This window comes from Microtus ochrogaster, chromosome 24 (genome assembly GCF_000317375.1).
Source record: "Microtus ochrogaster isolate Prairie Vole_2 chromosome 24, MicOch1.0, whole genome shotgun sequence".
Taxonomy (NCBI): Eukaryota; Metazoa; Chordata; class Mammalia; order Rodentia; family Cricetidae; genus Microtus; species Microtus ochrogaster.
The window spans coordinates 32,429,140-32,487,664 of record NC_022024.1 but is presented as its reverse complement, the minus strand read 5'-3'; the positions used below and the strand labels follow the sequence as shown (position 1 = coordinate 32,487,664).

Below are 58,525 nucleotides of genomic sequence, written 5' to 3'. Positions count from 1 at the left end.
GTATCTGAGGAACTAAATCAATATCCCCTGATCAAGGCCAAGGAACTGAGTCAATAATCTAAGGGTTATCTTGCCCCAATTTCAATAACTGAGTTCTATCTGGAGAACATCCACAAGGACACAGGGAGGTGGAAAACCCCCAACATTCCAGTACACGCATGTGTAGTTGTTAGGTCCTTGGTTCCCAGGGGAGGGGGGAGCACTACTGCTGAGAGGCCTCAGCTTAAAGTTCTACAAAACCAGCCTATTTCAGAGGCCTTCCTATGAATTCCTTTCCATGAATTCCATCCATTTATTAAGAAAGTTTAAGAAAGCCTGCTTACCTTATGCCAGGTTGTTCTAGACCCAGGAAGCAGAGTGGTGGACAAACAGAAGTCCCTGATTTCAGGACTTTCTATGGCAGTGAAAGACAGCAGATCACACTCAAGACAAAGAAACTCAACCCCAGGATGCACATAAGGAAGCAAGATAAGCAAGCAGAGGTGATGATGGAGCTCCCAGGAAAGGCTTCCTGGAAGAGCTGATGTTTCAACAGACTCATGTGCAAAGTGGGGGTGTGGGTTCCAGACAGGGAAACCAGTGCAAGCACCCCGGGACAGGCAAGCTTGGATATCCCAAGGCGAGGAAGACAGTGAGGCTTTCCTGTAAATAGGAAAAGCAAGCGGAAGATGTCTTGTCAGAGGCCAGGTCATGCTGAATATCTAGAGGCCACCATTTGGTGTTGCTGTTTGAAATGGGTTTCCTTATAACCTGGATTGGCTTAGAACTCTGTCTATAGCCCTCTGGTCTCCATCTTAGGATCCTCTTACCTTAGCCTTCTGATTGCTGAGAATACAGTCTTGTACCATCACACTGAGCTGGGATCATATTTAACTGAACTAACACACTCACACACACATGCTTTCTTGTTCACACTGAGATGGAAGGACATGCCTCATAAAAAGAAATCCTTCTTGTCTAAGTTGGGGTTAGAATCGTTGCATGAACCTTCTGCCGAGTATTGGATGACCTGTATTCTGTTGTCTGTATGGTGTTCACCGGTACGCTTATATGCACAACCCGAGGCTGTGTCCTGGCTAGTTTTGTCTGTCAAGTTGATACAAGCTAGGGTTATTTGGAATGGACACCTCAGGTGAGAAAATTTCTCCATCCAGATTGCCTGTAGGCATGTATGTTGGGTACAGGTCACTTTGGGTGTCCCCATTCCTGGGCAGGTGGTCCTAAGTTGTATAAGGAAGCAAGCTGAATACGTAAGTCATGGAGAACAAGTCAGTAAGCAGCTCCCGTCCATGGCCTCTGCATCAGCTCCCATCTCCTGCCTGTGTGAGCTCCTGTCCCGATTGCCTTTGCTGATGAACAGTGGTATGGAAGTGTAAGCCAAATCAACCCTTTCCTTCCCCAACTTGCTTTAGTTATGGTGTTTCAGCACAGCAGCAGGAACCCCAACTAAAACACAGTCCAATGTGGGGAGGAGCGACTAAAGGCTCAAAGAAATGAGACTTGCTTCAAAGTTTCGGACAAAATGAATAATGGTAAAAGCTATTACTGCAGGGATTAAATAGAAAAGAAATTTACAAAAATTAGTGTTCTAAAGCTAAAAAGACATTAGAATGGCTTTGATAATTTTTTTTTATTTATATTAAAATGTAGAAGCAGGGGTAGAACCCGCAGCAAGGGCGGTGGAGCAGATCATACCATTTAGACACTGAAGCTAATGCCATAAAAGACGAACTCAGAACCCACAGGGTAAAGTGGGGAAAAGAGATTCAGTTTAAAACTATACATTGTGTGTGTGTGTGTGTGTGGAGAGAGAGAGAGAGAGAGAGAGAGAGAGAGAGAGAGAGAGAGAGAGAGAGAGTCAGAAGAGGGCTTTGGATCCTCTGGAGCTGGAGTTGTAAGTGGTTGAGTGATGTGGGATTCCCCTCTGTATGCTATGAATATGTTTTATTACCATTGGTTATTAAAGAAGTTGTTTCAGCCAGTGATTTAATGAAGTCAGGCAGAAATCTGAACAGAGATATAGAGAGAAAGTAGGCGGAGTCAAAGAGACACCATATAGCTGCCGAAGGAGACAGACACTAGATCCTTACCAGTAAGTCACAGCCTTGTGCCGATACATAGATTAATAGAAATGGGTTAATTCAAGATGTAAGAGCTAGCTAGAAGTATGCCTGAATCATTGGCCCAACAGTGCTGTAATTAATATAGTTTCTGCGTGGTTTGTTCGGGTCTGAGCAGCCTGGAAACAAATGAACAGTCTCTGTCTACAGTTGTGAGCCACCTGCCATGGTTACTGGGAACCAAACTCTGGTTTTCTGCAGGAAGAGCAAGTGTTCTTCACTGTGAAGCTCTCTCTCCAGCCTCTGACATTTACACCTAAAAAAAGCCACTGTTGTTTACACTGAAGGGATCACTTTGGTAGTAGCAGAGAATGTGCCACTCTGGAGGCTGCTGGAAGGTTGGGAATACAAGCATTGACCCTCCAGCCAGAAGACCAGCCGTTTATGAGGAAACGAAGATAGGGTTGACCCCAGCTCTCCATTAACAAATGTCAGAAGAAGATGGACGATTGTTGCGAATTTCTGAAGAGAGAGATGGTGTAAAGAGAACAAACAATGACCCCTGCGTCCAAAGGCCAGAAACAGACCGCTCACACACTCTTCTTGAAGGCATTGTTTGAAGTCTTGTGTCGGGACACCCAAGATGTGTGGAAGGGCAGAGTGCAGCTTATACACAGCCCGCAGCGCTGTATAAATGTCATAAGCAAGGGGAGGTAACGAGGGAAAATGCACATATTTAAAGGCAGACCTGCTAAACTATAGCTCTTACCACTCCATTCTCACTAAACTGGGAAGCAGGTAAACACTTACCCAGGGTCAGCACTTAGCCATGGCAAGGGCGGACTTAGCCATGGCAAGGGCTTTATTCGTGTGTCATTTCACTTCACCCTCTACAGTCGTGAGATAAGAACCATTATCGCTCAGAGGCCGGGAATACGGGTTAGCAAGTAAAGGCTCTTGCTTCCAAGTTTAATGGTCAGAGTTCAATTCCTGGAGCCCATGCGGTGGAAGAGGAGAACCAAACAGGTTGTCCTCTGACCTCCACATGTATGCTGTGGCATGTGCAGACCACACACACATGCACAAATACACGTACACACACATGCGCACACACATGCACACACACGCACACACACACATGCACACACATGCATGCACATGCACACACACGCACACACATGCACACACACACATGCACACATACATGCATGCACATGCACACACATACATGCACACACATGCATGCACATGCACACACACACGCACACACACATGCATGCACGTGCACACACACACTCACACACACTAAGGAGATAAAAATAAAAATATTGCTAATTATTTTGAATAAAGGAAACTAAGACATAGAAGTAGGGTCGTGCCCGAGGAATGGCTAAGGAGTAATGGGATGAGAAATTCCTGAGTTTACAAATGTGGTCTGCCTCCACGCGGCTACAGCCATACATGGCTCACAGGCAGCCGGAAGTCCTGTACTTAACTCTAGCTGTCAAAGAGAGGCGTTTCCCTTAAACACCTTGTCTCGTATTTCGCATTTTCAGAAACGGATTCATTTTCTAGGAGGATTTCTGCCCGTGCTGCATTCACAGTGTGAGATGCGCACATGGCAGTTAGAGGTGCATTCCACATGGCTGGGACACTGTTCCCACATCTCCTTTACACGACCGGTTGCTTGGCTTTAGCTTGTGTTTCCTCTGCAAATGATATCTACATGATACCCGCTGATTAAAAAACAATCTGGTAATGCTCTCTTCACGGTGGGCTGGGCGGAAGGTGTTTGCTGATTGCTTCCTACACATCAACAGGAAAGCCATAAAGATGTCTGAAAATGAGCCAGGATAGTCTGGAACTGTGAGAAGGCTGGAGGGGATATTATAGAAGGAAGCCCAGAGAATCTTACTATGTCATAAATGTGTCACGTGTTGGCGGTAATATTTCCAGGTAAGATACTTAGAACATGTCGTGAGAGGTGTTAGAAATGATCTTTGCAGTCTAGAGAGATGAGTCATTGGTTAAGAGCACTGGCTGCTCTTCCAGAGGACCTGGAAGCGGATTCTCAGCACCCATCAGGTGGCTCAATATTGTAATTCCGGGGAATCTGTCGCCCCCTTCTGGCCTCCACTGGCACTGCATGCACATGATTCAAAGACACACAAGATGGCAAGACACCCATACACATAAAATAAAAATGAGTAAGTCTTAAAAAAAAGCATTAAAGATATTTTAAGTGGATCCATTTAAGTGTAACATTTGTGTCTACCTTTACCATATGAGTTGGGTTAGGAGTCTTCATCGCCACCATTCCCCCGGATAAGTGACTCACCAGCTCTCCTACCCTTTCCTCTTCTTCTTTCTATCTCTTCCTCTCCCTTCACCACCACTTTCCCCCTTTCTCTCTCAGCAGGGTCTCAAGTAGTTCTTGCTGAACGTCTGAGGATGACCTTGAACTTCTGGTCTTCCTGCTTCTACTCCCGAGTGCTAGAACTACAGCCATGTGCCTCCAAGACTGTGGACTTCACCTCCCGGAAGCAGTTTCCCTTCTTAGAAAAACGGAGACAATTCCTATCAGAAGAATAATTGTAAGAAACACACTCACTACTGCAGAAGGCACCAGTCATCTGTTTTTGTTGTTGTTGTTTGTTGTTTGTTTTTTAAAATCCCAAGTCCCTCTAGACCGAGGATAACAGCTGTCACTACGGCAGGCTATCGCAGGAATAAGACAGACCATAAGGGATCAGAAGTGGTTGTCGAAGATCTCCTGAGTAAACTGGGAGCATGGGGACCTTGGGAGAGGGTTGAAGGGGAGGAGAGAGGCAGGGAAGGGAGCAGAGAAAAATGTAGAGCTCAATAAAAATGAATTGAGAAAGAAAGAAAGAAAGAAAGAAAGAAAGAAGGAAGGAAGGAAGGAAGGAAGAAAGAAAGAAAGAAAGAAAGAAAGAAAGAAAGAAAGAAAGGGTTGTCCAGTGAAAACACAAGCTCCCCACAGCACAGCCTTCTTCGGCTCCTTTATAATTGCTCACCTGACTAACCACTGTGATCTCAGTTCCCGGAGTCTCTCCCATCACCTATTAATCTGTCAAGTGGTGATGAGCCTCAAACTCCAGATACCTCCAAGCAAGGACCTGAACTGTGAACTAAAGGCGTGACAACAAGTGCCCTTCGATCTACACCCCCTCACACACACACCACACACCCATCTCCTGCCCGTTTAAATGGTGCATCGCCGCCGCCGCTGCTGTCAATAAAAGTTCCGCCGAGCGCTAGCTGTGGATTCGCTGGACGCGGCGGGAGGCTCCCGTTCTCACCCGCCCCAGAGTCGCTTGGTGCCCAGGCAATCGCAGTTGGGTCACCCTGGTCTGGCACTCAGCGCGCGGGGTGGAGGAAATCGTTCCAAGGTCCCGGACTGATAGGGGCGCAGCTGGCGACAGGGGACCCCCGCCCCACGCCGGGTGATTGGCAGCACGTAGCTAGGCTCCCACCTCCGCGAGGATTCACACCTGTTGGACTTACCTGGCCTCCTGGAGACGCCACGCCCGCTGCAACAGCGCGAGAAAGAAGCCAGCACGGCCCCAGGCTAAAGCAGCTAAAGAGAGCGACCTGCGCGGCTGGGGCTACCCCTGCGCACTCCCGGCTCAGGTCACCGCTGGGGGCCATGGACGTGCCACGGGACATCGGTAGCTTTGTGGTGTGGGACTACGTGGTATTCGCAGGCATGCTGCTCATCTCGGCTGCCATCGGCATCTACTATGCCTTCGCCGGGGGCGGCCAGCAGACCTCCAAGGACTTTCTGATGGGTGGCCGCAGCATGACCGCGGTGCCGGTGGCTCTGTCCCTCACTGCCAGCTTCATGTCCGCTGTCACTGTCCTGGGCACTCCCGCAGAGGTCTATCGTTTTGGGGCAATTTTCAGCATCTTTGCCATCACCTACTTCTTTGTGGTGCTCATCAGCGCGGAGGTCTTCCTTCCGGTGTTCTATAGGCTGGGGATCACCAGCACCTACGAGGTAAGAGGTGGTGGTGGGGAGGCCTGATTGGATGTTCAGGCTCCAGAAGGAGTTTTCTGGGAGCATACAGTTTCTGCCATATGGGAATCTCTCCTTGTGGGTGCATCTCTGACCTCGACATCCCCTCCCATCCCCCCCACCCCTCCATTGAGACATGGGTCTTCTAAGGGGGGATAAATAAGTCCTTGGGACTGGGTTTCCTGATTTCAATTCCAAAGCACACTGAGTGGAACGGACAAGTACTTGCTAAAGTCTTTCCTAAAACGGGGTGTGTGTGTGTGTGTGTGTGTGTGTGTGTGTGTGTGTGTGTGTGTGTGTGTGTTGGAAAGGCTAGTTCTCTGAAAGATGGAGAAAGTTGTCCACCCAAGTGTTGAAGATGTAGGTCTTGTTCCAGAGTTTGCCCCGAGGCCAAATTCCACCACTTCCTTGCTAATGACCTTGGGCCAGTTACTTAGTTAACCTTTTGTACTGACATCTTCATCTCAAGAAGAAAATGGTACCACCAGCCTCATCCCAGCCTCATCCGGTCGTGGAGAGAACTAAGTGAGCTGATGCAAAGTGCTCCATTTAGAACAGAGCCTAGCGCAGAGCACACAGTAGATGCTGGACCAGGACCGAATGTAATCACTGCGACGGAGGTTAACCTGAGATGATTAGAGAAAAAAAAAAACAAAACCAAAAAACGTGGCATCAAAGTTCTTAAACAGCACGGCTGCCTTTTTGCATAAAGGTTGAGGAGACCCACACTTCATCTGTGGCAGCGTTCCTCTGGTTGTCTTTTTCAAGTTGCTCTCAGGAAAAGGTTTTTTCGAAGATGAAGAGCTTTTGGCTTGGTTTTACTTAGAGATGTCGAAGGTGTGTGTGTGTGTGCCTGTGCCCTAAAGAGTTCAGCCACCTTAGGGGCTGTCCTTCACCCAGGCCCCGACTGGAACTTCACAGACATGTTTCTAAGCCTCTAGACCATCAGCCAGAGGGCTAGGTGTCTCAGTTCGGTGGTTCCTCGGGCCTGGAGTTTGTGGCCTGTTTCCCTGAAGCGCAGGGTCATCGGAAGGTGGTTTCATAGTGAGGCTGGTTCATCTAGTGCTGGGCCCCTGCCTCCATGGCCTGGGTTCTAGTGATGTCATCCAGGTCTTGGCATGTCCCAGGCTGCCTTGTCTTAACTGTGGTTACCATGTTTATGGAAACCTAGTCTTCGCCCTAGGTGGGAGAGGAGGGAATTTCTATCGGTGAAGGGCAGTGACAAACTGGCCGTCCCAGGCCAAACTCAGACTTTGTTTGGTTTTTCAAAAACATTTATAAGAATCCCTGGTTGTTTTGTTCAATAAAAATGTTAATTTAAGAATCGAATGAAGAGGAACAGTCACATACAATTTCAAATGTCTTTCGAAAACTCAGAAGGCTGATGGCATTGAGCCCACATTTCCTATGGCTACTGGGTTTCCAGCAATAGTCACTGTTCTTGCTCTGTTAATACCTATACCGAGGTTTTTCATGCCTGCACCCTACTTTCTCGTGGCAGAGAAGTCCTTACCTACATCCATGCCTTTAAAAAGTGCACATGGAAAATGACCAGTGATGAGTTATATGACAACATATTTCTTAGTGGCCGTGAGGAGTGGTCCAGCATCTTCACAAGTGTTACCACCTGGCTTCTGTCACTCAGGGGGGCTTCCAGGTGTGCTATGCTGCGTGTGAACGCCTGGCTTCTGTCTCTCACATGCCTTACTAGGCGGCCTCTGCCAACACTGACGTCTGTGAGCTCTGACCTGTAGCTAACCAACTCTAAAACCTAGAAAAGGGCTTGACTAATCCGACAAGAGGACTCCAGCCCTGCCACAAGAACACTGCTCTCAGAACTCATGACCCATGCCTCCTTAGAGCGGTGACATTAACTCAACCAGAAAGGGACGTCTCCTTTGTTTCTAGTGGCGGAAGCTAAAATTAGCAAGGATTCTGGCTACACGTGGCAAAAAGCCAACGTTTGCTGAATGTTTAATTCATGCCGGGCACCAGCCTGCATGTTTAACACATATTATCTGACTCAACGCTCAACCAAATTCTTGCAAGGGTATGCTCAGAGCCACGTTTTTCAGCTGGAAAGTCTCAGAGCAAGTTAAGCCAGTGAGGGAGGGGAAAGGAATAAGGATCCATGCCAAGCCACTTACCGGCTACCTCTGGAGGCTCCGATGAGTTGGTTATAACCCCGAGCAGGGTTTATGCCAGCTCAGGGAGAACCGAGAAAGAGTCATAAAGGACCCTTGAACTTCACAGCGTGCTGCTGCTGTCCAGCTAGGGTGTCAGGTGTCAGAGAGAAGGAGGTCGAGCAGCTTGCTGGACCAGTTAATCCAACTAGTCATGGCAGAGGATTTCTTGGGGGAAATGCTTTGTGGTTCTGTTGAGGACATCTATGCAGGTACATTGTCCAACATATGAGTAATGGCCTCTTCATATTCTTGCTCAAATATGAACCGTATCTAGGTTTCCATTTCTATAGCCCAACTTGGTGGGTCACACGCATTTTTGCTCCATTGCTGCTGTTAAAATATAGGTCGGTAGGTGTTTGACAACGTCCAGACCCACAGATTGACAGCCTATTGCAGGGATCCACTGCAATTAATTGTGTCTTCAGGATCACCCAGGCTCTACTTTTATTTATTTATGCACATCAGCTGAAGCCTTCACATCTCTAAGTTATCCCGAGTTCCAAGGACGAGGGATGCTCTCTGTCCACTGTAGGTATCTATTATGCTGTACTTTTGCTTGTGAACTCTGTTCTTTAAGTCTGCTGCAATGGGACCAGGGTTTCTTTTCAGGTACCTATCTATTTCCTCTGTAATCTAGTAAAGGACCATGGTTTCTTGGTTCTGTCTTCAGTTGGTTTTGTGTGAGCATAAACATATTGGTCAGTTGATTTGGGGGACAATTTTAAGTGTAAAAACTTTCAAGCTATTTGGTTCAGCTCGCTCCAGTTTTCTCTGACACAGTCTCTTAAGCTTTGTGTGGTCCCAGCCACTGCACACATGGACCTAGAAAAGGCAAAAGGTTTCTCTACCTATTCATGCTCACTCACGCGCACTACAGACTTACTAAAAATATTCTTCACAAATAACACCCGTCTGTTTCTAGTTTCCGGAAACTTCACTCCCCAAAATGTCTTCCAAAATACCTTACCATGATTTTCATATAATTCACAAGGTTCATGGCTCTTTGAGCCCACTAATCTTTCTCTTTAACAGTTTACATCTCCTTATCCGTTTCTATTACTGGATACATTCCCTTGAGAAACAAAAGAGAGAAATAATTTCGTGTATGGCCCTCCTTTTAAACACAAGGAACCTGAGCTTGAGAGTGTGATGGCCTCAATCTCCTGAGTCAGGCATGGGACTGGTCTGGACCTGAAACTCTGCTGCAGATGCCTTGCCCTGTATTGGACGTTTGTCACCCGTCAGCTGTCTTCGAAGGTCTGATTGTCCATGCACCACATACTGACTGCATTTTAAACTCGTGGTCAGATTATTAATTTATCGATGTGGTTACATCCACAGATTCGGTGGATCAAAGTTTCCGAGCTTCTGTGTCCCATCCCCAACAGCGATTAGGTTACAAGCTTGGTCCTCATCTCTAACGTGGTTCCTGCTTCCCAATGCACACAGGAAGTACGTCAGACGTGCCAGTTGTGACTATGGAGCAAAACTACCCATAGGCCTTTCCATTTGCTGATTCGCTGATGCTAATTTCTCCTCCTCAGCGTGCTTCTCTGTCTTCCTCCCTTTTAGACAGCAAGGCTGGTAGACTTGATTTCTATTTGTGCTAATAAGACTCAAGTTAAATAGTACCTTGGCCTTCAGCTCCAAAATTTTGATTCTAACTCTATAATTATTATTATATTTATAATAAACAGACCATATTATAAGCTATAGTAGATATCAAGGAAAGTTGGAAAAGGTGGCAGGGTCTTCACTAAGTCAACAGAAGATGACGTAACACTCAAGAGACTGAGACAGAAGAGAGGGAAACTTGAGGTCACTCTGGGCAGCATAGTAAAACTGAATCGCAAAAGCCAAAAGCAAAACCCAAGCCAACCAACTGACCTGGGTAGCCAGAGTTGGTGGCCCCGGAGATGGTAGCGTATACATGTAAATCACGTGCAAAGGGCGCACGCCTTTAATCCCAGCACTCGGGAGGCAGAGGCAGGTGGATCTCTGTGAGTTCGAGACCAGCCTGGTCTACAGAGCTAGTTCCAGGACAGGCCACGTTTTGAAACCCATTCCCCAGCCTTAATTCCGATAGCCTTTTTTTGTTGAAAAAAAAAAAAAAAAAGAACAAGACCAGCCTGGTCTATACAGTAAGACCTTATCTCTGAGACAGAACGAAACAAGGCAAAGAAAGCAACAAAAACCTTGACCTAGGCGATTTAAGTTCGCAGGCTTGCCCGGGCACGCACGCGGGCGCGCGCGGGCGCCCACGCTGGCAGAGGAAAGAGTTTGAAGGTAGCTCACAGAACCTGAGAGGCCGAATGAACAGTTCCTGGAAATGGCAGAGCCTCAACAGCTTTTTCAGTCCTTAAGGTCAGGATCAGTCTGCGCCAACCCAATCCTTTCGCAGTTTAGTCCATGGGAAGGAGAAGGTGATTGGCTGTACTGGAGTCATGTGACTTTCTCTTGCACGGGGGGGGGGGGGGGGAGATAGGCAGGGCAGCTGGTGCAGATTTCCACCCTGAGGTAGAAAGAGGTTTTATTTCTCCATCCAATCAAAGGAAATGCTAAGAGGAAGGAAGAAACTATAGATTGCATGTTCTTTAGAGAAAAACAAAACAAAACAAAAACAAACACCAGGCTAGACTGTAACTCCATTTCTGTGGAATTTTCCGACTTTTCCAGGCCAAACTGGGGTGAAGAGCCAACTGATGATGACTGATAGGGGCATCACGAGGGAGTCTTCATGCACTGAGTGTGTGAGACGATTGTGTAACTGTTTATGTCTATTAAAAGTCACTGAACTATAGTCTAAAGCACCAGATTTGCCCTATGCAAGTAAAAGTCATTTTAGTGAAACAAAAACAGAGAATGCAAATAAGTGCGCAGTTCCTTTAAGTATCTCACCCTTTGTTTCCTGGGCCAATATAAAATGTGTTTAGAAGAGTCACGCCCCTGTTTTTCGATTTTTGGCAACAGTATTTGGAACTTCGATTTAATCGGTTCATCCGCCTCTGCGGGACAGTCCTCTTCATCGTCCAGACGGTGAGTTCCTCGTCGTTAATTTACTTCCTCTCTGTCCTCTAGAATATTTTTGTCCTTGGCACTCACTGGGTGAGCTTTGCTTGAGAAATACATGGAAGATAAAATGGGGATGGTTACAATAGGAGGGAATAAAAAAGAAAAAACAAGCCCAAACCACACTTGGCATCACAACGGAACCTGGAGATCCCTAGGTGTTTCAGCGAAGACATTACTTCCTGGAAAAACAAATACTGCCTTGGTCAAGAAATGGATATGGAGTTTTAGGAAAATATCTTCGTAGCCCTCCCCACCTGGCCCAGACTGACAGTGAGCACCTTATTTAAGGGACAGAAAGATTTGAAGGAGCTACATTGCCTAACAGGAGTGAGTCTCATATCAGGAAAACAAGTTGTAGATTTCTCGGTCCTTTTGCAGCTGATTGAATCACACACACACACTCTGACAGGAACACTTTAGGGAACAATTTGTGTAAAAATATACTTTATAAATAAATCAGCATTCTTGAGCTTGCCCTGCGGTGGTGGCGCACACCCTTAATCCCAGCACTCAAGGAGGCAGAGGCAGGCGGATCTCTGTAAATTCGAGGCCAGTCTGGTCTACAAGAGCTAGTTCCAGGATAGGCTCCAAAGATACAGAGAAACCCTGTCTCGAAAAAACAAACAAAAAAACCAAACCAAACCAAACCAAACCAAAACAACAACAACAACAAAACACACACACACAAAAAAAAACCTTGAGCTCTTAGACCCAATTGGAGCGGTCCAGTGATCCTGTAAAATGATGGATTATCATTTTTTAAAAGGTTTCATAAATTGTAGTGCAAATTTACACTTCTGTCTTAATTAAAAACTGCAGTTTTCAAAAATTTTACTTTGAAAGAAAACATTTAAATGGTTGGTTTGTGGTTCCTCTGTAGCTGGCTTATCGCGTTTGCAGAAGGCTCTGGATTCCATCCCCACCATTGAAAAAGAAAATGGTGATTAGCAGCAATATTTGAAGGCCTATAATTAAGATATTAGCTTATTATTCTTTTTTTGTAGTTAAGTATTTTAAACCTATGAAAACTGAGTTTAAGCGTAAGGTGGTGGATCAATAAATGTATCTATTTTACTAATTACCACACTTTAACAAAAGGTCTTCAGAAAAAAAATTTATGATATTTAGCCACACTATAGACAGAAAAGAAAAAAAATCGATTTCATGTCCATGTTATAAAAACACATTAAATATATTGAAAAGAATCAATTCATAATCGATTTTATAATTCTCATATGTACTTCATATTACTCATTGTTTCCCTTCTCTCTCCACTAGATTCTGTATACTGGAATTGTTATTTATGCCCCTGCCCTGGCTTTGAATCAAGGTACATTTATTTATTTTTGTTTATTTAGTTATAAACTGATTGGCCCACTAGCTCAGGCTTTTCTTATTAACTCTTATAACTTATTATTCTTGACTATATTAGCCACTTGGCTTGATACCTTATTCGGCAGTCACATCCTGCTTCCTCTGTGTCTGGATCACTACTGCAGACTGCGCTTCCCTCTCCAAGAATTCTCCTTGCCCTGCCTCTACTTCCTGTCTGGCTACTGACCAATCAGCATTTATTAACCAAGTACAAGAAACAAATCTTTACAGGGTAAAGCCTTTGTCCCACAGAACTCTGAATCTAATATCCTTTGTTTAGCTTTTTGTTCAGACCATTATCCATAACATGTTGTAACCAACACTCTAAACAAAGATAAATATCCAAAATCCATTTTTCTGCTAGTATCATGTTGCTTTAGTTCCTATGACAAGCATAAGATAAATGCAATGAAAGGTAATACCAAGTAAACTCTAAGTTTAGAAAGTACAATAAAAGTAAAAATATTCGTAAAAGTAAAGCATAAAGAAAAAAGGGTGAAACACAAGGAGCCAAAACTTAGAAAACAAATACTACAATGACTTTATTTTTGGATCTCAGAGGCTGCCAGATGTGCTGGTACTCAATCTCTGGACTTCTGTATCCTGCGATTTATGCTGTGGTTGCATCTGTATCCAAGCATCCAATGTCTGCCTGAGCTATCCTCATTTTAGGAGCTCCTCCCCACTTTTTTGTTTTCATGCTAGGGACCTCTGCAGACCACACTTAGCTTTTTCAGTCTGTATGCCAAGCAGCTTCTCCACAATTCTGGGGACTCCTCAGTTTGAATCCCCTCCCAATGTTTCCTAAGTTCTCAATGTTTCTTAACAATAGCACGTGGAGAGTTTGTAATTTCCCGGATGCAGGTCAAATTTTGGAACTATCTTCTAGGTAATAGTGAACATTTGCGGCTTCTTGGCTCTTAGCCCTTATTGCATATTCCATACTAACTTTGTAACTCTCTCTTCATTGATTGGATAGGCCGCAGCTAAGGAGGAAGTTCCTTTGCTTGACCATTTCATTACTCTGAAATGTCATTTGTAGGGGAATGGCAGGACAGTTGGATGGTTTCCCCCCTTACTTGTTAGTTTGGAAAGTAACAACTTGCATGTCTGAGGGTATTGTTCAGTTCTTCATTTTTAAGTTCAGGAGGTCCTTAACTTTACCCTTTCCAATTGTGTAGACTCTATAATGGTTCCAAAGTCAAATCTATAAATAGGAATATATTTGAAGAACTCTAACATAGCTTTATACCTTCTGTCCTGTTTATCCTTTATATATTATAGGTAACTTTTTTCTGTTGGCTTTTATTTATCCTTCCATTAAAAATATGTCCCTCCACTTCTTAGAAAACTGGTAGCAAATAATAGACTTCTCTACCCCGACTCTTATCTTAAAAGCACACATTTCAGGGTCTGATGAAGTAGCATGTTTATGTGAACCAATAGAAAGGTATGGGCGCTCCCCTTTGAGCCTATTCTGTTTGATGGACTACTTCCCAGAATCAAGCTGTTTCTTAGCTTAATTACAATAGAAATCCTTTTCTGTGAGTTTCATTTAGCCGGTATTGGATCTATGTATGGAGCCCGTGACTATAAACAAGCAGGATGTCTGTTGAACTTCACAAATACGATTTTCTACTCCATTTATCTTGGGGGCATGGAGACCTGAGTCTAGTTTTAAGCGCGCGGGTATGGAGCTTGACCCCTCCCCCAGTCATTCTTGAGAGGCGCTTTCGTTATGCACATTCCACAACCGAATACGTGTTCTCTTTTCTTCTGCAGTTACAGGATTTGATCTGTGGGGCGCAGTGGTGGCGACTGGGGTGGTCTGCACGTTCTACTGCACACTGGTATGTGAAGGGTGTCCCCCCCCTCCTTGCGTTGCAGAACTGGAAGTTCAAGGAGTCCTGCTGACCGCTCAGACTTACCCTTTTTCTCTGGGCTTCTCACAGTACAGCATTTTTGGGGGGAACATTTGGTCCTCAGATATGGATTACACACGAAATTTTCCTTTCGTCTGAACCATGGCGCAGGTCCCTGTTTTTATCTCTTGATTCCTGATTACAGTTTCCAAAATATTATAGACGTGTTTGTATTATACCTCAGCAAAGAGACTTGAGATAATGGTCTATTAACTATAGACACAGGTGACAAAATATATGTGATAGCCGTCAAGACATGATGCTGCTTTATTGTGTAGCAGGTTCTTTGCAGCAATGCAATTTTATGTGATCTTTTATAGTTTCTTTATTAACCTTTTATTTTGCTTGATCATCTAGGAATTAAGAGCCTTGCATAGAGCCTGTTTAAACCCAGGCCATAGAGGCTGAAGAGAAACACTGGTGACAGTGGCTAGCATGCAACAATTTTAGTGTCTTGCCAGACAATATGGGTATCTGGTACAAACACGATGACTTATAATTTAACTCTGAATTATTCCTCCAACACCCTCCTCACGCCCCATCTCTTCTGTCCAGAGTATCTATCTGGCCACATTCAATAGACCGTGTCTAGTTTTCTCCTCTCCTGCTTTTCCCCAGGCCATTTTCGCCTGGGAGGACCTTCCATCTATGCCTCTGCCTGTATTTAAGGGATAGGTTAAACATTTTCTTCTCTATAAATGTTCTTTCGGCATGACCGTCTCCTTTGAACGAGTTACCTTCTTGACCAAGTTCCATGTTTTGCCATTTGTCTAGTGTAGTACGTTCATATTTAGACAGATATCCAACCATATCTCATAGAAGTACTAATCCTAACACATTTTCTTCTCAAAGGGTGGCCTTAAAGCAGTGGTCTGGACAGATGTTTTCCAAGTTGGGATCATGGTGGCTGGATTTGCATCTGTGATCATACAGGCTACAATAACTCAAGGTGGAATCAATACAATTTTGAGTGATGCCTCCAATGGTGGCAGATTAAACTTTTGGAAGTAAGTTGCTATTTACCTTCTGGTTAATAGAATGCATCTTTTGTTTTCTCTGTAACACATAGTTTTATTGGACTAGAAAGTTTTCACTGGAAAATAAATAAGTCACTAAGGGTGTGGCCTGTAAAATTAAAAGTTGGCCAGTAAGTGTTTGGGGAATTTTTGCCAGTTTTTTGAGGGGTTAAAGCCAACTGATGCCACTGGGTCATATAGTATTGTGATGTTTCCTTCTTCAGAGAAGGACATTAGAGCAAAATAAAGTCTGGAACAGACTAAAGGAAGGGTATGAAAAATGGCAAAAGGTGAGCCAAGGAGCCCTTATGAGCCAAATGCTGAAGCACAGTAATTTCATTTGAATAATGCTTAATTTTAACAAACACAGAGAAATTTTTTGATGTCATTCTGGAAATGTGTAGCATATTAAAATAACACTTTGTTGAATAGGATTTCATGTATGAATCTCTATGCATTATTTCTTAAACACTGACCATGTTCAGGTGGAGCACATCTTTAATCCTAGCACTTGGGAGGCAGAGACAGGTGAATCTCTCTGAGTTGTGAGGCAGCCTGGTCTACAGAGTGAGTTCTAGGACAGCCAGGACTACACAGAGAAACCCTGTCTTGAAAAACCAAAATAAATAATTTTTAATTAAAAAATAAATAAAACTGACCTGAAAAGCTATGGCTGACATTTCAAGTGACAGCCAGGCACAGACTAAACATGTCTAAACAATGGAAAGCCTGGCTAGTCCATCCAGAGCATAGCAGACAACTGAAGAGAATTAGGAAAACACCTACCCCTTGGTTCTATATAGTCACCTTGATGCATCATGTTCAGTGTGGAAAGAGGCTCATTTTGATCTGGACCTTATTCTCTTTTCTTTAAATAGTCCTAAGTTGAGGTTGGAAATATTCATTCACTAGTGGAATGAAAGAAAAAAAACCACTTAGATGATATTTAAAAGGTGGCTCTTTGTGTCTTTTAAATATGGCCCTCTTCTTTTGAGAAAGACCTTTGCAGAAACCAAACAGCACCACCCCATTCTCCTGGAGGAATGCATGTCAGGGAATCACCTTCAACTGTTTGCAATACTTGTTTGTCCTTTTACTTCAAAGTTCAGATCTGAACCTTGAGCACTTCCAGCTGGACTACCTTGAGCTATGGTCCCTTCCATAGCTTGGGCAGAACAAGAGGATACTTTTAATTGATATTTATTCAGACTATTTAATGAATAAAGCATAGTTTCCCAAAAATAAAGTCACATTGGTTTTACCAGGAGAGGGGAAATGGATCAGAGGAATTGGAAATAATCAATTTTTGTAGAAAACAGAAGAATGGATAAAGAAAATGTGGTACCTTTACACCATGAAGTACTACACAGTGGTAAAAAATAATGACATCTTGAAATTTGTATGCAAATGAATGGATCTAGAAAAGGCCATATTTAGTGAGGTAACCCAGACCCTGAAAGACAAATATAGTATGAACTCACTCATAAGTGACTTCTAGATATAAAGCAAAGAAAAAAAAACCAACCTACAGTCCACAACCCCAGACAACCTAGACAACAAAGAGGACCCTAAGAGAGACATACATGGATCTACAAAGGAAGGAGACAAAAAGACAAGATCTCCTGAGTAAATTGGGAGCGTGGGGGTCATGGGAGAGAGTTGAAGGGGAGGGAGAGGAAAGGAGAGGATTCATACATCAATAAGAGATCCTTTCAGATAAAAATTAGGTACTTTAATAATCATATCTTAAGACAGCTGACCACCGAATGATAATGAAAGATCCAATGTGTTTTAGACTCTCCCAGAATGCTCCTTATTATCTACAGGATAATTGGAAAAATGTCTTTTCTGATTGAGAAAAATGAAGAAAAGAACTAGAATCTCCGAATTGTTTCTCTCTCTCGTTAGTTCCTTCAAAGAGCTCACTGAATCTTTGTGGCTCTTCTTTTGGTTAACGTGGTAGATAACTCTACAGGAGAAAGAGTCAGAGTGCCCAAAACTCTTGGAATTTGACATAAGATGTCATACCATGGGAAAAAGCAGTGGTTCTCCACCTTCCTAATGCTGTGACCCATTAATACGGTTTCTCAAGTTCTGTTGATCCCCAACCATAAAATTATTTTGTTGCCACTTCATAACTGTAACTTTGCTACTGCCATGAATTGTAATTGTAAGTATCTGATATGCGGGCTATCTGATATGCGACCCACAGGTTGAGAACCACTGGGAGAGAGGCTCTCAATCTCATAATTTCTGGAAAGGGCGAAGGAAAGCTTACTTTGTGGGAAGTTCTCAAGTTCATATTTATGGGGAGATGAGTAGACTCCTTCCTTCCAAGGTGACATATTGGAAAGAGTTAAGAGGTGCTTCAGATGAAAGTGGTATTTCCTGATATTGGCTTATGTGCCTGCCACAAAGTGGGTTGAAACTGTTAGCATTTGCACACGGAATTGTAAGAAAGCGTGGTTGTAATGATGTAATCGTTTCACAAAGTATGTACCGTGAGAGTGCATTGACTTCTTAAGCTTAACTGTGGCTAGACACGTGCTAGGGGATGAATTATGTCCGCACAGTGCGCTAAATTGTATTTACTTTGGTATGATATCTATTTCCGTGACATTTCCGTGGTACACTTTGATCCCCTCTCCCTGGTATAGCGTGGCCAATTAGTTTTACAGTAGTCACCTAACACTATGGGAGAGCAATTTATCTAAATGCTCGATGTGATAAGAACATGTATTTTCTCCTAATCCCATCTAAAATCCCCTGATATCTGGAAACATCATTGTCTACTCAATTGCATTTAAATGAGAACATTTGTATTTTGACATCATAAATTCGGACGTCTTTATGTAAACCTGTGAGTGTACCTGCTTGCATCTAAAGGTTTTTCTAGGAGTATTTTCTTTTGTCCCTTGCAAACAATTTATATCTGCTTTCCTTTTCTTATTCATGCAGTTTTAATCCTAACCCTTTGCAAAGACACACGTTCTGGACCATTATCATCGGAGGGACTTTCACGTGGACCACCATCTACGGGGTCAACCAGTCCCAAGTGCAGAGATACATCTCCTGTAAAAACAGATTCCATGCAAAACTGTAAGCCCAACTGTGGTGTAGGCATCATTGATAACTACCATTGCTCTTATGGGAATGCTTCCGTAGTCAACTTTAGTTCAATTTTGAGTCTTTTGTATCATGAAACGCCAAAAAATAAATGATGAACCAAAAGACCAGGTTTGGCTGGCATGTGGTTCTATAGTTGAGCACAGAGTGGTACTAGATCTTCTCAACCAAGAATTGAAAATATGTCTATGACTTATTAAGTAAGATACTCTCATCAAGTCAATGTCTCAAGAACCTATGGGAGTTAAAAAAAAAACTATAAAGGAGAGCTAAACAAAAGAATGATTACCTGGCTTGCTAGAGTCCCACTAAACGACTTTATATATGGCTTTTATCATGATGAAGTTTAGCATCCACTTAGAAAAGCATATGCAATCTGGAAACAGTGAGATGACACTGGACAGAAATATAATTTCCTCCAAACAATGGAAAAGCAATTATTTGAGCTTGGATGTAGTAGCATACGTTGTATTATCAGCCTCCATCATGGGTTATGATGCCAACCTCCAACTTGCTACCTGGATGGCATTGTACAAATTGCATAATTTCACTGAGCTTTAGTGAGTACACGAAATGCTATGACCACGTGGGAAGTTGGGGAGAACTCTGTGTAAATGCCCATGTAAATGTCCATTTCTGCTCTAGCTGCTGGGAGGTGAAGAGAGAGCTAAACGGTGAGAGAGAAAATGCAAGGTGTGTGTCTTGTCCTTCATGGACAGTCTTGGACACTGCTTTGCAAAGGACTTTCGTGGGTTGATATAAAGATGCTGACCATCTTTAGCAGTTTATAATTCAACTACTCTTTAAAGGAGAATGAGCCAGTAACTGCTCTAGTGCCTATTAAAATCCTTATTTAATAGTAAGAGGCTCAGGGTATTATAATTAGGTACTATTATAAAGTCATGGATGCCTGTGGATTTCAAGTAGGCGGACACATTCACTGAGGAACAGCATCCACCCGAAGGGTTTCTAGATACACGGTTGGTTGACATCAAAGAAGTCAATTCGACTAGAAATCATTTCTGAGAGTCAAAATGTTATGTGCGCATATTAAGACTAGTCATGACATTGTCTCTTGTTCTTGGATAAGTTTTCTTAGTCTTTGGGATAGGAAGTACAGCTGTCATTTGCTGGCACCCTCTCCTTTAGGTCCCTCTACATCAACCTTGTAGGTCTCTGGGTGATCCTTACCTGCTCCGTGTTCTGTGGACTCGCCCTGTACTCCAGATACCGTGACTGTGATCCCTGGACATCTAAGAAAGTGTCGGAAGTTGATCAGGTTTGGAACCACACCTTTCTCACACGGGTACTGGGTACATGGCCAAGCATGCATGGTGTCAGGAATAAAAGTTCCGGTCCCTGTAAAGACCCAGCAAAGTGGGCACAACACAACCAGACACCTTCCACTGCTCTCAAGCGTTCGGCAAAACGTGTAGTGATTTCTGGATCTAAGACTAAACTGTTCAGATACCAGGAGAAAGGTCAAGCCAGAGACAAACTCAGGGTTGGAAGTAAAAAAAAGCAAACTCAGTTAACAGAAACTACACACAAAACACCATACCATAGAAGCTTGTGGGTATTGTGAGAGAACCCTCTTATAAACAGTCTTGCAGTTTTAATTTACTTTGAAATTTTGCATTTGCCTGTTTTATTTTATGTGAGTGAGTATTTTGCTTATATGCATGTCCATGTACAACGTGCTTGCCCAGTACCCCCAGGGGTCAGAAAAGGAAGCGAGTCCCTGGAACTGGAGCTGCCAGTGATTGTGAGCTGCCGTGTGGGTGCTAGGAACAGAACCTGGGTCCTCTGCCAGAACAGCCAGCGTTCTTAACCACTGAGCCATCTCTTCAGCCCCATCTGCCAATTTTAAATGTAGAGACTGACTAAGGAGGAAACAGTGTTTGCATCCTACACATAAAGATTCTGTGTCAAGAGTCTTGCCATGCTGAACTTCAGTTCCACAGCACTATGACCCCAGTTTTATAGATAACAGTGAATCTCAGTGAGCTATTGGTTGTTTCTGTTTTGTTTTTGAGACAGGGTCTCCCTATGTAGGTCTTGCTGAACTGAAACTCACTCTGTAGACCAGGCTGGTCTCAAAATTACAGAGATCTACCTGCCTCCACCCCAAAAGTCCTGGGATTAAAGCAGTATACCACTAGGCCAGACTCAGTGACGGTTTTGATTGGCACAAAGTCACATGGCTAATAAGCAGAATTATAGTGAGAATTCGCTGGGACCATAAATAGGCCAGACACTCTGGTATAGGCTTTATTTACACTCTATTTTTTCCTTTCCACCATTAGACTCTGAAGCAAAGTATTATTACTTTGCTTTAAGAACAAGGTGCAGGGAGGAGATGGGTAAGCAGCTAGCCAGCTGAGACCGTACTTCAGACCCAGGCTCTGCCCTTATAACTGCGGGATTAGAAAATGAGGATTATTTTAAATCAGTTTTTTAATTTATTCTTTGAGAATTCAAGCAATGTATTTTGATTTCATTTCTTACATCTCTAGTATCTCTCATTTTTGGAAGAATATGAAATTGGCTAGGTATTAATTTTGTTTAGTAGCAACTAATACTTGGGTGTAAATTTTGGAATTTTTCAGCTTATGCCTTACTTGGTGCTGGACATTTTGCGAAATTATCCCGGAGTTCCCGGACTTTTTGTGGCCTGTGCTTACAGTGGGACCTTGAGGTAACTGTGATTCTATGAAGGGGTCATTCCCGTAAGGACGTAGGTTTAACCCTCATTGTGACTGATGCATGAGAAAACAACCTGCAGGAAGCCATTACTTATTCTAGACCATGGCTTCAGAGTGTTCAACCCATACTTGCCTGGCTCTAGGCACTTTGACAAAGGTGGTGGAAGCATGCGCTGGAAGACCTTTTCCACCAAAGAGGCCAGCGCAAGGTAGAGTCTCCAGTGATATATTGACTGTGACCTGTTTCATCAAGCAGGCTCTACATCCTACCCACCTACCCTCCCCAATAACGCCATCATGGCATACCCCAATTTATTTTGACCTGAAAATGTCATCGAGATTAATCTCCCAGGCATTTCCCTATCTAATCAAGTTGACAATTAAGATTAACCTCAGAGTATCTTTCCTTTCTCATTGGTTACTTCGAAAGGCAAAGATGAATTCTGGGCATGGTCACAAATGGCCTAAAAGCAGCAAACCACTCCACGTGTCCCTCTGTGGGTTGGCTACCTGCAGGGCTGTTCTCCTGGCATCAGGCTCCACACTCGACCAGGACCCTGCTTTCTAATGCAGCATTGCACACCCAGTACGGTCACAGTGATGATGATCACCTGATGGGGGCTTTCATATTTGCTGAATATTAAACATCAGTGGCGTCTGTCTTGATTGAAACATGTGTGAGGCTAAACCATGGTAACCTGCAAAAGCAGACTCAAAGCCCCTAATTACACGTTGAAAACCGTACATCTTCTAAATGTTTTTATGCACAAAGAAAGCCTGTCTTAAAGTCGTTATGTGATAATCTGAGTGACAGGTGCAAATTCATTTTCTAGATTCAGAAGACTGACTGGGGATTAGAAACATTCCTGCCTCATCCTTTACCTCTTGCTGTCAAATCTACCTTTGTGGCCTGACTCATTCATGAAAGATAGTAGCTTCCAGAAAGAGAGTAGTATGGTCATTAAAAAGAAAAGAACATGGTTCTATTTCAATTGTTTTATTATTTGGTGTGCACGGGTGTTTTGCCTGCATGCAGGCATGTCTGTGCACTTCTTGCATACAGTGCCCTCAGAGTTCAGAAGAGTGCATCAGGTCCCCTGAGACTTGAGTTACAAGTGGCTGTGACTCTACTACTTCAGGTACTGGGAGTCGAACCCAGGTCCTTACCAAGAGCAGTTAGCATGCTTCAACCCCGAGCCAATGCTCTAGCCCCATCTGCTTCTATTTTAGAAGTGTCGGTTTGCTTTCTTTTTCCTCATTCCCACTAAAAGTATCATAAAATTAACATATTATAAACCAAAGCCTTTTCCTCTCTTGTAGCACGGTGTCCTCCAGCATCAACGCCTTAGCTGCGGTGACCGTGGAAGATCTTGTCAGACCTCACTTCAAGTCACTCTCAGAGAAGTCTCTGTCTTGGATTTCCCAAGGAATGAGTATGTGCCCGCGTTTCCTTTCCCATGATTCCATTTGGGGGAGGTTTGGCTTTGTTTTGGAGACACCAGAAATTGTCCCCTGAAGACGTATAAGTACTTCTTAGTAAGAATACATAGCCAGGAACACGCCCTTACGATGCTAAGGGGTGATCGTATCTACCATGAAGATTTGGGCACTAATTCCAACATTTAAGATGGCAGTGGTGGGTGTACATTTGTAACCCTGGCTCTCAGGAGGCTGAGGCAGAAAAACCATGAGTTCATGGGTAGCTGAAGTTAGTCTCAAAAAGAAAAAGACTATCTAATCATCAGGCATCACTGAACCACAGAGGACAATGCCTCAGGATTCCCTTTGGTTGTCTCTGACAATAATTACTCATAGTGATGAGAATATTATTGTTCTCCCTCTTGCTCAAGCTTGCTCAAGGGTTTTTTTTTTCTACGCAGCTCAGCCTGACTTTGCACTCATGATCCTCCTGCCTCATTCTCCTGAGTTCTGAGGTCACATGTGTGTGACACCACACCTTGACTTCCATTCCTTTTGAAGGGTTCTATGCTGTCATTACACTGAATCATATGTAGTCAAGGGCATCACAGACAACATGGCAGTCTGCTTGACTTTGCATGAATTATGGGCACCAAAACTCATAATGGTGAACATTTATGGCTTACTAGATTGAGAAGAATTAAGTTAAAACAGAGGCACAATGCTATTTATATTTAGATTAAGCCCTAACTACATTATTACAAGAGTCCTTTGAAGAAAACAGGTGTTTTCTTTCAGCTGGGATTGGATAATTTACATAATATTCTTCACAAAAGTATGAGTTCTGGAACGAAGAAGGCGGCGGTACCCACAGCAGAAGGAACGCACTAATTTTAGGATAAGAAATAGCCCATCTGTCATTTTTTTCTTTTTTTTTTTAATTTTGAGCATGGGAAATTATATCGGTCGATTACTGTCAATTTTTCTCCAAATGGATTTTTTTTTTTAAAAAAACAAACAAGCAAAAAAGCCAAAATGCTTTAGAGGGTAGTATTTCTTAATTTTAAAAGCAACATTTTCTGAAGGGAAAGGAGGAGGAGCAGATCTGGGGGAGAGGGGAGGTGGGGGAGGGGAAACTGCAGTTGGGATGTGATGATTAAGGGGTGATGATGATGATGATGGCAACAAGGAAATTTTCAAAGAAAATGAAGGTGAAGAGAAAATCCCTAGCAGTTTCCAGCCGGTGGTGTGTTGAGAACTTCCGTAAAGCAGTTTGGGGGAAGGAGCGTGGCATATGATATGGATGAACGTGACCTTTCTTTGCTAGTTTACCGGGGAAGGCGTGGGTGTTGCTGGTGGAGATTAGGAGAGGTCTAAAGAACCCAGACCACAGGTCGGTGTGGATTACCACTTCCCAGAACAAAGGAGCTCTGAGAGTCAGAGGCTCCCATTCTGGAGTTTGCTCCCCTCTTCCTCCTCCACATTGTCCTGAGCAAGTCCTGCACCTCCTTTTATAGACAAATGTTTGTGGGGGATTAAATGAAAGACACAGTGGTGCTAAGTTTTAAACCCCCTGTAGTTAATTCCAGGGATTCCTTTCTTACATAACCCCTGTTGTGACTAATCCCGGGCACAGTGTAAGGGCTTTGTTTGTCTTCTTTGGGCCTCCTTGCCTTGTCTTGCTGGCTTTAATGTGTGTTCTGTTCTCACCTCAATGGCATTATCCACTTTGACTCCAAGGTGTGGCACTCATTTTATTGCAGACAGTCATCCTCTGGGTTGACACGCGTGCACTGTCTTTTGTGTTGTTCTGTAGGTGTGCTGTATGGAGCACTGTGTATTGGGATGGCTGCTGTGGCATCGCTGATGGGAGCCTTGTTACAGGTAAGAGCTGAGGCCAAAGCCTGGAGTTAGAGGCCATCATGAGTTACCTGCTGCAGGTGCTAGGAAGTGAATTCAGGTCTTCTGCACTCTTAACCACTGAACAATCTCTCCAGCCCTTTGTTGCCTATTTGAGGGTGCCTGAAGGGATGGACAAACCAATTGTGGTGGTGCACACATTTAATTTCAGCCCTTGGGAGGTGGAGGCAGGAGGATCCCTGTGAGTTCAAGGCCAGCCTGGTCTATATAGTGAGCTCAACAGCCAGGGCTAGAGAGGACCGTGTCTCAAAACAAACACCCAAAGGAACAGAAGACACTTAAGATAGAGAAACAGAACCTCCCAGGTGTCAGTGACCTTCATCAATGACAAGACTGCCATGAATAAAATTATGATTTATTTTTCTCGAGGAGGCTGAGTGGTTTAATGCCTTCCCTGATGAAATTGCTTGAAACTTTGTGCTTGAGTTTGAGATTTCTAACTGTTGATTTTGTGTTCGTTTTGCAGGCAGCACTCAGCATATTTGGCATGGTTGGTGGGCCGCTTCTGGGCTTGTTTTCTTTGGGCATCTTAGTCCCCTTTGCTAATTCAATTGTAAGTATAGCTAATGGACATAGCAAAAGGTTACTTTTCCGGCTACTTTCTTTCCCTTCGCTGTAAAGACATGGTCGCTTTGAGGTCTGCCATTAGTTACTCGTCTTGGGGACTGAAGTGACGCATTTTGACTTTGGCGGAGTGTACTGTGAGGAGCTGTGCACTGAAGACCCTAAGCAGGTCTTGCATGTAGGAAGAGGAATGGAAACTGTCAAAACCATGCAGTGCAGTTTAAATGCTCATAATGTAAATAGACCAACACCTCTTGCACATTTTACATTATTGCCCTTCTTAGAATTGAGTATCTAGGCTTTAAGGAAGGAGAGCAACAGGCTTAGATTTAAAGAATGCTTTCCGTCAGAGCACAGCAAAAAGAGGCAATCAGATCTTCACCATCATGACCACACAGTTTGCTCTTCTGGCACTTCAAGCCATAACTTCTCTATGTCATTCTAGTCCTGAGGGGGTGACTATAATTGGGAATATTTTTTGGAAAGAGGTAATATCACTGCTATTTTATCTAAACATGTCTGTGTCTGGAAATATGAAATGTGTTTAGAATAAATAAAATCCAAATGGCTTCTCTGAAAACCAACAGGAAGTCCATTTCCCTTATAGGAGGAAGTTCTGAAAAGACCTAGAAAGTATGTAAGTAATGTCAGACATTTATAACACATTCATTGGTTAGATAAAGAAGGAATGAGGTTAGCGAGTCTCTAAGACTCTGGGCAGAAAGACCAGGGATCTGTGGTGACCTTGACAAGACGCAGAGATACTGTAAGGGACGGGAGTCAGATTGGAGACTGGCCAGTTTGGCTTTGACCATTTTGAAACTGACTGTAACTCATGCCAAATCTACCTCAAAGAGAATGACATTGTCTTTCTCTTGTTTCCCAGGGAGCGTTCGCAGGTCTGTTGGCTGGATTCGCCATTTCTTTATGGGTAGGAATTGGAGCTCAGCTTTACCCTCCGCTTCCTGAGAGAACCTTACCGTTGTCCCTGGAAGTCCATGGCTGTAACATCACACACAACGGGTCAGACTGGATATCGACCACAGAAATGCCTTTTTCCACAAGTGCTTTCCAAATACACAACGTGGAAAGGTATGAGCTTCACGTTCTGTCTCCCTGTTACCCGTGCCAAACAGGGGACTCCAGATGTTCCGCTTTTGTTTATTTTTTGTTTTGTGTATAACACTGCTTTTTTCCCTAACCCAGAAATGGGTAGACCCCTGCGGCTTGCTTACTCCTACAATAGAAGGACAGCAAGTGGCCCAGCTGAAGACTCAGGGAGCCATCTTGTGGCTGCCTAGGCAGGGTTTCAAGCTTTCCGAATTGAGTTGCATTCTTTTAACTTCCTAACAGTTGATGAACACATCTCTGTGATTTCAATTTTAATTTTCTTATGGTTAATGAAGTTGACCACCCTTTAATACAGTTATCGGGCATCCAGATATTTTTGTCATTTGCCTTTTGAGAACTGTTTTCCAATGTTCAAAATAGTTTGTCTTTTATTCCTTTTTACTTAGGAGTTGGTGATATACTCTTTATTCAAAATATGTTTTGAAATTTTTTTCTCAATCAAGAGGTTTCATTTTTACTTTTTGCCAAGCTTTTTTTTTTTTTTGTAAGAAATCATGGCTTATCTTTGTCTATATCATTAGTCCTTTGTGGTCTTGTTGAAGAAATCATTGCCTACTTTGAGGTAAAAAAAAATGTTCTTCTAATTGTTTTTTAAAGACAGTTTCTTTGTATAGACCTGGCTATCCTGGAACTCACTCAGTAGACCAGGCTGGCCTTGAACTCAGAGATCCACCTGACTCCAGAGTGCTGAAATTAAAGATATATGTCATCATGTCTGGCTATTTCCCTAATTTTTAAATTAAAAGTTGCTTTAGTCACCTGTGAGGAATAGCATAGGATGCTGATTTGATCACTCATTGGTTATTTATACATTTCAGGTAAGAATTACAAGAAAACAATTATTTTGATGGGGCTATGCGCTATCTTTGTGTGTCAGGGATCCCACAGAAACCCGCCTATGCCAGGCTGTAGTGACTTAGGTGACTGTGGCCTCACGCTTTAGGATTCTCCTGAGCCAAAGAATGATGGTACCTTATTCTTGCAATAATTAGTGTCCTTTTTCATGCGCGCAGTCAAAGTGAAGCCATATTTTAAATTCCTGATTTAATAGAGATCAGACCAGTTAATTAGGGCATTAAAAGTGGCTAAAATTGCATCCTTACTTTCAGGATAACTGATACACACACTCGTTGCTGTTAGGAACATGGCGAACTATTATAGTTACACTTTTGGTATCTTTCAGGACTCCGGTGATGGACAATTGGTATTCGCTCTCATATCTGTACTTCAGTACAATTGGAACGCTGGTAACATTGTTGGTGGGGATGCTCGTCAGTTTACCAACCGGTAATTATCTTAATTCTTTTTCTGTTCACTTTTAGAAATACAAGTTCCCTGGGTTTGATTTGTAGCTCTTTGCAGCATGTTACTGTGATTCTATTAATGATTTAAATTAACTTTTAAAATTTCACTCATGGAGTATTTGAGAGCCTGAACTCAAGGCAGAAGAACTTAACCCATCGCTATCATAATATTGGTTCTGCCATTTAAGAGCTACCTGGATTCACGCAGGGAACACTAAACAGTCTACTCCGAGCCTTAGCCTTGTTCTGCAGAAAATGAGGACGAGGACAGGTCGCTGTAAGGTCACACTAATGCGCACGAGAACACCGAACTGCATAGCTGCTCGTTACACAGGGAGAGCCGTGTGCTCGTCTTGACGACATCTTAATACCAGGATGTCTCCATTGTCTATTACAGATTCATTCGTTGTAAATGCCAAAGATGTGCACACATGTAAGGAGCAATAACTATAATGTTCATGTGTGAACATCGTAGAAAGCCTTTGAGAATGCGCGTGAAGAGTCAAGTTCTAATAATCAGTTGCTAATGCACAGAGTCTAAGCTTGTTTACCTGGAACAGAGGTTTTACCTGAGATTTTATTTTGTTCTCATTCCGGGCGTGTTCCTGGCCCCCTTCCTGTGTCGTCCTGTCCCACAACTTCTCACTTATGTTTGTGCCTCTAGTTGACTTTTACCTTTCTAATAATTTGTTTTTTATTTTTTTAAGTTTCATTTTACATTCCAACCACAGCTCTCCCTCCCACCCCTCCTGCAGCCCCCCTCATCTCCCCTTCTCCCCTCCAAACCCCACCTACTCCTCCCAAAGGGTAAGGGCTCCCATGGAGAGTCAATAAAGTCTGACCCATTAGGTTGAGGCAGGACCAAACCCCTTCTGCCTCTATCAAGGCTGAGCATGGTGTCCCACCACAGGGAATGGGTTAGTTTATTGTTAAATCAGTTAATATTTTTATTTGTATGAGTGTTTTACCTGCGTATGTGTATTGCACGGCATGTTTGCTTGGTGCCCACAGGGGCCGGAAGAAGGTGCCTTATCTTTCTTTACTTGTGATTCTGAGCCACCCTGTGGGTGCCGGACACCAAATCCGGGTCCTCTGCAATACCAGTCAGTGCTCGTAACTGCCAAATCATCTCTCCCACCCCCGTGTTCATTCCTTTAGCTGAGTGGATGCATCTTATACAGCACATTCTTGAGTAGGACAGAGAGGAAACGAGGTTTTGAAAAATTCACGTGTCTTAGAAACGACTGTGCTTGGCTGCTAACTTGAATATAAATCCTATTCTCAAACATCTTAATCTCTCCTCTCTTGTGAGTGCCAATGCCAGGCGACCTGCTAACCTTTCCAATGGCGGCACGTTTTTCAATGGCCTCTTGCCCTATGACCCTTTAACTCTGAACTCTCATATCTACCCATCCTGGGCATTTCCTTAAGCTATCCTTTTGCAATTTCTTGCTATTTTCTGCTTTATCCTTCTGGAAACTCCTGTCCGTCAAATGTTTGCGTCTAAGGAAGTCCCACCCCCCATTTTCTTGTCCCGTTTTTCCTGCTTCCTTTCTCTTTTAGATCTAATCTATGAATATCTTTTTTCCCAATTACTTTCCCAACAATTCCCAAAGAAGCGTTTGGTGCGGTTTGAGAATGGACTGTAGGGGAGGAGGGCAGGTAGATGTCCACGTGAGAGATGCATATCGATACAGATTATCGTGAACGGGATTGAGGGTTGGTGGAAGTGCTGGCTCCAACCCCCTCCCCCCCTCCCACAGTCAGGAGGAAGGCAACACTGCCCGCCTTACCGTTACTCAGCTGTCGCACGGGTTGTCCAAACACGTGGTGTTGCCGCTTGGCTTGCACTACCTCAAACTGGCAGCCTCTGTGGTATCCGACTGGCATTGTTGAATTTTGGTGTCCAGGTAGCCCTGCTCTCAATCTTACCGCCTCTGGGTTGGCAATGATAATGCCTGCCTTCACTTTCCAGAAGGATTGTTAGAAAACCCTAACTTAGTAGCACCTTATTACTTAATCTGTTTGGAGAGGTACGATTAATTCTCACAAATTAGCCAGTTATTCACATCCGAACTACATCTGTACGGTTTCCTTGTGTTTTTATCCTTAGCCTCTATTACCCCCTCCTGCTTTCTCTCCCTTTCAAAGAAACCAGGGCATCAGAGTGCTCCTGCTAACATTTCCTTTTCTTTTTCTTAGCTGCTTTAATTTCGTTAACTGCATGAAGCGGTGTTCAGGAGGGCGGGCAACTAGTTTAAAAAAAAAAAAAACAAGCAAAATCACGTTCCCTTCATTGATTTCACCAGCGAGCCATTCCTTCCCCGCAGCTACGGTGTGAACCTTGAAAAACACTGTGAAACATACACTTCTGATGGTCTTTCAAACAAACTGTAGAGTACTAGAGAGCTGTAAGAATCCAGGCAAATACCCTTCACAGGCAGTCAGCTCCATTTGACTCTTGGCACTGAGTTTGTTTGGGTCAATAAAACAGGGGTGGGTACTATGGTAATCCTCAAACTTTAGCAGATTTAAAAATCACCTTGAAGAGAGGCGTACATGGATCTACACAAGAAGATGAAAAAGATAAGATCTTCTGAATAAATTGGAAGCATGGGGGTCATGGGAGAGGGTTAAAGGGGAGAGGGGAGGAAGGGGGAGTGGAGAAAAATGTATAGCTCAATAAAAACAATAAAAAAAATCACCTTAGAAATCGGGAAAAATCAAGAGTTCAGTGGTCCTGCCGTTCCAGTTTGGTCTGTCCAAGCTGAAGGGCAGGGGTCTCAGTTTTAAGCACATCCTCAAAGATATATTAGATAGTGGTGGTGTGAGGACCACATGCATGATTCGCAAGTGCATCTTACTCGGTTCATCAAGACAAAAAAAAAAAAAAAAGACAGACAGAAAACAAGAAAGGCCAAATCAAAGGATTAGTTTCTAAAACAGAACCTTAGAGAAGATGTTCACAGTTACAAAAGTCAGGAAAAGTAGGTGCACTGGCAGAGGGGCATGGGGCAGAGGCAGAGACAGAAGGGTGGAGGGGCAGAGGAACAGAGGGCAGAGTGGCATGAGGCAGAGGGATAAGGGACAGAGACAGGGGCAAAGGGGCAGAGGAGCAAGGGGACAGAGTTGGAGGGGGAGAGGGGGAGGGGACAGGAAGGAGGGGGCGGGGAGAAGGAGCAAGGGTGCAAAGACTGGCAAAGGGGTAGAGGGGCAGATCCAGAGGCAAAGGGGCAGGGGTCAGAGGTGGAGGCAGACAGTTTACCACTTTATGGGTGGGTTGTGTGGGTAGCTTTCCCTACTGTTATCAGGATAGTCAGCTCTTCACCCAGGTGGCACCAGATGAAGCAGGTGGGTTTGGATTGGGAGCCTTATCTCTCTGCATCTGTTTTATGTGGACATTGTAAGATTCATATTCATCAGCTAGACACTTGTAGGAGCTGAGAGCTAGGGACAGGGAGTGGTGGCTAGACCTTCAGGACCTTCAGGACCACTTTCAAGGTCTTCTTTGCATTTGATGTGTGTATGAAGCCGAGTGTTCATAAGCCAAAAGCCTGCATGATGGGGGTCCCATTGCCATTTGTGTCTGTGTAACCGTGTAAATAATGGCTTGTTTTTCAGGAGGAAGAAGACAGAATTTGGACCCCCGATTCTTACTAACCAAACAGGACTTTTTATCCAATTTTGATGTTTTTAAGAAAGTAAGTTAGGTTTTGTTTATCTTCAATTAGGGAAGTGGGGTTTTAATCTCTGGAATAGAACACCAGTTAGTCCCCAGCCTCTTTCCTCAACAGGCACACAGCACGGGTATGTCTATGCCTCTATTTACAGGTGTACAGTTAATAGATAGGAACTATTGAGAGAATGCATGGGTACCCATAGCCAAGGTGTCTAATGTACACCATCCATCTTCTGCTGGTTTATGTTGGTTAGCTATCACTCTCCGTCAGGAGATAGAAGAAATGAAAACCCTAGTAACAATTATCTGTCATTGAACAAATTCAAGTTTCCTCCTGAAGAACTTTTCCATGTAACTTTCTTTTCAGAAGAATCATGTTTTGAACTACAAGTCGCATCCGTATATGGAAGATGGTGGAATTGATAACCCCGCCTTCAACCACATTGAACTGAACTCCACGGACCACAGTGGCAAGATCAATGGGACTCGCTTGTGAAGCATTTCAAGGCTAGAGGCTACATTATCATGTCTGTCTGTTTTTTTTTTTTTATAAATGTGTTTTAGGATAATTGGATCAGATCATTTCTTCCCCATCATAGGTGTTTTGGAAGACTTATTTTTGTTAAAGCTAAGTCCCAACTTGGTTTATTTTCCACTCTGATTTATTGATGCTACACTAGAGTTTCAATATCCACAAATTCCAGTAGAGAGACAGTTGTGAATGTTAGGACTACATACAAGTCCGAAAGGCAAATATAGAGATTCACACGTGATACTTGGTGACCAAAGGCATATTCTTACATTTGGGCCTTATTTGGTGCTCGTATATAAATCCTGGGATCTCCACTAGAATCTGAACAGAGAATTCTTGCCTCCTACATATTCAGTTTCTAGGCAGCAGTGAAATGGAGACGAATAGAGCCTGCCTGTGGTCTTTACCTCTGGATCAGCCCGTGGTGTAATCTTGCTACTGAGTCTGCTTCTGGAATGGGGTAGACAGAAAGATCCTGCCTAGGGGACCATAGGGACCCAAGAATCACGATCATCTTTAATATATCCTTGTGCCTATTTTTCCCACTGATCCCTGGTTATTGGTCAGTTGTATTGTCTGTCTTAGGCTATACACTGTAGACTATATACTTTCGTCTTGCTTTTGTTGGGCACATTGTTCAAGCTTTACTGTTCCAGCTTCCTGGGCTTATATATGTCTTGAGACAACCAGTATGAACCATGTCACCTCTGTTCCTCATTCACCATGTCCCAGCCTATAAATTATGTATGCCCTTTCACCTAATACTGACATATACATCATGTAAATTTGGTGATTCAAGAATATTGCATATTTAAAAACAGTAAAGTCCCATGGGGTCAGATAATTGCTTTTCGTACTGTTAAATTGAGCTAATTCATATATTTAAAGAGCTAAATTTCATAGGTAAATACTACTTTTCTTTTCACCTGTCCCAGACTTATCAAATACGTGCTTTGTTCTATCTTCTAAGATTTCAAACAATAGTCCCAACATTCTTAGCCACTTATTTGGCTGTGTTCATAGCTACCACTTGCATTACAGAATTTCATCAATAAATTATTTTTCTATAATACCCACATTAGATATTGTTTAAAAGAGTTAAGAAGTTTTCACATTTTTAAAATAGAAATATTGACATTTTAAAAATAATTTATAATTTTATACATACTTTTTGGTTAGTCATATTTAGACGGCCATGCTTTGTACATTTTAACTGACATTAAAAACTAAAATATTAAAAAAATAATAGCATTTATCTGAAGCAGAGATTAATATACCTTTTAAATCAACTATGTATTTGTGTATTTCTTATGTATATAGATCTATTTTTGATCATCATGTTTGTAAACAAAAATCAAGTTTTGTGACTCTTCCTTGTAGTATTCCAATGAGCAGGGTCATATAATCATATATGTAGTCTTATGTAACTATGATTTGAAGAACAGTTATTTATTAAATGATTCTGAATGACTGTGTATGTGGAATGCTTCAGGTTTGGCAGTAAGAATAAGTTTATTTGAATAACTTTTTCTTTGGTTTGATTGTCCAGAGATTATGCAATGTGTTCTTCAATGAGAAATAATATTCCGGATGATTTTTGTCAGCTTCCTGTAAAACAAAGCATATCGTTGTGACACTTGGGAATATCAGGGTTTTACTTTTACAGACACACAGGGGTGCCAGATAGAATTCTTAAAGTAAAATGATATTGGTATGACCCAAGTAGTATTTGTTTAAAACCCTTTTAAAATTTGTGACAAATCTAAATATGGCTGAGATGTCGGCATATTATAATATAAAGCGAATAACCTTTTCTTGGTTATAATGAACCACAAAAACCTTAAGGGAAGGAAAAGACCATACAAGTTGTCTGTCACTATCTTTTGCTGCTGACATATGTCTTTGAATTTGTCCTTAATTCCATTTAATGATGACAGGTATTGGGCCGCCTACCTCACAGCCATGGTATGAGCGTGAAGGATCAGAGCTTTGACATAATAGGACTTTATTAATTCAAATCATTTGGGGCAAAAGCAATTCACTAGCTTTTTTTCTAACTAAGGAGAATCTGAACTATCATGATTTAGAGAAATAAACCAACCTTCCATAAAAATAGGCGACCATAGGACTAAGACGCATTTGAGGATCCTTGGGGTTATCCCAACAGGGAGACTGTAAACCTTAAAGAAAGGCGTAGCTCAGTCCTGCTCACTCTACAGAGAAGAAAACTCTAGAGGGGAGAGATGAAGCAGCCCCGATGGTGTGTTTATTCAGATGACGACTTGTTTGCACCACCCTTCTTTCTTCCTCTTGAGACTAGTAGTTACCAACAGGGGCCACTGTGCTCCTCTGGGGACGTATGGAGAATTTAAGCGGTCACAGTGACATCAGAGTGCCAGTGTCACACAGGGAGTTAAATTTGGTAAAGCTGCTTAAGATCCCACAGGATAGGGCGGCTTTCCTTTCCCCACCAAAGAAAACAGTTGGCAGAAGAGATGATAAACACCGTGGACGCTAACACTGATGCTCTGTAGACGTCAACAACTGGACGTTTCTCTCTGAAAACACCACGAGCTTGCGGATATTGTCATGCTGGATAGCGACCACACAGTTTCAGAGAAGTCTGAAGACGTTAAGACATTTTCACAAATAGGGGGCATTTAGTCCAGTCTTAGGCCACCTCAGCTTCTCCACTTGGTGTCTAATTTGGTCACATACCAGGATGGTCTGAAGACACACTAGGATGATATGAAATGCATGGCGGTTAAGGTTTCCCAATTTCATTTCATTTATGACAAGCCCAGGGGATGCAGTTTGCTTCAGTAGATGAGGGAGCATCCGAGGAGCATGCGCCGGACCCTCGGCTTCTTCTTCGCACCACTAAAAACCCAGCCACCTGAGTGCGTGACCGTGCAGTTCTTAAGAATGCCCTTAATGCATTTAGAATTAACTTTTGTCCCATGTCTGTGAAATTTTGGGGTAAGTTGAATATTTCTACATAAAATATGGTTACAAATCCTTTGAATTAACTGATTAAAATTTCCATAAAAATCTTTGTGGTTGTCTATTCTTGGAATAAGTGTCTGACTGAATATAAGGAGTGTTACCCGCCTTTATTATTCCTGCCCTATTTATTCCATAAAGGACTCTCTCGAACTAAATGCTGTGTATAAATCAGAGAACTGAAAGCAAATGACCTTGAACAATTTTGTCTTTGAGGACCATTTTATATTTGAATGAACGAACATACTCGAAGGCAGAAATGCTATGGTTTACATGTTGGCTGACTATACCTCAAACAGCCATGACTGAAAGCTTGGCCCACAGGGTGGCATACCTAGGGAATGTCTGAGTCTGCTGGAAGTGGTGTCTGAAGCAGGTCTTCATATCACAGGCAGCGATGCCCTCCGATGTGACTGCTGAATGCCGCTCGTCTCTGCTGCACTCACGGTCTGACCGCTTCTCCCATGTTCCAGTCATGATGAGCCAGCTTCGGCAGAGTCGGAAGCACAGGGCCACTTCAGCGGTGCCATGAACTTTGAGATCTGCGAGCTCAACCAACCTTTGAAAGGACTGAGTGGACTCAGATCCACCCCATCAGCGATCTGCTGGGGTAGGCGATGGGGCCCTTCCTGCGGACTCAAAGCAGAGTTTTCAGGAGAAATTGCCACTGGGTCTCTTCTCTGACCCTTTGCTCCTTAACTGCTCACAGAAACAAGGAGTGACCATCCCCCAGTTTGAGTGAGGGGTTAGTCCTCAGACTGAGTGACAAGCACGGGCTTTCTCCATTTGGGGGCCACTGCTTGAAAACTGTAGACCCCACCACCTGTGGCACACTACCTTTCTGATCTCCATCACTCCACCCTAGCCTCACTGGTCCCTCATCCCTCAGACCTGGGAAAGCCCACCCTGCCACGAGGTTGTCGAACTGCCTGGGGGAGCTCTCTGTAATAGGGTATGTGATCAGTCCTTGAATTTTTACAGGTTTCTGTTCAGAAGTCACCCTCCAAGTGAGGTATTCGCTGGTCTCAACTCTTTCTAGCCACTTCCTCCCTTTAGCCTTCATTGGTCACTGTGGTACCCAGCTTTCTCTTTCTATAGCAAATACCCAGGTTAGATAAGAGGCGTGTTTTGCTGTACAGATTTCAGTCCATGTTTTGGGCCTGTGTCAAGGCAAGATATCATAGCTGGAAGTCCACAGTCAAGCAAGCTGTCTTTCTCATGATGGAGAGGAAGCATGGGTGTGTGCGTGTGTATATGTGTATGTGCCTATGTGTGTATGTGCCTATGTGCATGTGTGTCTGTATTGGCTTGTGTGTATGTGTATGTGCCTATGTGTGTATGTGCCTATGTGCATGTGTGTCTGTATTGGCTTGTGTGTATGTGTATGTGCCTATGTGTGTATGTGCATATGTGCATGTGTGTCTATATTGGCATGTGTGTGTGTGTGCTGGTTTCTAACAATACTCTCTTCAAGGACACATTGCCGAGTAGGAGCCACTGTGGTGCGACAGATGGTAGGAACCATACAGGGGACACTATTGCAGGCCTGTCACCTATGCAAAGTCACTTGTGACTGACCATGCCCCCAGATTCAGCAGGCAGGCTTGTTATAAGACACTAGATATTAAAACCTCAAATAATCCACTTAAAAAATGGAATACAGATAGAAATAGAGAATTCTCAATAGAGAAATCTCAAATGGCAGAGAAACACTTAAAGAAATGACCAACATTCCAGCCATCAGGGAAGTTCAAATCAAGTGACTCTGAGATTCCATCTCAACACCTGTCAGAATGGTTAGGATCAATCACACAAGTGACAGCTCATGTTGGAGAGGATTTGGAGTGTGGGGACACGCCTCCATCGCTGGTGGGAGTGCAAACTTGAACGACCACCATGGAAATCAATATGGCGATTTATCAGAAAGGTGAGAGTTGGTTTATTTCAAGACCCAGCTGTACCACTGTTGAGCAAATACCCAAAGGATGCTTCATCTACCACAGGGACCCTTGCTCAACCATGTTCATTGCTGCTCTATTCATAATAGCCAGAAATCACAAACAAGACAAGCCAACAGAAAAATAAAAGGGCCCTAGAAGCAGGTTCAAGGATCAGAGACTCATTCATTTACACATTCGGGAGTTTCATCAAAGTACTAAAAGAGCTAAGAAACGCTCCATTGTGTTTTCTTTATCCGTTGTTCTGTTGAGGTACATGTAGGTTACTTAATGCCATCCTTATGGGACCCTAGGGATTTGTACTACTGAAAACAAGAGAGCCCAACTCCTGAATTTCTGTGGCATCCTCATCCTGTCTTACAAGGTTATCTGTCTGTCTGCACAGTTGCTTTCCTGTTTACTGTTCTATCATTCTGTTGCAAATGGTGGCTTCCGCAAACCATCCAAGCTTGAAATTTCAAACTCTGAAGCAGTCAGTGATTTAAATAAAAATAATTGAAAGAATAAACAAATGAATTCTTTATAAATACCCAGTCTTAAGTATTTTTGTTAACAGAACTGTGGACTGGTACAATTTGAGCACATAAATTTGACATAGCAATATGATTATAACAAATGTTGCACACCGCAAACACACACAGTGCAAACAAATTTAAAAGATTCTGCATCTCTGGAGGAAGAGTAATTAAAACGCATTTATCTCCGTGTCTGCTCAACTCCCCAGACAGGTGGTTCTTCAAAATTAGTGCAATATAGTCTAGCAGGCAGGGACATAGACACGCTCTCAGTATTGGTGAGTACACTTTCTGGCTCCCTGCCATACTATGCTGGCGGTATCTTTTTACGCAATTTGCTCTGTACCCAAGAAAGATGGGCAAGGAAGAAAAACACAATTGGAGCAATACACAAGTAGCATGGCAGAAGCAAGAAGGCTTGCATTAAAAATTGCACGGTGTGATCCCTCTTATTCCAGAAGGAGAAAATACAACAGACGTTCAGGAGTCAGCTGAAAATATTCCAGGTGCATAAATTTATTTTAAACTTTATTGTATCACATTATACAAGCATTAAACATGGCTTTGTGTTGGTGACTGTTTAAATGTGAAAATTCATCATTCATGTCAGTAGTTTTTGGCTATTTACAAGGAAGGAACTCCTATGTACTTTATATATCTCTGCATTTGTATGTACATATGTAGGAATACATGACTATACATATGTACACACAGAAATACATCTATGGCCATACACATAGCTATAGATATGTCATAGAGAATCATCTTCTCAGAAAGATCTGAACTTAAAAAAAAAAAAGAACGAAAAGGTTGTAAACAGGGTCTTGTCTGTGTCATTTGGTGACGTAGAATTAGGACATGATGACATTCTAGGAATGTGTCCAGGTGTCCAGATACCCTTTTTTTAAAGCCCAGTGTCTGTAAAATTCACATGGGATCGAATGCAAAAAAGATAGCAAACAGGCTGGAAAAACAGGCCCAATATACAAGTTCCCCCTTGGTTTTTAAAAACTTTGAGAATGTTAACTGCCCATAACGTGCATGCTCGCTTGGTCAAGAATGGTCTATGGATAGATAGCAATTCTGTGCTGGACTGACTGCAGCGTGATTTCACGACAGCGGAACTCCACCTCGGTCCTCCCCTGACTGCCGCCCTGTCTGCGGCTGCATGGCGGTGTCTTGCAGCATGCACTGCGGGTGCATCGCTAGTCATTCACGTGCATGTGCTTTTGCACCGCTGGGAGAAGTGAACGAGATTCAGGACTTTAGCCTGGAGCTCAACCGTCACCTGGAAAGAGAAGAGGCATCAGGATGGAACACACCTAGGCCATCTCTACATCACAGTGCACAATAGTTCGAGTACTCACTGTGTGCTGAAGGCATCCCAAGAATTCGGAACCCCAAAGGGAGTAAGGGAAGGACAGACATTACAGTTGCTTTAGGGCAAGTGAGTCAGAAAGACAATCTGAAGTAACGGGAATCCTGCTGACCCTTGTGGTAATACAGACAGACAGAGACCATGCTTTCAAATAAGGATGAGAAGCAGGCAGAAAGCAGGATGTGGTGGAGAAGGCAGAGACTCTTCCAGGATGTGTCACTCACCTTGCAGCCCAGCCTGGCCTCTAAGGACAATGCCATGCACCTATGCCTTTTCTATGACCACCGGAGTTATCTATCAGGAGCAGTTCTCCGTGGAGATGTCTGCTTTCCACCCCATCCAAAGCTCTTGGATACACTCAGCCTTTCTTCCCCAAAGAAGGCCCAGGGAGGTGATTTTTTTTTTTTGAGACAGGGTTTCTCTGTGGCTTTGGAGCCTGTCCTGGAACTAGCTCTGTAGACCAGGCTGGTCTCGAACTCACAGAGATCCACCTGCCTCTGCCTCCCAAGTGCTGGGATTAAAGGCGTGCGTCACCATCGCCCGGCTAGGGAGGTGATTAAAATGAACCAGGGGCTCTGAGGGTAGAACATATGCCAAAATCCCAGAAAGCTAAAACCCAGAACATCTCACCCCCTAAAGTTCTGCTTGCTTCCCCTTCTCCACCTTAACACACACAGAAAGTGAAAGGCAGAGATGGAATCTGCAGGCGACAACATGGTCAACATGGTGCTGCTTAGTGGTAACACACATGCTGGAGACTCTGTGGCGTGTTACTGCTTGGTAAATTCCACCTGGGCAGTGCCTCATTTGAATTCTACACTAGATTAGTTCAACAGGTAGACGTCCAAAAGGTCAGTAATTTTACCACAGCCACAGCCAAAGAGTAGACACAGGGAATGGCAGCTTCTCATCAGCCTAAGTCTATCCTGCGCCAGAGTACAAGGTGGAAGCTCAGTTGTTTATTCCTGCAGGATTTGGGTCTATCTTATCTCCTCCACGTCCAGCTTCTTATCAAAGCGGCGATAGCCCCTGGAACTGTCAACAGGCAGCGAGACATCTCTGCTATCAACGAGATGCAGATATGCATCTCTGCAGAGAGCTGTTGCCTCTTAGCCAACAGGAAATTCCTTTCCTCTGCATCTCAGCTTTCCTTTGGAGGCAAAAGGAATTTTATTTGAAAAAATAAAATTCAAAGGTTTTGCTCAAATAAAGAAGAAGACATTGAAGAACACCAAAGGCCAAAGACTCCTCTGCCTCCCGAACATGAGCCTCACGGACTATGAGGACAGAGGGTCATGTAAACAGTTTATTCCAGAGGGAACGTAGGCTTAGGGAAGTCAGGGGGCTTGTCAAGGTCATATAACCAGTTACTGACTTGAGAGAAAGTTTCAGAACTTTTTGATAGGATGTGTAGGGGGTTGCTGAGCTTCCATACAATGTATACAGCTTCAGCTTATTTGACTTTTATTATGGAATGTATACTGATCAGGTATCATGTGCCTCCCGCTAGATAATTGGGAGCATGAAAATTCCAACCCACAATGAGGTTACTACTGTGCTGTGAAAGCCTGCAGACAGCTTTTGAGGATCACAGATTAACAATACAAATTGGCCTGTCTCTTAGCACATAGTGCCAATGGGCGTGATCAGAGGAGTTTAGGAGTTAAGTCTCAAAGGGCTGGGAGTTCTGGGAAACCTCTTGGAGGGCGTTTCTGGATATCTGGAGAACAGGAGTGGGTGAAGAAGGAAAGCCCATGGTGGGAGAGAGTGGAGATGCTGACTTCTACCAAAAGAAAGGGGCCTGCAACCCTGGGGATAGAAAGAGAACAGTCTGGTTGGATCAGAAGGGAGAGAAAGGTTTAACTTATCTGGCTCAACCAAAAAAGACCCTGACTCCCGGTCTAGAATTTGGCAAGAAAGAAGGTAGCCTGATCACGTGGGGGGTAGGGATTGGGTTGTAACAATTAGGGAAACAAGCTGGCTTGGGGAGCGTCTAAGGGGCTTATTTTAGCCCTTGCTGGGGAATATTCTTTTCAGGCGTGTGACTTCTGTTTACGCTTCACTTGTTTAACTCTGTGAAGCTGTGTTACTGTGCCTGTCTAAACCACCTGATGGTCCCAATAGAGAGCTGAATGGTCAATAGTAAGGTAGGAGCAAGGATAGGATAGGAGAAATCTGGGTGGGGAGAGAAGGGGCAATAAGAGAATGAAAGTAGGGGGACATCAGGGGGACAGCCACCCCGCTACACACGGCAAGCCAAGAAGAAAGAAGTATACAGAAAAAGCCCAGAGGCAAAAGGTACCTGGGATAATTTAAGAAAAGTTGGCAAGAAACAAGCCAAACTAAGGTCAGGCATTCATAACTAAAAATAAAACGACTCTGTGTGTGATTTATTTGGGTGGAAGAACCCCCCCCCCAAAAAAAAAGCCAAAAGAACAAAATGTCACACAGCAAACCTTTGTTAGTGAAAACTCTATACTTGGTCTCTCTGGATGTTCGAAGCAGCCGATCCCCACCTGACCTGACTGTGGCTTCCCTTGGGGCACACCGGCCACCCACCTGGTCATGGCCACTCGTTGTGGTGTGCTTTCCCGTTCTTCTTCCTCTCCTTCCGCTCTTTCTGGAGGCGCTCCAGCTCGGCCTCGTACATCATCTCCTGGATCAGGTACTTCTCTCTCCTCATTCGATCCCTTAGATCTTTCGGGAGGTCTGGGATCAGATAGGAAATGAGGTGCTTTATACAAAACACGAGGTGCTAAAAAAACGCAACAGAGAACACAACAGAATCAGAAGGCGTGGTCGGGACGTGTGGGAGTGCGAGGAGGCTGGGGGAGGCGTACACTGCAGGGATAAAGGTCAGGGGAGAACTGAACTTGGTCTCTTGACACCGTCTAGAGAGGAGGACCAGAGGGAGAAGATGGGGAGGGATGTTTAACGGATACTAGGAAAGCAGAAACCCTAGAAGCGAGTCTTGGCCTGACCGTTTTCATTGCTTAGGAGCCAACTGTCCACCTGAGTGTAGGGTACTCAACTCCTCTGGGCCTCAACCCACTCACCTATAAAATGATGCTATGCAAGACAGAATTAGTTTGAAAATTCCGTGTGGATTGCTAAATGCCTTATAAACCTTGCCAGGTCACCCAGGGGCCTAGGGAAATGGTAATTTCAGAGAGAAATGTTTCTCTTTTTGGGAAAGAGCCACACATTCTTTACCTGAAATGTGAATCTCTGGAATTCTAGAGTCACAGTTATTTTTTGTCTGTCTATATCCTGGTGACCCATGAACTACCAGACGACAGTGGGAATAAGGGACCTTATAATTCCAAAAACTACTTAACAACACTAAAGCTGTTCTGGAGGATGGGGATAAGGATTCTTCAGTTCCTTTAAAAAAAACTCAGGGACACAGAAATTCGCACCAAATTCTGCCAGATCAAGAGGTTTTCTGCCTACTTCTAGTGTCTTAAACAGCTAATAACAATATACAGGAGGGGTATGGAAAGCTCTAAATGAGAAGCCATTTAGTAATTTAACCCCACCCCTGACATTTTATGTACAATGTGTGTGTGCATGTGTGTGCAGATGTGTTTGTTACTGTGTATGTATGTAGAGGCCAAGCAGTCAATGCTGGGAGTCTTCCTCTACCATATTTTCCCATAGCTTTGGTTGACAAGGTCTCTCTCTCTGTAACTGGAGCTGACTGTTTATGTTATAGTGGAAGATCAGTGAGGGTCTGGAGCCTTTGCTTCTTCCCTTATTGGGATTTTAGGCATGTGCCACCTCACCTCGCTTTTTCCTTGGTGCTGGACACTCAAATGCAGGCTCTCATGCTTATACAAAAGCGCTTAGCCACTGAGCCATCTCCGTAGCACCCTTTCTTATTTAGTTTGAAAAACATTAAGACCGTGTTAGGTTAAGCGTATCTAGCTCTTATTTATTTGTAGATAGATAAATCTCTATCACGGGCCCAGAAAGCTCTACGTAGACAAGGATGACCTAGAACTCAGAGATCTTCCTGCCTCTGCCTCCTGAATGTTTGGATTAAAGGCGTGCGCCACCACACACAGAAAACATATCTTCTGAGGAGCTGAGGGCAGTGAGAGGGCCACCAAGCCTAACAAACAGAATTCCATCCTCCAGATCCACATGGTGGAAGGAAGGAAAGAGCCGACTACAATAGGTTGCCCCGGAGCCCCGCACATTCGCGTTGGCATTGACGTACACACGCATGCACATGCAAATAAACAAATATAGAAAAGATATTTAAAAAGAGTGACTGGCCAGGTGGTGGGCACGCAGGCCCTTAATGACAACACTCCAACACTTGGGAGGCAGAGGCAGGTGGATCTCTGTGAGTTCAAGGCTAGCCTGCTCTACAAAAGCTGGTCCCAGGACAGGACAGCTAGAACTGTTACACGGAGAAACCCTGTTTCGGAAAAAAAAAAAAGAGGAGAGGAACTTAAATCATCTTTCCTCGGCTGTCTGGAGTGAGGGGGGACGCGAAGAGAGAGCTATCTCAAAGTTTTAAGAAACTTCCAGTGCAAACAAAGGCATCCGTGGTGAATGTGTGAATGAATGCGGCTCCAGCACATGTGACAAGAGATGGAAATGACATTATCAATGGAGTTATAGAAATACGGAATTTTCCTAAAAGCCTGAAAGAAATCTACCTGATAGATTTCTATTGAATCACAATGCAGGCAATTGCCAGGAAGACGGGACTTTGTATGTCTATTTTGACTCTTCAGGAATCAGCGCTTAAGTAAGGCGACCTGACACACACAGAGGCAGCAGGTGTGGATCACCTTCAATGTCTTCCAAACGCTCTGTGAGCACCTGCATCGTCCTGAAGGGCTTGTGACAAAGGACATCACAAACAGGATGTCTCGGTACCTCTGGAAGTGGGGGTGGGAAAACCGCATTTCTCCTAAAGGTTATGAATCATAGTCCTAGAATATTAAACGTAGGACCTACGATTGCTGATTGGTTACTGAAAGACTCTGAAACTTTCCTGGGAAAATTCCAACAGTGCAGTGAAGGACAAAGAGGAAAAAGGGGCCACAGTATATGGCCGTGGTACTTTAGAAAGTCAGTCTTTGTGTGGAAAGGCCCTGCCACGTACATACACGCATGACTCCAAGAGATTTCATTATGCCAAGGGAAATAAAGGAACTGTTTGAGAAAACTCACCTCAAACACAATGATAAAAGCCAGCCGGGCTGCCAGGACGTGCCAGAACTGCAGGGTGTAGCCATAAGGTGCCAGTGAATGAGGAGGGTCCCGGTAGTCCCTATACCTGTAAACACAGGAGAGGGTTGCATTGCAAGTCTGGTTCTTCAGGTCCTCAAATCTCTTCCGTTTTCACTATGCAGTCTTCATACATGGGAACAAATTTTGTAAACAAACAAAAACTTTCTTTATGCTAGCCATCCGTTGCTCTGTTTTTCCAGCATTTCTTCTTTTGGTAAAAGAATATCTCTTCTAGCTGGAGAGTGGTGGTACAGGCTTTTAATCCTAGCACTCTGGAGGCAGAGGCAAGCATGTCTTTGTGAGTTCGAAGCCAGCCTGGTCCACAGTACAAATTCCAGGACAACCAGGGCTACACATTGAAACCCTGTCCTGAACCTCCTCACCAAAAGAGTATGTCTTCTCTGGGTATTTACCCATGGGGTTGGGTAGGATTTACCACTCCCTCAACCTCAGCTCAGGAGACTCCTGACTCACCACCAGGACGTCCATTACAACTATTATTAAATGGGTTATCACTAAGTCCTAAGTCCACGGAGCTGCTAGGAGCAACCACAAATTATATGGGGAGGCACAGAAGGAAGGAAGGAGGGAGGAGGAGAACATCTTGGAAAATGCAAACAGAATGAAGTAGAGCAGCGGAGATAATATGCTGCTGGCTGTGCTCAACTCTCAGCACTCAGTTATTATTGAAAACAACAAAACAACAACTTTGCATGGCTTCTGGACGCTCCCAGCTGCCCAACACCATATAGTTCCATTTGTGAGACTCAGCTGGCACGGGTTTCTGCTGCGTGCCACTGACAGCCCCTTCCTACTCCAACCTCATTCTCTCCCATTTGGGTTGACATTGAACTGCACGTGTTTGCTGAAGAGCTATGTGGGGTCGGGCATCCTCCCAGGAACTTTAATCTACACGAGCACATTTTGTTGTCACTCTCAACGTCACAACTGTAGACCAGGCTGGCCTCGAACTCACAGAGATCCGCCTGCCTCTGCCTCCCGAGTGCTGGGATTAAAGGCGTGCGCCACCACTACCCGGCTGCTTTCCTTTTTTTTTAAAATTGATTTTATTGAGGTCTACATTTTTCCCTGCTCCCTGTCCTTCCTCTCCCCTCCCTATCTACCCTCCCCCCAAGGTCCCCACACTCCCAATTTACTCAGGAGATCTTGTCTTTTTCTACTTCCCATGTAGATTAGATCCATGTATGTCTCTCTTAGTGTCCTCATTGTTGTCTAGGTTCTCTGGGATTGTGGTTTGTAGGCTGTTTTTCTTTGCTTTATGACTAAAAACCACCTATGAGTGAGTACATGTGGTAATTGTCTTTCTGTGTCTGGGTTACCTCACTCAATATGATGTTTTCTAGCTCCATCCATTTGCCCGCAAATTTCAAGAAGTCATTATTTTTTCTGCTGTGTGTAAATGTACCACATTTTCCTTATCCATTCTTTGGTCGAGCGGCATTTAGGTTGTTTCCAGGTTCTGGCTACGACAAACAAAGCTGCTATGAACATAGTTGAGCACATGTCCTTGTGGTATTATTGAGAATTTTTGGGTATATACCCAAAAGTGGTATTACTGGGTCTTGAGGAAAGTTGTTTCCTAATTTTCTGAGAAATCGCCATATTGATATCCAAAGGGGTTGGACCAGTTTGCACTCCCACCAGCAATGCAGGAGTGTTCCCTTTACCCCACAACCTCTCCAGCATAAGTTGTCATCAGTGTTTTTCATCTTGGCCATTCTTACAGGTGTAAGATGGAATCTCAGGATTGTTTTGATTTGTATTTCTCTGATGGCTAAGGATGTTGAGCATTTCTTTATTTGTCTTTCAGCCATTTAAAATTCCTCTGTTGAGAGTTCTCTGTTTAGGCCTGTACCCCATTGTTTTTATTGGAGTATTTGTTATTTTGATGACCAATTTCTTGAGTTCTTTGTGTATTTTGGAGATCAGCCCTTCCAGTGTTTGTGAAGATCTTTTCCCATTCTGTAGGCTGGGTGAAATTAGCAAAGAACAGTAAAAATGAAAAAAAAAAAGCACCTGATTTTCAATACCCTCAGGATTGAGAGACACTGCTTTATTTTATGCTATCTATTTTTTATTAAAAAATTAAGCCAGGCGGAAATGGTGCATGCCTTTAATCCCAGCACTCAGGAAGGAGAGAGACAGATCTCTTGAGTTTCAGGCCAGCCTAGTCTACAGAGTGAGTTCCAGGACAGCCAGGCTACACAGAGAAACCTTGCTTGAAAAAAAAATAAGGAAATAACAAGATTTATATTGCTGCTGTAACATGTTCCATGAGGTCATTCATTACCTTTATTCTGTTTGAAGCCTGGTTTTCTGGGCAGGGAACATAAATTATATTTACCCTTTGTTTTCCAGAACCTAGTTACTACACTAATCATGCATATACTCAACCAAAACTTTTTTTTTCCTAGCAATTCATTTTATTTTATTTTTTGAATCAACCAAAACTTTTAAGACATTTTCTGTCCACACACTGGGTGATTTTTTTCTTTTAGTGAAAATAGACTTTTTTTCATAAAGTATATTTTGATTATGAGAACCACTGCTTTAAACTAACTCAGCCAGAAGAGGGTCAGCCAAACCTTTCCATGATAGAACGAGTTCAGCAGGCAGAAAGCATACTGAGGTCAACACTCACCTACCGAGGTTCACACTCACCTGCAGGGGTTCACACTCACCTGCAGGGATTCACACTCACCTGCTGAGGTTCATACTCACCTGCAGGGGTCACACTCACCTGCTCAGGTCCACATTTACCTGCTGAGGTCCACACTCATCTGAAGGGATTCACACTCACCTGCAGGAATTCACACTCTCCTACAGAGGCCTACACTCATCTGCAGAGGTTACACTTACCTACAGGTGTTCACACTCACCTGCAGGGGTTCAAATTCACCTTCTGAGGTTCACACTCATCTGCAGGGATTCACACTCACCTGCAGGGGTTCACACTCACCTGCAGAGGTTCACACTCACCTGCAAATGTTCACACTCACCTGCAGGGGTTCACACTCACCTGCAGGGGTTTACACTCACCTACAGTACTTCAGGGGAGTTCCTGAGAACTCACTGCCGTCAGACTCTGGCTCAGAACGGTTCTCAAAGTCGGAAATTCGAAACACAGACAAGCTGGCGTTCACGTAGCCAACCATGCACCTGAATGAGAACACAGGTTGGATCATTACTCCGGTGGTCCTTCTCTTGATCCCTAACTCACTTAGTCCTCCTCTTCAACGTACATCCTCCCCCTATAGCCCTGCTCATGCCAGGAATAGATTATAGGCTTCCACGCCTGTGCTTGGATTTCCTTTGGAACTCCTGCTCCTTTGTATGGAAGAGTAAATATTATACTTATCATTCCATGGCCAACTGAAATAACACCTATTCCGAGAAAGTGTCCTTCCTCGCAGTCAGCATGACTCACCCCTTCTCACTCAAGTGCCCCTACTCTCTTCCTGGAACTGTAGGGTCGTGGGAGTAGGGTGGGTACCTTATGTGGGATTTTATCGATTTATATTTTAATTTTAGGATCTAGCAGTTTTGTGCCCTGTTGAAATCCAGAAACATGGGATTTAATTGACTTGATGGGAGGAAAATTCCATGTCTGAGGTTCTACTGATGGTCCTGGACTAGATGGGGTCAGTCATTCTAACGATCACTCTGTCAGCTTCCTGCCTCCTGATCTTTGTTAGAGCACAAACTTGGGGGTTTCACTGCAGCATTTTCATACAATTGTACTTGGTTCATATTCACACTATATAATTCTTTAATTAAAAATATTGTATTCAGCCGGGCGGTGGTGGCGCACGCCTTTAATCCCAGCACTCGGGAGGCAGAGGCAGGCAGATTTCTGTGAGTTCGAGACCAGCCTGGTCTATAGAGCTAGTTCCAGGACAGGCTCCAAAGCCGCAGAGAAACCCTGTATCGAAAAACCAAAAAAAAAAAAATAATAATAATGTATTCATCATTATTACTATTAGTGTGTGTGTGTGTGTGTAAGGGGGAGAGAATATGACACATGCACATGCATTGTGGTACACATGCCATGGGGTATCTGAGGAGGGAAGAGGACAATTTTGCCGAGTCCAATCCCTCCTTCCAGATTTTCATGAATTCGGGAGCTAGAACTCAGGTTGCAAGGCGTGTGTCACAAACTCCTTTGCCTGCTGAGTTACCTCTCTGGCTCCACCTCCTGTAATTCTTAAGTGGGAATAAAATGTCCACCACATAGGCTCGAGTAGGGATTAAATGACCCTGTATAGCCAAAGCATCTATATCAATACTATATTTAGTCAACAGCAAGACAGTTGCAAGCAATGGTTACTCATTTTATGTACACCTTGCATTTTGTAGGTCAGCACATACTATGGAATGGATGAACCACGGTCTTCAGAGTCTCTTCACTATTATGTCTGATGGGAGGATCCTAAACTGCTGAATCTTAAGCCAAAATGGTGACGCAAGCAATTCCCACAGCACATGGCTTCTTCCTACCATGGTCAGGACAGACCACTGCGCTTTTGTTTTTAGGAAAATGAACTGAGCTTAAAGAACCATTTGTCCAGACACTTGTGGGTTAAAGAGATGGCCAGAAGGGTGTGGCATTCCCCAGTCCTCACCCCCTTCTCCTCGGAAGGATGGGCTGGAGGACGAACGAAGAAGCTGCCTAGAACGTGACATGAAGACGTACCAGCACCTTGGTGATTGTTGGCTGTTGCTGAGTGGGAGCCAGTGGCCTGACACACAGACTTTAGTAGACTCGCCTTAGGAGCTGAGCAGTGGTCTGGGAACCGAAAGCCTGGCCTGCACTCTTATCTTACAAAGCAGCTCCAAAACTTTACGGAGATTAAAGCTGTTATCGGTTGGTTCTGTTTAAAATGTCCATCGACAAAAATCTAAAATTCAAACGAAACAGCTGTCTAATGAAAGATATCCTCTATCCTCTGCCTAAAGAAAGGAAGAGACGAGATCTGCGAACCTATTTATTAAACATATTCATGTCACACCGGGCACAAACCCGTGATGAAAATGCGTCTCCTGTGGGTGGCTAGTCACATGTACATAGACTGAAAGTGAACCTAGGATATAAGCACATGGTTATCTTCTGTCATTTCCATCCCACCCGACAGGAGAAGGGCCATGTGTACTGAACTGTTTAGACAGGCTCCCTGCTTCTTTTCACAATGGTGAAGTCCTATTGCTGCCACATCCAAAAGCTGTTGGTTATGAATGTAGGGAGATGAGACTTCACGTACACTTTAGGGTGTCCGGTTCAGCCAGTGGTGCCCGTCCACCAGCTCACTGACCTACTGGCACAACTGGAGGGCCACAAAGGGCAAGCGGATCCCATGACTATCACTTGGTTTGCTGGCAAATGCTCTGCCTCCCTACCACCATTTCTAGAGAGAGAGAGAGAAGATGAGGTTATCGCGATGAGCAGAGAGAAATGAGAGGCACCGCCCAAGACAGTACCAGGCCAAGAAAGGTCTCACATAATTGTGAAGGACATTTTCTTAAAGGGCCGGTAGACGGCTCAGAAAGCGTTGCCAAGAAAGGAGACTTAGAAGGAGACTCCAAAGGCATTGTTTGGATCAGGACACGGACTTCTCTCAAGTAACTTTGGAAGACAATCCAAGTCTTTAAATGTGAGAATTCTCCTTTAAAAACATCAGTTACTGATTGCTTTTAATCCCTTAATGGACAAGACAGGGGGGTGCAGCAGGGGTCATTATCACTGCTATGGTGGTGGTGGTGGGGAACAGAACCAGAAGCTGGCTTTCATGTTTGTCGATTTCAGATCAAGCTTGCTGCTGAATGTCTTTGAATTAGCTCTGCCATTTGCCTTTGAGGTGTTTGTCTTGTGACACTAACAAGCCTGGGAACAGAAATCAAAGGTCGGAAATGCCAGGGGAAATAAGATTGGGTTTATGTACTTAAAGGCAAATGTGTTTTATAGATAAAGTGTCTCAGGCTAATAAGATGAGTACAGAAGTGATTATAGGATTGGCACAAACATCTTCTCTATCATTCATTGAGATATGATTGTGTCTAACTCTGTGATGAGCACAGAGTCCTCGATCAAGGCGCTAACTCTTTATGGCATCACTGTTTCTGCAGAAGGGCTGCTTTGACTTCATAACTAAACAAGGGCATCTGTTTTTTATGCATACCTCACATGGTAGTTCTAAGGCCAAGGGTATTCTGTATCCCATTCAAGATCCTGAATCATAACGCCTGCTCAGAAGTTCCCCAAGTTCCCATCTAAGGGCCCCATGTAAAGATACCCCAGGAGAGGAGGTGGCCTCGCCCCGGAGGAGGAGGAGGTGGATTCTTCAACAATGAGCAGCCTGAGCTGCAGCTGCAGAAGACGACGAGGAAGAATGCAGCAAGAGGAATGCAGTTGCAAGGTTTTTGTGCATGCAATGTGTAGAAAATGTTGCCTCGAATCATGTCTTTTCTTCTCAAACCTGGCTAAAACAGACGCTCTTCCTACCAGCAGCCTTGAACACTCAACTGCTGGGCACCCACGCCATGAAAGTGACTCTATCCCATGAGACATGAAAGAACTGTTTCTTCTTGTTAAGCTGTCTGCAATCTGCTTGGGTATGGAACCAGTAGGAGAGTCAGGAACATTAGGCAGACCTAAAAGTGCCGTCATAGGGACAAAGGTCACAGGAAACAAAGGACACAAGGCACACGGGTGAAACTGTCATCCATGGAGGAGCCAAGGTGAGTTCAGCCAACAGTAAGGAGGAGGCACTGATGTAACACAGAGCCCTGGAGAGGCACAGTGACGGGCTTGGATAGAAAACTTTTGATTGAGGTTCAATTTAAATTGAAATGTGCCATTTCTACAGCGGGCTTAAAGCACAAGTGGGATTCGAGCCTAGCTGTGTCTGCATCACAAAGATTTACAGCTTCCTGGGATTTTATGGTGCTTCTACTCTGTAAGCTTTTTTTTTTTTTAAAGATTTACAGCTTCCTGGGATTTTATGGTGCTTCTACTCTGTAAGCTTTTTTTTTTTTTATATTTCTAGATCATTTCCAAATTGAAAGAAGAACCAGAGGAGGCAGAGGAGAAATCAGAAAAAGAAAACGATAAGAGGAAAGAGGGGGAAAGAGTCACTGTGAAGTAATAGGTTGTCTGCTATTACAGAGCCATTCATGAACATACATGCGCGCGCGCACACACACACACGCACGCACGCACGCACGCACGCACACACACACACACACACACACGAGAACAAGAATAACGGCCAATGGATTAGAGACAAGAGGTACAGCCTGGAAAGTTACAGATGGCTCATAAAGGAAAAAGTTTGCAAAGAAAGTGTCGAGAGCTGAATAATCGAATAAAATGGAACCAAAGCCTAGTAGGTAAAATCTAGTTACCATGAGACTTCACCTACTATCAGTCTGGTAGGCTGCTGGACTTTGAAAGCTCTGGTTCCTTATCAACTTGATAAATCTGTTCCCAGTTCATTGTTTGATTCTCCAAAAACCAGTTACAGGCTCCACTCTAAGAACTTGGGAAGGAGCAAAGCCTTCGCCGGTTGAGGCCAAAACTCAGAAGGTTTACAGTGAGGGCAGCCAGAGAGCCACGTGAGGCCTTGGAGCTAAGGATGGAGAGGCCTGTGTGGGCGTGGCTCTACCTGTGTGCGGGATCCAGCAATTACGGAGGCATTAGCCCCCTTGACTGACCCTCTGCTCTCCAGGGAGAGGAAAACAATGCGCATCCCGCCCTGAGTTGTTCTGAGACTCAAATGCAGAACGGATGGGGCTGCCATGAAGGAAAGCTTCAGGCTAAGTCAGGCAGAGAATGCGGGTGGTGGGAAGCCATGCCTGGGCAGTCTAATCCAAGTCTTTAGGTCTTTGTCATAAAGTACTGGTATGCTCACTTAAAGTTGCTAGATAATCAGAGTTTAATGGGCCCATGACTGTTACAGAAGACAGCATGGGAGTCTCTTCAGATGCCTGGATTGTGAGATTTATCACACACCACCCAATTATCCAGGCCTTAGTGCATTTGTGTGGGATTAATGATGAAACTGGATCCTGGTTAGGTTCGTTTAGCCCAGGTGAGTTACTCTATTTGCCTACGGTGGCTTAGGGAACAAATTAATTTCCCTCAGACTGTAAACCATGGAACAGGACTGTAGCTACGAGGCCATGTCAGATGATTTTTCTGGGCAAAGGCCTTAGGCAGATATCTAAACGCCACAATTAGAGTTAGATTATTATTGTGGCTTTAGGGACTGTTAATGTAAGCTTTTTTGCATAGAAATAAAACCTAGGTGGCATGTTATAATGATGCGTAGGTTTTATCTGATTACATATACTCTAGTCTGAACCTCAGACCACAGGAGCGTGCCTTAATTTGACTGGCAAAATATAGACACAGGTATGGGTAAGATTACAGCTAGGAAAAATTAATCTTCATACCCTACAGACATTCACTGAGTACCTACTGTGTCCTAGGTTCAGGGTTCCACAGTCCCCATGGGAAAATCTGCAGTCTGCACACCATGACAGTGCGAATCTCAGGTAGTCATTACCTTGTTATTAGTTCATAGCCTTTCCATAACTACACGGTACAGGAGGACGCATGCTGTTTTCGCTCCGTACACACGTTTGGATCTCACCCACGTCTGAATTCGGAGTCGGCAGGAGTGAGAGGGAAAGGCAACCGCTGCCCTCCCCGTGAGATGCTATCTGAAACTTGTCCGACTTGTTTGAGCCCTGATCCTTTCGTAAATGGGATGTTTTCTTTGGCCGAAAGTGTAATGATGTGGTTTCACTTCCCATACCACAGGCCTTGTCTGGGCTTGTGTGTGTCACGGCCCCAGCATAAAAGCTTCTCTCTCAGTGTCCGGCACCGCACAATGGCCCAACCAAGTTTCGTAATCATCTCACGGCACTTACTTTTGCCCGGCTTCTCCTTGGCCCGCACAAGGTCCGTATTTATAAGCATACACCAAGCGAGGGATGAAGTCAGATGTTATTGCTATGACAAATGCATTCGTGATAACAGAGAGGATTCCGATGCCTTCGAGAATTCCATACCAGATTCCTGTTGGAATAAAAATGTGCTATTAGTGCCTCCAGTGGTAGGAAGAGTGAAAAACACCACCACCTGTGACAGACAGTCCTTTTTACCTTTCCAGATGCCTCTGGCAACGAGGAGTCAGAGTTTGTTGTTTCCAAACAGTTTGGAATGAAAGGAATTTCTGTAGTTCCGTATACATACGTCAACGTTCTTACAGCTTATTGGTTAACGTTAGACAGAAGCCAAAGAATTCTGGCCAGGAAGTCCCTACTCCTATGCCATCTGATAAGATCAGGACACAGTGTCAAGCCCCTAACAGGCCGGAAACCCCTCAGTGGTCCTGACCAGGTTCCCTTCTGTTCACCTTTGCCGACTACCCTGATGTGCTGGCCCAAGCCAATGCACAAGGCTAAGAGAGGCCACTCTGAAAGAAACGTCTGCGCCCAGTTCCCAGCCACACTCACTGGGTGGTGCCCGCCCTGTTCTCGGGACTGGATGCCGACCTGGGTCAGACGATCTCTATCACAGTCACTCCTGAGAGCGTGGCATCTAACTCAACAGTATCTCTGGTCAAAGACCACAGCTCATTTCTGTCAGCAGAGAGACCAGGTTTTGCTTTAGGCGAGTCAGGAAAACATCGAGGAATGTGGGGGCGGTAATGGTGGGGCAAACAGAAGGTCTATTTTTGAAAGGGATGGATTGAAAATTTAGGGTCTAACATCTTACAGTAGAAACATCCAAACCAAGAATCTAAGCATAAGTTCATAAAACACTGGAAATTTAAGCCAATCTAAACAATCAGCTTTATTTCTTGTACAATATTATTTAAGACCAACATAATTTTTTTTTCTTTCAAAAATCCGTTGAATCCTGTTACATGCAAACATTAAGGATTCCTAAAGTGCATAGCTTTTATTTATTTATTTTGAGACAGCCCTGGAAGGCCTAGAACTCACTATATAGACCAAGTAAGCTTTGAACTCACAGAAATCCAACTGCCTCTGACCTTCCAATGCTGGCTGGGATCAAAGGGGTGTCACCGCCCCAGGCGGGCTTTTAAATTTTACCTTACAAGACGTTTCATATTTTCAGGAAAGCATATCTTACCTATGTCCTTGGCCCTCGACGCCAAAGGCCTTCTCCACTGTGTAACAAACTTGTAAGCATCAAGTCGGATTTCAATGATGTTGTTCAGTAAGGCCAGAAGTGGTGCGAGAGGAAAAGCTGCCACAAAGATGGTCGTGAATCCGAACTGAAGGACTAGGAGGGGAAAGGGAGATAATGTGTGTTAGCTTCCGTCGCTGTTTCGAAACGACAGTCATCCGAATGCGTCATTGCGTCTTCATATTTTCCTCCAATCATAAGCTGAAGGAACCTCTCTCACAAGAAGACGGCCATAGGGCAGAGGTATTTCCTGGTCCCGAGAACAATGGGAGCTGAGTGGTAAAAAGCTTATCTCAGATCCCAATACTTTCTAGTCACTCACTAATTAATGGGACCGGGGCTTCTTGGCAGAGTTTGATTCTAGGAGCAGGGGAAAACACAAGAGGAGACTGGATTGTCTTATGCCACGAGACAATAAAGAAATACTCGGTGAACGATGGGGGCACGTCAGTGGACAAGTGCGTAGGCACTGCCAGCAGCCGGAGCTGGGATAACAGGATCAACAAAATCACTGCAGTGATCATCACCCAAAGACTGTCAAAGTCCTATCAACAAAGACATATCAACATACTAATAAATACAAACCGGAAACACACAAGCAACACCGTGTGGCTCTTCTTCATGGCAGAATTTAACTCATAAACATAGAAGGAATGGAAAAAAGGGAAAGCCACCCTAATTCAATTTTACATTAAAGTTACAGCCATGGAAGAATACTAAAATTAGTGGGTGGAATATTGAAAATAGGGTATATGTATATTTCCAAACATATAATACTTCAGATATGCTAACATGGCACACCCCGATACAATGGTCTTTTCACATTCTTCCTGCCCATGGTCCTCTTTGGTAGAAGCTAGATCTCTGTGTGTTCAGACTCCAGACCCATCAGACTCCAAGTTCCATCAATGACTCTTCATAACTGTACCCCACTTCTCCTTCTTTCCCACAGTCCCTACTTGAGTTCAGACTATGGTGCTGTTTCTCCTACCTTTCACCCCCTTTCCCCCTCTGCACTGTTACCAGTCTCATGAAATCTTGGTTCCAGGCCGTTGTTCATCATCTCCCTACAAGAAATGCTCCAGAAGGTTCTCGCCACCTACAGACCAACTCCCCCTTTTCTCCACGCCATTCCGAGATCTTAGTGATTCTTCCATGCAGATTTCTAAGATTCAAGTTCAACCATCCATCATGCCCCAGAGTTTGTAAAAAAAAAAAAAAAAATCCTCTGCTCTGGCCACACTGGGCTTTGGGTATTGTGAGTCACACATACACTTAATGTCTCTCTTCATAAATTGATGAGACTCAATTCTTTTAAGGTTAAAGCTCAAATACGCCCTCGTCCCGTAGCTTCTGCGGTAGCTGAGAATGAATTTTATTTGCCTTTGTCGCTTTCTCTCTTTTCCTTTATTATGCGGGGCGTTGTGAAAGTGGGAATGGGGACCTCACTGTGTGTCTCTTTCTTACATACACACCGCAGTGGTTTGTGTATGGAAGGGATTTGTTGGCCCTAAATATGCTGGTTCACTGACCGACATATAAAGACAATGACGAGAGATCTGGAAGACGAAGAAAGCCAGCCCGTTAGGTAAAAGTAAAGCTTATAATGATGACTTGCAGAAACATGGATATATCAGAACACTTCTTTACTCAAGTGCATAAAAATGTAGATGACATTATTAGCAGTGGTAACGTAGTGAACATTTTTGCCTTCCTGTTAGAAGCAAGGATGCCCGTGCCAGCATTATATGCATGGTTGTAGGGCAGTGAAGCAAGGTTAGCCCAAACGTTTGTGGTTAGAAAGGAAAATATACTATTATCATTATTTGTTTGGTTTGGTTATTTTTTTTTATTTTTTTTTTGAGATGGCTGTAGCCTTGTAACTAGCTGTCCTGGAACTAGCTCTTGTAGACCACGTTGGCCTTGAACTCACAGAGATCTGCCTGCCTCTGCCTCCCGAGTGCTGGGATTAAAGGCGTGCGCCACCACTGCCTTGCTGATGATCGTTATTTGTAGATGATGTAGAAGAACACATAGAAAAGTCTAAAAGAAATCTATGAATTATAGTTGATGTTAGTTTCCAGAAGGTTTACTTCATGTGAGGTCAACATGCTTTATGTAGTTGCAACAAAATAAAAAACAAAAGTAGGGCCACAGAGGCAGTTCAGTGCTAGCGTTTGTGCTTAACATTCACAGGCTCTGGGTTGAATCCTCAGAATAAAAACAACAGACGAAACCCTATTCCCCAAACCAACAAATCCTACACAAACAGAGGAACTGTGAAAGAGACATTAGTTGCGATTGCAGTGAAATGTATCAAGTTCTTAGCAGTACAAATCTTTCATACTAAAACGACTGAGGAAAATGTACAAAGACAAATGCCGGGGTATATCCTATTCATGGATTGGAAAAAAATGTAAGTATTGCTCAAACTGTCTTGGGGGTTAAACTAAATTCCAGGGAAGACCCCAGTCAAAGCTGTTGTTTTTAACACAGAAATTGGAATGTAAATGCAAAATTAGTTGGAACTAGTTTTGAATAGGAACAAGTTGAAACTTGCTTATCTGAAGATAGCATTAAGGGCAAGAAGACAAGCCCTCAACCATGAAAAGACACTTGACACGCAGCCATGTTATCTGACACTTGATGGCCTAACATATATCTACACATCTGTGATTGAACATGTGGTCTCCAGCTGGTGGTACTACTGTGGGGGATTGTGGAGCCTTTAGGCCAGTGGTTCTCAACCTTCCTAACGCCGTGACCCTTTAATCGAGTTCCTCACATTGTGATGACCCCCAACTATAAAATTATTTCACTGTTACTTCATAGCTGTAATCTTGCTACTGTTACTAATCGTACTGTGAATATCTGATATGCAGGACATCTGATAAAGGACCATGGCCCCTATGTGGGGCATAACCCACAGGTTGAGAACTGCTGTAGGCAGCAGAGTGTAACTGGAGGAAGTGGGTTATTGGGGTGGATGGTTAATATTTAGAGTGTGGCTCTCTTTCCAACCCACTATGTTTCTGCCTGCCATAGCGACCATGTCCCTCATACCGGGAACTGAAACAAACCTCTCCTTCACTGACTTGTTCCTTAATAGACATTTTTCCCACAGTAATGACAAAAACAACTAATACAGGACTCATATCTATAATATGTAAATAGCTCTATATGCCCCCCCTAATCATGGGTCTTGATGGAAATTTAAAGAGACTATCCAAATGATCATAAGAATATGGAAGATATTTAGTGACATTAGTTACCGTAACTTCAGATTAAAACCACAGTGAGATGCTACTATATACCAACTAGAATATTTAAGTAACAGCTCAACACTTTAGCATGTACATGGGTATTCTCTCCACCTGCCCTAATTGCAGGATATATTTGTGTGTAAGGGTGTGTGTATGTGATATTTCTAGAAAACGTCACTTATAAAAAATTATTGGGTGAGTTCGGACTGTGGACAAGGGTTTGCCAAACTCTTGCCTGCACAGATGTGGCTGTTTTCGTGTTGAAATCTCTGAAAATTCATCTGTAGATTTGAGATTTGTATACTTTTTATTACTTTATATTACAATCCAGCAAGTTATAGTATTTAATAACATAATAAATCCAGGAAACAGGAAACATCAAAGCTAAAACAAAAGGAGGCAGGCAGGATTCCTGTGTCCGTCTGTGACGCCCCTCGCATTGTTCCAAGCTGCAGTGTTACCACGGGGGCTGTAGCATGCTAGCCACATAAATGCTGCTCTTTCAGGACCATTATTGTTCATTTCCTTCTTTATGGGGGAAGAGTCCACTAAGAGACTCAGAATTGGCGATTTCTCTTAATGAATTGCTTTTATTAAGTTTTATTATTAATGCCTGAATTGATTTCTTTCCCAAGTTATATCATTCTGCCATTCTATAATTGAAACTCTAAAAACATCAATAGATACTTAGGACAGAAGCGATCTAAGAAACATTAAGCATCAATTCTACTGCTCCTCTAATCTTCAAATTTTCCCAGCTAGGATTGCTTCCTTCAGCACTGATTCATCTTGCCCGGCTCTACATTCACCTCTAGATTGTTGAGCTTAAACATTAGACTTTTAAAAGAAGCTAGAGGGATGGGGAGAGGGAGAAA

The 58,525-nt window shown here is 43.6% G+C and overlaps 2 protein-coding genes across 12 annotated transcripts in view; one reads left to right on the top strand and one right to left on the bottom strand.

Annotated features, from left to right (window-relative positions):
* Positions 1-5,727: 5,727 nt before the first annotated feature.
* On the top strand, positions 5,728-32,010 carry Slc5a8 (solute carrier family 5 member 8). The gene is made up of 15 exons (XM_005358199.2): positions 5,728-6,078; positions 11,253-11,318; positions 12,633-12,684; positions 14,511-14,578; positions 15,503-15,657; positions 18,625-18,765; positions 19,942-20,071; positions 21,402-21,490; positions 22,818-22,930; positions 24,733-24,800; positions 25,303-25,389; positions 26,287-26,492; positions 27,715-27,818; positions 31,457-31,536; positions 31,882-32,010. Exons 1-15 carry the CDS (start codon positions 5,728-5,730, stop codon positions 32,008-32,010), a joined length of 1,839 nt encoding a protein of 612 aa, XP_005358256.1.
* A 6,023-nt stretch (positions 32,011-38,033) lies between these two features.
* Positions 38,034-58,525, bottom strand: part of Ano4 (anoctamin 4) — a 251,949-nt gene continuing 231,457 nt past the window's right edge. For all 11 annotated transcript variants that reach the window (XM_026784526.1, XM_026784525.1, XM_026784523.1 and 8 more), the window contains 6 exons: positions 54,331-54,483; positions 53,100-53,247; positions 47,211-47,330; positions 44,091-44,196; positions 41,460-41,655; positions 38,034-38,810 (listed from right to left, as the gene is read on the bottom strand). In XM_026784526.1, coding sequence (XP_026640327.1) covers positions 41,464-41,655; positions 44,091-44,196; positions 47,211-47,330; positions 53,100-53,247; positions 54,331-54,483 — 719 coding nt within the window. In that variant the 3' untranslated portion in view covers positions 38,034-38,810; positions 41,460-41,463. The remainder of the gene's footprint in view (positions 38,811-41,459; positions 41,656-44,090; positions 44,197-47,210; positions 47,331-53,099; positions 53,248-54,330; positions 54,484-58,525) is intronic.

Excerpts from the sequence above, each read along its gene's own strand:
- Slc5a8 (XM_005358199.2), top strand. The coding sequence starts at position 5,728 with ATGGACGTGCCACGGGACATCGGTAGCTTTGTGGTGTGGGACTACGTG. Across the intron at positions 21,491-22,817 it reads GCTTACAGTGGGACCTTGAG|CACGGTGTCCTCCAGCATCA; the intron begins GTAACTGTGATT and ends CCTCTCTTGTAG. Across the intron at positions 27,819-31,456 it reads GCTCGTCAGTTTACCAACCG|GAGGAAGAAGACAGAATTTG; the intron begins GTAATTATCTTA and ends CTTGTTTTTCAG.